Below are 72,089 nucleotides of genomic sequence, written 5' to 3'. Positions count from 1 at the left end.
ACTTTTTCCAATGGTGTTTTATTGACACATGACGCGTGACTACTGTCAAACTAAATACATCAATTTTCGTATAATTCATTGACATTTCATCATGGAAAGACTTGCGCCTCAACAACGTTTACAAATCATAAAATTATATTACGAAAATTTACGCGGGCTAAGGCCAACTTATGGTGTACAGCGATGAGGGCCATTTTTGGCTTAATGCCTACGTTAATAGACAAATTTTTCATATTTGGTCTGCAGATCAACCCAAAGTCATTCAAAAACAGCCATTGCATTCATTAAAACAACAATTTGTTGCGGCCTATGGGCTGGAGAAATCATCGACCCATATTTCTTCAAAGACGAGGCTGGTGCCAATAAAACAATAAATGGTGAATGCTTTTGCGCTATGATAGACGACTTTTTGATGCCGAACCAAGAAATTCAAGCTTGCGATCTTTACAAGATTTGGGTGGAACATACATACAGCTCGTGAAACAATGGGTTTACTGTGACATGGTTTCGGTGAGCAACTTGCCCCTCGTTTCGGACCAGTGGAGTGGCCACCAATATCGTGTGGTATCACACCTTGGGACTTTTATTTCTGAGAGTATTTAAAGTTTAAATACTTTATGGATAAACCAGCTTCAATTGAGGCATTGCAAGCCAACATTGCTAAAGTTATTCACGAGATACCGACGAGTGAAATCCTGCAGTGAGTCATTCAAAATAGGTGTTTGCGGATGACCGAATTACGGTGATGATTGATAGAATTTGAATTTTAAAACGCAACCGGAGTATGCTGTAAAGCAGACATCGAGTGTGCAGTCCTGTCGGTCGCGAATAATGTCAAAGAATGTCGGCCCTCGCCATAGCAAAAGAATCCTATTTAGTAGAAATATATGCTCGGCCCTTTTATATGTGACACCGATCTGGGTTAATATAAATTGCTTTGCAAGGAAACTCATAACTCATCTATCCAATAAGCGCCTTATGGACTGTCTGTAATTTCCATACAATTTTACGATGACGCTTGCTTCGTCAGAGCAGGGCTAATCTCTGTAGACATTTTGGCAATTAGCTATCCAATTTTGATGGTAGAGTAAGGCGTATAGATATTGCAGCAGAAGAAAACCGTCGTTCGATCGCCCATTAGCAAGACTAATGGAACAGATCACCGAAAGGTAGATAGACGCAAGAGTTAATACCCATCCTTACGATGTGGTCAGAAACGAGTCATGGGGGAAACATGGCTTAGGTACCCAATTCCTTTCACGAGGTATTTCAAAAATAGCTCCATAGGTTTAACCATGACAGTTTCCCAAACTGCGCAATCTGCACGGAGAGGTAAGAATGCGTTAGTCACGTCTTGCTCCAATGGCCACGCTAAGCCAGCCTTATTAAACTTGTTTATCATGATTTAAGGCGCGAGGAGCTTCGTAGACAGTAACTAGCAGCCAATGAGCCAACCAGCCATGTGAGGTACTAGCTTTTTGCCAGTTCCGCGCAGAGAGTGGTAGATAGTGGAGTGGTGTTCAGTACGTAGGTGTAGCTGTAAGGAAACAAGTTGTGTATACTGCTCTGTGAATAGAGTTTCTTCTTCACAGGCGTCATGCCGAAAAAACCCCATTGCTGCTTTTCAGTTTTCGGATTTTACCTTCCAAAAGACGGTTATGTCAGCTGGGTATTTCAATTCTAGACTCAACTAAAATTGAAAAAAAATGTCCCACTAGTTTTCTATCCATTTTACAGTTTTCATAAATAAAGGGTGGTTAAATTTTAAGGGCCGATATTGAATGTAAATCACACCTAAACGTCAAGCTTTCTTCTGCATTTCATTTGACATTTTTTAATTCCAGACTAATTCAATTTGAACCATGTAAAGATATACAATTGAGCAATGCGTTAAAGTTATTCAGGCTTATTATGAAAACGGGCGTTCAAATCAAAATGCATATCGCGCACTTCGTGATTTTTTCGGTCAATTTAATCGTCCAAATGTGCATACAATCGGAAAGATTGTTCAAAAGTTTGAGCAAACCGCGTCTGTAGGAAATGTGAAAACACCAGTGCATGCTCGTACAGCTCGTACTGCAGAAAACATTGCTGCTGTTCGCGATAGTGTGGTTGAAGAGCCGTCCGCCTCAACTCGTCGTCGTGCCCAACAATTGCACCTCTCACGCTCGTCGTTGGTGAACATTATGCATAAAGACGTACACGCTTACAAGGTGCAATTGAATCAAGAACTAAAGCCTCTTGACCATTTCAAGCGTCGTCAATGGTCAGAATGGTGGCAGGAAATGGCAGCAGTGAATGACCAATTTTCGTAGAAAATCATCTTCAGTGATGGCACATTTTCACCTCAGTGGATTCGTCATTAAGCAGAATTGCCGCATTTGGGCGAATGATAATCAAAGAGTGATTGCCGAAAAACCAATGCATCCACAAAGAGTGACTGTTTGGTGCGGTTTATGGGCCGGCGGCATCATTGGACCGTATTTTTTCCAAAATGAGGCCGGTCAGGCAGTTACTGTGAACAGTGTTCCCTATCGTGAGATGATAACGAACTTTTTATGGCCCGAATTGGAAGATATGGATATAGATGATATGTGGTTTCAACAGGACGGTGCACTTGTCACACAGCTAACGAAACAATGGCTCTTTTGGGCGAAAAATTTGATGGTCGAATAATCTCACGTCGCGACGATGTCAATTGGCCGCCAAGATCATGTGATTTTACCCCGTTGGACTTCTTTCTTTGGGGTTTTTTGAAAAAAAAGGTGTACGTCGATAAGCCAGCAATAATTCAAGAGCTAAAGGATGAGATAATTCGATACATTAACGGCATAGAACCTCAATTATGCCTCAGCGTCATCGTTGTAATCCACAAAAACCAAGCGCATCGCTTACTTTCTTGAAAATGCAGCGGTTTTTTGGCTTTGGTTCAGTCGAAGCTCTTATTCTCATTCGCCTGTTGCTTGGACTGCGTCTTGTGCTCATAAACCCATGTCTCGTCTGCAGTTATGATAAGTTTTGTTGAAGGTTGGATCGGATTTAGCTTTGGAAATCATGTCTATGGCGACATCAATGCGATTATTTTTTGCATAAAGCCAGACCCTTTGGAACCAGCTTTGCAGCAATAGCATCTGCCAGCTCTCAGATGGTTAATTTGCGGTTGTTGATCAACGTTTCTTTCACATTATTTATGTTTTCATCAGTGTAAGTAAGAAACCGACGAACGAAACTTACACTCTAGAAGGCTTTCATCATACCCATCCTAACGTATGGCGCAAAGATCCAGCGGCTTAGTTGGCTGGGTCATGTCTTCCGAATGGATACAAACGCTCCAGTTCTAGGAGTGTTCGATGTGGTACCAGCTGGTGGTGGAGAAAGAAAGGACTGGCGCGTTTTATTAAACTCGGCCAAAATCGCTTAAGCAGTTATCGCTACAATCAAGAAGAAGAAGATAAGCTCGTCTAGCTCGTCCTTTCACCTTATTTTTTTGGTTGAAAGTTTGAAGTTTTTCATTGTCTGCTTCAATTAGCTTCCACGTTTCAGCTCCATAGCATACGACTGGTCTAATGATTGGTTTGTACAGCTTAAATTTGCATTGTTAGTTTTGTAGTTTTGTTTCGATTTGAAGAGCTCCGTTAGAAACGCTTAAAATGTGTTAGCTGCTTGGATTCTCTCATTCACGGTGAGGCTTGTTGAATTTTCTCCTCAGAGGTCCATACATTTGCCCAAATGTGCTTTTTGTTCCTATACCTAGATGCAGTATTTACAAGCCTCCTTTAATCAAATTCTCTTTACGCTTTTTAATATCTCTCACTTCCTCGTTGCAAAAGTCAATAAAAATAATTACATACGCTTTGCAACTAAGTATAACTCAATTACTTTAAAAAGCCTTTTTTAGTGCAATACTAAACGAATTTCCGCATTTTTCCTGAACTTTTATATGACGGGAAACTTTTGCGTTTCATGCCTGTAAAACGTTGAATTTAAGCTCGGCCAATGACCGCACAAAGCTGTGCGAAAGACGTATAAATGGCATGGAGCATTTCAGTGCAAATACACGAACACTTATACACTTGCGAACAGGGCTTTTATGTTCGTGTGTGCATACAAAATTGTTTTAAAAAAGTGCAAATTAAATGAGTTAATGACTTTCCTTTTGCTTTATACTTAACTAATTGTTGTTTTTTTTTTTCATTTCGCTTTTGACTTTGACTAAAATTTTATGCTATCACTTTTCCCTCTTTTGATTTTTAGTCTTCTGTGCACACAACAAAAAAAGGTGGTACTTAAATTTGAAGTAGGCTTTTATGTGAAAGCACTTTCTCGTTTTTGTTCTTTTTGTTTGATGTGAATATTTTTATTACGCGGCTAATAATTTTCTAATGAAGTGTAGGCGGTAAAAAGTCGGATAAACTGAAAAAAGTTTGAGATATTCTTAATAATGAAAAATGTGTGGCTTAGGGGTGAGAACTAGACCTTTTGTATTTTACTTTCTTACGTATTTTCAACTTGTTTGCTTTGTTGAGAAAAGATAATGAAATGAAAAATGCTAAAGTGAAAGTAAGGGATATGTATGGAAAAAATAAAGATTACATTTGATGCTGAAAGTTAAATTATCACTTTATAACTAACAAGGTCAAAAGCAGCAAGGGATATATCGTCGGTGAAATTATGGAAAATTCGTCTTATAAAGGGTGGTTAAGTTTCAAGGGTCAGTGTCGATTTTGAACAAAATACAATCTTTGCAAAAATTATTATCATTTCTCTTTATTATGAAAACATTGGTATAGCTCAATTACGCATGGAAACTATAGGCCAAATGGCCGTCGCGGCCTCTGCGGCACACCTCCACCCGATGGTACAAATTTTCGATGACGCTGAGGCAAAATTGAGGTTCTATGCCGTTAATGTGCCGAATTATCTCATCCTTTAGTTCTTGAATTGTTGCTGGCTTATCGACGTACACCTTTTTTTTCAAAAAACCCCAAAGAAAGAAGTCCAACGGGGTAAAATTACATGATCTTGGCGGCCAATTGACATCGTCGCGACGTGAGATTATTCGACCATCAAATTTTTCGCCCAAAAGAGCCATTGTTTCGTTAGCTGTGTGACAAGTGGCACCGTCCTGTTGAAACCGCAAATCATCTATATCCATATCTTCCAATTCGGGCCATAAAAAGTTCGTTATCATCTCACAATAGCGAACAATATTCACAGGCCTGACCGGCTTCATTTTGGACTAATAGCTGAAAGTCTCATTTCATAGGTATCTACTTTATACCTGCCCTTTGGAGTTCATACAGTCATCATCATTCATAGCATCACAGCTCGTTGTGAGCCTTAGCTTTCTCCACAATTCTTCTCCATGCTTCTGAGGTCGTCCTCAACGTCCTGAAAGTTAATAGAGTACTGCGTTCGAAAATAAAAAATGATCAGCGAATTAAGTGTTCCAACAAAATTTTTTTAAATTTCTTCAACTGTTTTTTTTTTGTGTTTTGCTTGATCGTTAGGCGTAAATATTTACTTAGTTAAAGCAAAATTTAAAAATTACCTGCATAAAACTTTTTCCCCAATCGTTTGTCACTATTATGATTTCACCTTTGCTAAAATTATTTATTTTCTCCATCTTCTGGCGTTTATGCGCTGTTTAAACAGAAAATTGCAGTTGCATATTTTAAGCACAGACAATTCATTCGAAGCAGCACGGGAATGTTTTTTTTCTCTTATTTTACAACCCATGTGATTTACTTTGCTGCTTCCTGCCTGACTAACGCACACTTTTCACGCACACCACTGCAGTCGTGCTTTCGCAGTAGTCAAGCGCATAAATATGCTTTTGTGCATTTCCTCTACACCCAGCAAGATGCCAGAGAGACAGAGTGCGGGAGAGAGCGCGAGAGAGGGGAAGGTAGAGAGCGAATTGCAGGCGGTAGTTGTGCAGCAGCGTTAACTACTCACTGTCTGTTTGCGCGCATTTCAGCAGCTTCCTGCTTGGCGCTCTATGCTCCCGCAAAGGTATGCGACTTATCAAGCTTATTTTTGCATTTTCCAGCACTTTGATGTTTTTCAGCTGACAACTTTTATAATTTCTTATAGTGCATTTGTTTTTTTCTTTTACTTTTGCTATGTTAATTTAGCTTTTATTTTATCAATACTTTACTTGTTTTCTTATCGTATCTTATTTTAATTTGAATTTCTTTATCTTATGATTTCTTTGCTCCGTCTAGTTGCAGATGCACCTTCTTTATCACTTTTCCACTTCAACTAGTTTGTTATAGTAATATGTCTTTTTATGTCTCGCCACCTCTGCTCGACGAGCATTTGACTTCTCCAGCACACTTTTTCTACTAACACCTCGTTTGACTAGTTGTCAGTCGCGCATATCCTTAGTTTGACATTCAAATATTGCATGCCATTCATCTCGTCAACATGCTAATTTATTTTTCACCATTATGGTGAGACGAAGCGTGAAGAAGTTAGCAGCAAGTGCTGGCAATATTTTTTCGCGCTTCCCTCCTACTCACGCTCAGCCTCATCTCCAAGCAGACTCCCCAGCCATACACTTACAGCCATCCATACCGCACGCGCTCACAGTTTGTATGCTTCCTGCACTTTGCTCAGTTTTATTGCATACATTGTTGTTGTGCATCCGGTATTCTTTATCCTGTTTACCGCTTAGTCCTGTACTCCTCGCAGCTCGTGTGCTGATTTTGTTCGTATCCAACGCCATGGCTCATATACAGCTGTGAACATGAAAATAGCAGTAACCTTTAAGAATTATTTTGAAGCCATTTATTTTTTTTTTGCTCTAAATCATAGATATGAAAATTTCAATACCAGATATCTATGAAAGGTTAAGGAGCTTGAGGTGTATGGGGTTTAGCTCAATAAATCTGGCAACTACGTAAATAATGATTACTTACTGGTGTCTTCAAGAGCATCATTGAAATAGTAGCGCGTTCAGTTTTTTAATGTGGAACATTTAATGGAATATTAACAAAACTTTGCACCGATTTAGACAAAATTCGTTTTTTTATTATTCATTCATGTTTTTGTTCTTTATAATTTGATGAGTGTTATGCATTTATGTTATTTCTTATGTTTTGACTATTGCGGATCGAGCGAAACACTGCACCATTCACTGCACTGATCAACGAATGCAGATTCTGAAATTGAGAGCAGATGGAAGATCTTATACAGAAGTACAAAATGTTCTTACATATTCAGCAGAAATGATTTCAAATACAATCAAATTTTGTAGAAAAACCCAAAAAAGAGGAGGAAAATGCAAAACTACCCTGCGACACGATCACAGAATTATAAAGTCCTCCAAAGAGCATCCCATGAAGTCAGCCATACAAAACCAAAAAGAGGTGAACTTTAATGATTCTGATATGACCATACTTAGAAAACTATGTGAAGCTGGATAAGCAGCCCGCAGCCCACGAAAAAAGCCACTCCGGATGCCAAAACATAAAACATAAAGCGTTTGGAATTCGTAAGGAAGCAGCGGACATGTGACGTAATATTTTATGGACTGACGAGTCTAAAATAGATTTTTATGGCAGCACGAGTTCATGCCAATATATTAGACGTCCACTTGACACCGAAAATCAGCTACAATACACTCTAAAAACCATTCAACATGGGGACCCAAAAATAATGTTATGGTAATATTTATCATGTTGTGGCGCAGGCCCCATACACAAAATGGCATAATGGACACCAATATCTATGTGGAAATAATGCAGAATATTATGTTGCCATATTACAGAGAAGAAATGCCAATAAAAAGGGTCAACCAGCAAGATAATGATCCTGAGCACAGGAGTCCGTAGGCTAAGAATTAATTTCGCGCAAATAAAAATGGGATTATGGAAGAACACCTCAGTTTCACAACCTCAATCCTATGGAAAATCAGACTTAAAAAGAGCTGTAAACTATGACAAACCGAGTAACAGTCAACTACTTTAAAGATGCGTGGCTGAAGATTCCGCAGCAGCGATATGATAATTTGGTGGTCTCAATGTCATGCCGTTTTGCTGACGTAATAAAAGCTTTGGAAAAGTCAACTAAATATCAATTACGACTGCGTATCTGCAAACTTTGTCAATGCAGTTTCTCCTTAATTTTTTTCTTTAAACCTGGTCAGAATGTGTTCCTTTTATGACCACTGCTATTTCACACAGTCATCGCTGAATTTCTATTTTTTGTTACACAAATTTTGATTTTTCGTTAAAGAATTGATTAAAAAATCTACTCAGTTAAAGATTAGAGTAATATTTCGAAAAAATAATTAATAAAAACTTTCTAATCACACCATAAATTAAATTTTATTTGAAAACTTCCCATATCTTGTTGCTACTGCTATTTTCGTGTTCGCAACTGTAGATACATCCGCACACGCCAACAGTACTACGGAGAGCCAGAGGAGCTGTTTGTTATGCTTTTATTTCACATTTTAGCTCTTGATTGTCACGGTTGTATGACATATTTTTGTTGTTGTTCTTTGTTACTGCTATTATTATTGTTGTTGTTGTCATCTCAGCAGTCAGTGGCATTGTTTAATGCGATGTTACCACCTATTGTGCTATTATTTATTTCACTTTTATCTTGAATGCATTCTCACTCTTATAAGGTATTCCTACATTAGGGTGCCTCACCGTATCATGAAATTTGGTAATATTTTCTGATATCCAATAAGAAAAATGTTTACTCGATAAAGAGATATTCGGGAGCAGGCACTTGTTGAAAATAATATTAAAAATCTCGTTACTTTGAAAATGTACATTACATGTTTGGATGCAGGTCTTCTAACTATTCAGCCATTGAGGGGTACCTAGTGTCAAAGTTACTTAGATGTTAGTCTTGAAACGCTGGTTGAATATTGTGAAATATTCACCTAATACCTGGGAAATGTTGCCTAATGGTCATTTTTTTTTTTTTAATTTTTTTAATTTATTTATTTATCTTAGTAGCTGGTTACCACAGCTTTGCTTGCAAGTAAAGTTAAATACCTTTAATAAAAGATTTAGAAACATTAAATTTTGGAAATTTAAAGAGACATAATTTCAGCTTTTACTTGAAATTTTTATTTTTTTCTTTGTAATTTTAAAATGGGTACATTTATTTATTATTTATTATTTATTATTAGATTTTATTTATTGTTATAAGAATTTCTCTGCACAGAATATTTCAATTTTTATTGTAAAGGGCAGCGGGAATGTTTAGATCATTTGAGCTACTTACTTGGGAGCAACCAACGTTAGATTGGTCGAGGAAGAAGAACACAGTATGCAGATGAATACCTGTTTTCTTTCTCAAGTTTACCCTTATGGTTTATTAATTATCATTAACAAGCACAAACCAATCAGAAATTGAAGTCGCTAAAATTTGAATGCCTAATTTGTCCCGTCAATTGAAGTTCAAGGTATTAAAACAGATGCTCCTTTGCAACAACCAACCATAATAAGTGCTTCAATAACATTATTACATACATAGTTTCTTGACACTCAAGACTAGCAGGTTTGAGATTTCCTTTTCTTCTTGATTTCCAAAACCGTGGTTCAGGCGAAAAACATGCGTCAAAGACTCAAAATTGTGCAGATGACGTGATGAGGCTTTCGCTGATGTAGATTGAAAAAAATAGTACCTATAAAAAAGGGTGCTTAAGTTTTAAAGGTCGGTGCTGGTTTTGAATAAAATACAATTTTTTAGGAAAGTATTATCGCTTCTCTTTATTATGATAATATTGGTATGGCTCAATTATGTATAGAAAAAAATACTGGCCAAACAGCCGCCGTGGTCTCGGTGGCACACCTCCATCCGATGGTCCAAACTTTCGATGACGCAGAGGCATAATTGAGGTTCTATGCCGTTAATGTGCCGAATTATCTCATCCTTTAGCTCTTGAACTGTTGCTGGCTTATCGACGTACACCTTTTCATTTTCAAATAACCCCAAAGAAAGAAGTCCAACGGTTTCAAATCACATGATATTGGCGGCCAATTGACATCGCCATGGCGTGAGATTACTCGGCCATCAAATTTTTCGCGCAAAAGAGCCATTGTTTCGTTAGATGTGTGACAAGTGGCACCGTCCTGTTGAAACCACATATCGTCCACATCCAGAAGAAACTTGGAGCTTAGGTTTGGTTCACATTAAACATCGGCCCCTGAAATTTAACCACACTTTATTATAAGGTAGTTTGAATAATTTTTGTAATAAAAAATATATGGCAACGCCTATTAAAAAATATTTTTCAATTACAACGTTCTCAATCAAAATTTGTATGATACCTTAAGTCTAAAATTTCTTTTATCTTACCTGTTTTTTGCCATTCCCCTCTTATGAGTTAGGTGGCAACGCCATACAAAAATGATTTTATTTAAAGCTTTATTCATTCTTTTGAACATATATTTTGAAATAAAAAATGTTTGACAATGCCATTCAAAAAATATTTTTCAATTAAAACATTCTCAATCAAGTGGTAACGCCATTCAAAAAATATTTTTCAATTAAAACGTTCTCAATCAAAACTTGTGGAAACCCCGCATTCTAAGACTTATTTCATCTAAACTGTTTTTGCCATTTCCCAGTTAGGTGGCAACGCTACACATTTATTTAAAGCTTCGTTTATTCTTTTGAATAAATATTGTTTGACACCCGTATCCTAACCTCTTACTAGATTTTATTAATAATTTACCATTTTATTCAAAACTAGACGGCAACGCCGTTTAAACATATGATTGATGTATTTTACAAAGCTATACGTTTATCTTTTACACAGGTATATATTTCTTCCAATTCATATATTTCCGCAATAAATTAATTAATTTCCATAAAAATAGGTGGCAACGCCAGATAAAGATTTTTTTTTTGTATTAAAAGTTGTTTAAATAATTTTAACCCGATATCCCTTTATTTATTAATCAAACGAAAAGTGCCACTGTTTGATACCGTGTAACGACAATCAGGTGGCAACACCAAATGCAAATATTTTTTAAAAAAGCTTTTTAAACAGCTTTAAATTGATGTCATTATCTTCCTATTCAAGTTAAATTTGTGATAAGTAGATACTTTTGCAATAAAATTCAGGTGGCAACACCAAAAAATTAGGCTTTAGGTTCAAAATTGTAGCTAAATAAAAATTTCAAATCACCAGTTACTTCTACGTATATAATCTCGCCAGTACTCTACCACAAATACTGCCAGAGATATGTAGTAGTAAAATTCCACGTGTACGAGAGATCTCACGGCCCCTTCTTCAACAACACTTACTTTTATCCTATAGTAAAGATTTTATATATCTTTATACTACCTGTAAGTGCCTTTGCTCCAGCACAAACACTTCCAGAGGAATGCAGAGTGAAAAATACAGTTTGCAATAGAAACGCCATGCCTCCTTCTCTAATCGAAATAAAGGCTATCCTATCTTTCAACCTGAGCTAATGAAATGATACCAGCGTGCAAGATTTTATCACGATCGGTTGAGTAGTTACAGCGTGAATGCGCATCGAGCAAACCAACTCACTTTACAATATTAGTGCTCGTAAGGATATATTTTCTCGGTGCAGTAAGCCACGAAAGTCTTTCCATTTTAGCTACGACATATTAAAATACAACATTTTTAAACTTTTCTTAACTACAAACTATAAAAACCAAAGTAAATAAAATTGGAGAATAACTAATTGAAAAATGGCAATGGAAAACACAGCAAAAGAAATAAAAAGGTTCAACTATTTTTAGTTGTTTTAAAACAAATACATTTTAGGATAATTTACTACTTACCGAAATTACCGAACTACATCAAAATTCCACAGGCCGAAATTTATGGGCTTACCCACATAACAGAAGTCATCGACGAATGTAAGACATGGAAATCATACGAAAGATTCCAGAACAGAAGCAGGCAAAACAGTTTATCTTTCCACCTACAAGAGAGTTATGTAGTGCTCTTAGAACCCAGATAGGAAGAGCTTACGTACTCTCACTGGGGTACAATGAGGGGCATTTTACTTTTATCTATCATTCCATTCGATAAGTGGAAACAAGGGTCTGTCGGTTTTGTGAGCTGGACGATAAAAAGCCAGAAAACATCCTTTGCGAATGTGCAGCTTTAGTAAAATTAGGACTTTAAAAAACTTTAGGAAACTTTGGACTCGTTAAACTAGGTTGTGCGACTCTACTTATAAGTTCATTTGTAAGGAAATTATCGAAGTACTAGACTGACGCTCCGCAAATAGCACTAATCCGCCGTTTTGATACCATTATAAGATCTTCGACGGGCAGTTATCTTTTGCCAACCAGAGCTGTTGATGCAACGGAAAAGGTTGATGAGATTTAGGTTGGAGCACTGCCCCAGGCAGTCGAAGAAAGAAGCAGCCAGTGAGCTTAATCGTCTGGCTGCCAATCCCGGACATTTACAGAGTGCATTCGTAATATGGAACAAACAACCAAGAGCAGGTGCTCCAATCATTCAAGCCACAATTATAAGCTCATAAGCAAACACGAAAGACCAGAAGTGGCATTTCACTGTGGCCCGAATATAATACTAATATTATTGATTTTAATTCATTTCTAATTTAAAAATTTAAGACTGAAAGTGTGTGTTTTTTTTTTTTTTGGTGTTTAAAAATCTCATAATCCCTATCTGCGTATCACTTTTTCACAGTTCAGTTTCGTCACGTATTACAACGATTTTGAGCAGCATGCAATCGATAACCAGATACGCATATTGCATTATATTTTACAAACACAATGCAATTATAATGGAAAATATACCTTAATGAAAAAACTAATCATAACAGCACTTCTAAACATATTTTTGCAATGTTGTCTTTGGGCGAAATCGGACACTAAAGGGATTAGTTCAATTTTTTCTAGCAAATGAAGTCATTTACTGCAAAAAAATGTGTGAATTATAAATTTTTTATAAACGATTCAATTTATACAGATATTTGCAGCGTAATGTATCTTGCAAGCAACACTGTATAACGAAAATATTTTAGTGCATGTTGCAGTAATACCGCGAAAGAGCATTTTTCTGTTTTGTGCGCTGTGTGAGGCACCCTAACGTGACGTACCTATGTTTTTGCAAATACGTGTGTGTGCATACTTGTGTGTATGTGTGTTGCACAGCGTGGGAAGTAGTTGTACTCAAATGCACAGGTAGTGATAGCACAGATTTTTATGATGTACCTGCATATACGTACATATTTATTGGGCGGCAAGTAATAAATGCAGAACACTCATACGCTCAGGTGTACCATTCACTCACACGTTGCATAAAGTGAAATTACACTTTAATGCGCTTGAGTTCAACATGAATGTGTAATCAAACGAATTTTATTTGAACAAAGTAGTGAATGAAATAAAGTAAATTTTAATATGCAATTTGATGGAATTTACAATATCGCGTGTATGCTTATTCTGCATGGCTATCAAATTTTCAATAACAGAGCACAGATAAAAATGAAAAGAAAAATACAAGTTGGCTTTTATGTGATAATAGAAATGGAAGTAAGAAAAATGGGCATAATCTACGAAAATAAGGTATAAAAAGTCTGGGCTAATTTAACGCAGAGGTGCGAGCGTGTTGCTCAATGGCGTGCGAGATGCTGAGAAGCTAGCGCCCAGTTAAGTACAAAAGTTAAAGCTACCATTATTAGACCATTATTTTCGCTTGGATCTTGAATACTGACGCGAATAAAATATTTTTTTATTTTTTGAAGTCGCTACAATTAAAGCCATGAGAAGTTTTAGTCAACATGAATATAATGTGACCGGATATGCTATCGAACCGACAAAATGGTATTATTAGAGGATGCTTTCCATTTCAATTCAACAATTGGACACATAAATGTTAAATTTGAGATTCAAAAATCCTAAAGAAGTTTTGAAGGCTATGAGAATTTAGCAAGCCTCTTTTACAACCTCAGCGTAAGATTAGGCCCAGACTTTTCAGATATTTTAATTTTTTTTTTTTTTAATTTTACAAAACTTCACAAATTTTTCTTTTTTTAACAACTAAAATTCGTAGCGCTATTTTTTAAATTAAAAAGTTTTTCTTGAGGCTATAAAATTAAAAATTAAAAACACCAGAACTTAAAAAATTTGTTTTGTGCTTATAAACTTTTTACAATAAATTTTTCTCGGAAGTATAAGGATTTAAAATTATTTTTTTTTTCTTTTAGTTTTAATTTTATAGCCACATAAAAATTGTTAAAGTTTTCTAATAACTAAAATTCTTAGCATAATTTTTAAAATTTTATTTCTTTTTTTCAGGTTATCAAATTAGTAATTATAAAAAAATTAAGAATTGATTTTTTTTGTTTTTTTTTAATTATTAGCCTTTTAAACTTTTCTCGAAAGTTTAAGTGCTTACAATTAATTTATTTTTATTTTTAGTTTCATAAACGCAAAAAATATTGAATTTTTGTAGTTTTTTTTAAGCAACGAAAGTTCTAATTTTAAAATTAAATTTTTTTTTTAATTTTAATTTATATTTTATTTTATAACCGCAAATGAATTGTTAATTTCTTTTCAGCAACTTAAATTATTAGAACACTTTCTAAAATATAATTATTTTTTTTATTTTTAAATTAAATTGGCTTTTTAAATTTTTTTCGAAAGCAAAAGTATTTCAAATTTAGTTTTTTTTAAATAGCATCTAAAACTCTTAAAACAAATTATAAAATTTAAATATATTTTTTATTATTATTTTAAATTAAAAATTAAAAATTTATAGCCTTTTCAAACTTTTTTTAGTTTTTTATTTATTTTTAAATTGTAATATTTATAATAATAATATAATTTAATATTCAAGAATCTAACTTTTTTAAAGTTTTTTTCAAATTTCAAAATTTTAAAATAAAATTTTTTCTTATCTTCAAATTTGTAACCGCAAAAATATGTTAAATTTTTTTTAATTCTTTTTTTTATTATTTTTCTTTTACTTTTTACTTTTACAATATTTATAACAATAGTTTTATAATTTTTTATTATTGAAAAATTCAACTTTTTTATAATTTTTTTTTTCAAATTTTACAATTAAAATTTTGTTGATCTTTAAATTTATAATCGCAAAAATATGTTTAATTTTCTTTTAGCGCCTAAAATTCTGAGCACAATTTATATATTTTAAAATTTTACTTTTTTGAGGTTATAACATTACAAAATTTAAAATTTAAATGAAGAAATAATGCGAAGAACATGTTTAATTTTGTTTTCAATTTTTTTAGCAACTAAAGTTCTTAAAACAATTAAAAATTTTGTTTTAGGTCATAAAGTTAAAAATTAGAAAAAAAATGTTAACTTTACTTTTAATTTTTTATTTCAAAATTTTAATATTCAATTTTAAACTAAACTACGACTAAACTTCTCAGCACAATTTTCGCAGATTTTTCTGTTTTTTTTTTTTTTTTGAGGTTATGAAAAATTTTAAATTTAAATTAAGAAAAAAAGCTAAAAAAAATCGATATTTTTTACTTTGTTTGTTTTGCAAGAATTAGCACATTTATCACAAAAATTTAATTTATTTTTCCAACAATTTTTCATATTGTAACATTTTATTAAAAATATAAAAATTTTCAAACATGAACTTAATTTTTACTAACTATTACGTTCCTAAAAAAATTTATATTTTTCAACTTATAGCCTTTTGGAGTTGTTGAAATTGAAGCTAAACATTACTCATTTTCTCCGATTTCATTATTTATAAAAAAGTTATTCACGAGTACTATAACAGCGCAAAAGGCAATCATCAGCATAAAAAAGAAATCCTACATTGCGACCAAACAAAAAGATCCAGCCATTCGAATACTGTTCGCGAAAATATATAAGTAAACAGGAATCCTTCATAAATAGTTCAATTTCGCTTTTTTTGTATCTATTTACATTTTTCATCCTGTATATACTCAACTCTAACTTAATTGGCACATCTTTCGACACTTCACGCGAACTTTCATCAAAACTCTGACACGACGAACAATTTTTGAAGCCGAATTCAAGCTATCAAACGTGTCCCATCACTCCCGGTTGATATCACACAAATTAAATTTTGCATAGTGTAATTAATTTCCAACAATTTTTTATGCATTTTTAGTACTTAATTTCTTTTTTTTTTACAAAACGCTTTCTCAGACAGGTTCTTGTACACCTGTCCACCAGATCAAATTCAATGCACAGTAAGCGAGCTGCTTTAACTCTCAATTCACTCAGACAGCAATTAAAATGAACTTACCCGCCGCCCTTACTGCTCCTCATCAAAGAAGCTACACTTCAAGTTGTGGTTTGTCCGCAGGCATCTTTCATCATTTTTTGTCGCTGTGGAAATTTATTTTCCATTTATATTCCGTTCTTCATAATTTGCATTTTTTCTCTGCCTTTCAACACTTAATTCGGGGCGTCTGAGTGTTGGGCGATACTCGTTGAATTTTGTTAGAATTTTTTACTCTTGTCATATTATTTGTGGAGTTTCTCTCTTCGTTTTGACTTCTTGGCGTCTAAAGGAGTTTGATATTCGTCTAATTGCAACGAGCTAATTTTCGCGGAAAAATAATTGAGAAATCATTATTAATACAAACTTAATTTTTTATGTGGTTTACAATGTTCAATTCAGAAAAATCAGTTTGGACAGTTAAACGTCTGAATTTAAGTAAAAACAAAAATATTTTTTCAAGAATACATCTGGTAAATCATTTATTTGCTACTTCGAATCTAATGCATGCGAATGGCGTCTGTCAAGCAGCGTCGTATGGATGCTCATGCAATCAGAGTGCTTGGCTGTTTTTCTATGTGCTTCACTAGTTTCGAAAGTTTATGCATTTTTGATTTCTTCCCTTTCCTGTTTTATTTTTTCTTTTCTTTTTTTTTCTTTCTTTCTTTCTTTTCTTATTTTGCATTTTTGTGTTTTAAAGTCAGCAATAAACGACTTTACTCACAGAAAATTCCTGTGATTTATTTGGCCGTTTTACATTTAACATCGCCATTTTTCATGTCAATTTTTCGAACTCAATCTCTCATTTAAAGCTGCTGTCAAAGAATTCCAATTATTTAGTGTCATGAGTATAGTTTAAACACTTTTCTATAATTAAAGTTTTATTGTTTCCAATGCGAAGAGTGACTTGTTCTAGAAGTCAGGAATTTAAAGTGTTTGTGTAAAAATATAGGGCGACCTTGGTAAATCTAACCAGCTCGGCTCTCGACTGCTCGCTTCGGCCCGCTATTAAGGTTAAACAGAGAGCTATTAAGGCTCTAACTGAGAGTTAACTATATACGAAACTTAAAGCAACCAACATTAGTATGGAGTGCGATTTGAATTTTTTCTAACATTCTGAGTATTTCTTGTTGTTTTTTTGTTTGTTTTTGTATTCCTGAAATTATTTGAAATGTCGCTTAAAAATTTCTGGCAGCGCAAAATTGATGAAGGTATGAGTATTGTGAGTCTCTGGCGCAGAAGTTTGGACGATAACAACATCCGTTGAGATGTCCCTTGAAATGTTTGAGAGAAAGATTATACAAAAAATGTTTGAACCTTTGAACGTTGACGACGTTCAACATCGCAGGCGATAATGAACAATGAGCTGCATGGACTTTACGACGACACATAATTAGTGCAGCGAATAAAAATCTAGCGGTTCCGATTCTGGTGTAGCAGAGGAAGATGAAGACCTCCTCTGACTTGGAAAGGTTAAATGGAGAAGAATTTGGCTTTACTTGGTGTATCGAAGCAACGCCGGTTAGTACGAGCAAGAAACGACTGAACGGAGGAGTTTTAATAATTTTTTTTTTTTTTTTTTTTTTTTTGAAAATTTCAGAAATTATTCTTTAAATATGTATCTACATATAAGACAGAAAAAAACTTGAATTAAATAAATAATTTTTTACATAGACAAAAAATATTGAAAATAGGCCTTTTTTTACCCGACGAAACCCCTTAAGCTTGTTAACCTCGGCCACTTAAGCGTAGTTGTCGCGGCAATCAAGGGGATATGAGTATTTGAGTGTCCGTTGCTACTGACCGGCTTTCTCGACTGCATAGAGTTTGTATGAAACTTCTTGCTTTGGAAGTCCGAGTACGCTATAACTACAAATCTAGAGGGCCAATCGAAATTTTGTACAATACTTTTCCACAAAATTCTCCAGGTATTACTGAAGATTTTGTATTCTCTTTTAATACCTTCGTCCTTCGGCTTCCGACACTCAGTGGAGATTTTTTGCGGGTCTGTGACAAGGTAAGTTACCTTGGTTTAACCCTTGATAAAAAACTTTCGTTGACAACTAGCCGCCAAAGAGGCGCTAAGATTTAGAGAATCATTGATGCTCAAGACAAAGAACCATGGACACTCGAGCATACTTGGAATGTTTGCTGTTATTCCTAACACCACTGACCTTTGTGAATCGGCGAATAGATACTTAGGCAGGCCTTATACAATTCATTTTCCAACGAGACAGGACCGGGAAAATGGTTTAATAAACAATGCAAACAGGCCAATAAATATCTAAACTCAAAACTCAATGATCAAGTGGGAGGTGGTGTATGCTCCGAAACTATTGACACCAACATATCCTTTCGCTTGTCTGATCATTGCTGCGTATTCCAAACCGAAATTTCGACAATCTCAAAACGCTTTTTAGTGCTAAATAAAAGCATAGTCAGAACTAAAGAAGTCTTTATTTACTCCAATATTCAAGCTCGCTTTAAATCGCTGCTATCATGTAAACACTGGCCTGAGACAGTTAAAGGGTGCTTAGAATTTCTTAAAAATACTTCCATAGTATTTTTCCATTAATCTACTCTGAGTGCCAGGACATAGTACAAGGTGAAGTCCAAAATAAGCTTGACTGAGCTAATATAGAAACGACAGGAACTTTGTTCCGATAACTTCGAGTTTATTTATTCAAATAGTCCCCTCTGGCCTATATACATTATTTTCTATGATCTAAAAGCTTTTCGAAAGAGTATTTCAAGTCATTGACCGGAATGCCCTCCAGGATGTCGGTACAAGCCTTTTGGATAGCCTCTACGGACGCAAGACATTTTCCTTTCATGGCCAAATGCAATTTTCCGAATAGATAGAAGTCACAGGGAGCCATATCAGATGAATACGATGAGTGATTGATGATTAAAATGCGATTTCTAGTCAAAAAATCAGTCACAATAGTGGATCGAAGAGATGGTGCATTATCATGCAATAAGCGCCAGATTCCGTCTTCGCGGTATTCAGGGCGAATTCGACGAATGCGTTGCAACAAACGCTTCAAAACGCCAAGATAGAAAATTGCATAGACAGTTTGGCCCGTTGCCTTGAACTACTTGTGTTCAATTTTCTTGTCATCGTAAAAACAAATGAGCAACGACTTGATTTTTGATTCCTCCAAACGCGAGTTTTTGGGTGGTGGCTCGTCTGGGGCCTCCCATTCGGCACTTTGACACTTAGTTTCAGCTTCATGTTGGAAACACCACGTTTCATCACCAGTTACAATGTTGTAAAGGAATTTGTCGTCTCGCCTCTTTAATAATATCTCTCGACTGTTGAATTCTGAGTGATTTTGGGACCTCAGTTAACTTATACGGAATGAAACGTGCACAGACCTTTCGTAAGCCCAAATGATCAGTTCAAATGCGATAAATCGATGTTTTGGAAATATGCAACTCCGATTCTATGAATTTCAACGATGATTTCGGTTAATTTTTGATAAATTTACGAACAATTTCGATGGAGTTTTCAGTGATTTCTGATTTTGTTCATTGTCACTTATGCCCTCACAGTCATCTCTGAAACGTGTAAATCACTCATGAACTCTGGCACGCGATAAACTTTTTTCATCAATTCAAATGTTTCGGTAAACGTTTTACCGATTTTAAAACAAAATTTGATATTAGCTCTTTGTGACTATTGTAATCGAACACCTTCTATGCGGGTGCATGGCCCTGCGTAGAAGATTGTTGAGATTGCTCAGTTTCGTTTTTCTGGACAATAATGCGGATGTTGCGAAGCTCAAACTAGCTGGTATAGCCAGCTTTTTAAAAGTCACACAATGGTTTAGAGAGGACCAAGTAGAGTAAGGATGAGATATTTTCGGTGGTATCACAAGGTGCCTCTGACTGGTGTGGGTGCATCGAAAGACAACTACTTCCCCTAACCTAACCTTATTATTCTATTAATCTAATCTAATACAAAAAATTGAAAAATATACAAAAAAATTATGAAAGTGATGCCTCGAGAAGCATCTTCTTCAACAATTGCATTTTGATTATCTTATTTCAGTTGTGATGTACAACGGAAAATAATTATTTTTTGAGGATCCTGCCTCCCGAGGCTTCGGAAGTTTCACTGTCATTGCAGAATTTTTAATATTTTTTTCTTTAATATTTAAAAAATTATTACTCAAATATTGAAGCATTATGAGTTATAAGTGATACCAAAAAAACATCATTAAGAAATTCGTTTTTTCAACGAATTTACGTTGGCCTCTTAATTACTCTGGAATATAAACCTAGGCTTGAAGACGGATAGCTCTATACTTTTTCAGCTATATAGACGGCAACATGAAAAATTAATACAAATTTCAATCATCAGTTCTTTCATTACTTTTCCTGCTCAAAAGTTGCCTGCCTGTCTTTATCATAGTGCTAAGTTGCCTCAACCGCCAAAGTGTGGGCAGAAATGCAGCTTCCAACGCGTGCGCTACAGAAATGAACGCACGGAGAACTAAAAATCGGTTAATTGTAAAAAGAAAATAGGAAAGACAGTAAAGTAGTGGCTTAGTACCGGTGGCAGAAATAAATTGTCATCAAAGAGTTTTTTTGTACTTTGATTGATCTAACGCCACTGAATTATTTAAATTAATTAAATGCTTGAATGATAAATTTACTCGTGATTGGCATGCACTTTCTGTTATAAAAACACCCTCTCACACTGCAATACCTTTTCAAGAGATTTATTTCTAATTTTCCATCATTTTGAATGCGATTTCCCTCTCTCAGGCTAAAATTAAACAAAACTCTCTCTTTGCTCTAATGAATTCTTAGAAATCTTATAAATAATTAATTTCAATTAATTCATAGCAATTCACGTATAAAAAGAGAAAACCAATGGAAATGAGAAATTCAATTTGCAGTGCAATTTGTGTATGTATTTATTGGGTGCAAAAATATTCGAAAGTTCCGAACAAACGAAAGCGTTTGTGTATTTAAAATTCAATTAAGAGAAATGTAAACAGCAGAGCTTCGAAAGGGGGTAAATAGGAGCTGAGTGTATCGGTAGATTAATTTCAAGCAATTTTAAAATTCCCAAGTGAGACGAGTAAAAGTGCAAATTGTATTTATTTCCAATATCCACATTTTCTGCCAAGTCAAACAAAGATGAGAGAAAATTAACTAAGAGAAGGTTAAAAAAAAACTGCTCTCCTTTGTAGAGTTAAAAAAAGAATTAGAATTTAAAATTGTATAGCAAAACATTAAGTCGCTACTATGCTTTAATCCCTCCTTAATACTTTTTAAATCACCAAGCACATGTCTTCCCAACCTCACAACTCTTTCTGTAGGAAGGCTTTCAAATTTTTGGAATATATCAACAAACAACTGATTCGTATAAGTGTGTTATTTTCATTTGGTTTGGTTATTTACAATTTATTAACACTATTTTTTTGAATACAACACCAATCAAGCGGCCACCTTTATTAGCAATCACAAACTGCGATCTTTTTTCTGCGTTTTTCATCACCTTCTCAGGCATTTCGGGTTTTATAGCATCGATTTCGGCACGAATGTTTGCCTTAAGCTGGTCAATAGTCTGCGGCTTGTTGGCGATAACCTTAATTTTCAGATAACCCCACAAAAGGAAGTCTGAGGTGATTAAGTCAGGTGATCTGGAGGGCCAGTCAATGTCGCCTCTTTTTGACACTAGACGTTCCGGGAATTTTCGTTGCAGAAATTCAATTGTTGCATTCGCAGTGTGGCATGGCGCACCGTCTTGTTGAAACGAGTAACAGTCTAAACCTTTTTCATGTATTTGCGGGCAGACATAATGAGCCAACATCCATCGATATCGGTTTCCATCGACCGTTTCGTTTTCTCGGTAAAAGTATGGTCCAAGGATGGTTTTTGCGCAAATGCCGGTCCAAACATTTACTTTCCGATCATGCAAAGGTGTTTTATAGATCTCGTGTGGATTCTCAATTCCCCGAATGCTGCTGCCAGAGAGGTTCAAATGTACCTTGTCAGTCATTAAAATTTGCTTCCAAAAATTGGGTTCAGTGTCAACCATTCGAGCGACTGTTTGGCCGTATTCCAAGCGACGTGAACGGTCTGTCGGCAATATTCTTGGTCTCAATTGCACTTTATACGGAAACAAATTTAAATCATCATTTAAAATGCGCCGCATTGTGATTTCACTGGCGCCATAATGCTGAGCGCGACGACGATATGACACTGTTGGCTCCTGGGCAACGCTCTCCCTCACTGCTTCAACAAGTTCATTGGAACGTCTTGGTCGTTGATGAACGGCATGTTGACGATCTCCTACTGTCCCGTGTTCAAAAAACTTCGAGACGAAACGACGAATAGTATAATTACACGGTACCTGTTTGCCGCGATACTTTTTGCGATATGCGCGTTGAGTTGAGCAATAGAACGACTATTTTCGATGTATAGCGTCACTATTTCAGCGCATTGTTTCGGTGTAAAGCGATCCATGATTGAAAGTGTACTGAATTGACGTATCGAAAACATGTATGTTAAAGTCGATCGGTTGGTAAATGACAAAGTTCTTCAGCGTTTACATACTGACATAAAAGATACCGCATCCTGTACTTTTCCGTATATTAAAAAGTGAAGTAAAAAAGATTTAAAAAAAATTCCATAATTGTGAGATTTTTTCAGAGAGAGGTGAGAAAATGCGAAATGGGTTGCCAAAGTAACCTTTCGCAACACCTTCTTTTCCTTTAAAATTTGTATAAATATTTTCTTGATTTCCTTTTTAAGATATAATGAACTTCAAAGAGAAAAAAATTTAGAAACAAATTTTTGAATATGTTTTTTTTAGGTTAGGTTAGGTTAGCCTGGTTGGCAAAAAGCCACGCATAGACCTTTTAGTCCTTTTGGACCTTTCGCGAGAGCGTAAGTACGAGTGGAGTCAGTTTTTTGTCGTTGGTTCTACACATAACTTTTGTTGCTTTGTATGTGGTCGGATGAGTCAACCGAGCTTCCACTCGCCTTTTCATGTAGTTGACCATTTCATTGTACATTGTATTTAACGGTTTTGGTATGTTGTTCTCTTGCACAAATGGTAGTCTAACAGCACTTTTTGCTATCCCATCTACTATTTCGTTCCCCATAATGTCTTTGTGACCAGGTACCCAATAGATATGCAGCCTACTGTTTGCGGCTAGCCTTTCTATGGCCTCCCTGCTCCGTTGAACAGTTTTGGACTTAATACAATATGAGCTTATTGCTTTTATTGCTGCTTGACTATCCACGTATATATTAATTGTTGAGTTCTTTCTTGTTCTAGAGTAGGCTAGCTCCGCGGCTTTCCCCACAGCAAAAATTTCCGCTTGGAAAATACTGCTGTGGTCTGACAGCTTGATATTCTGCATAATCCCTAGTTTTGAGCAGTAAATTCCCGCTCCCACTCCGTTTAAATCTTTAGAGCCGACTGTATAGATGTGAAAAGTTGTATGGCCAAGCTTCATGCCTTTGTGCCATCCCTCCTATTCAATTGTAGTGCGAAACCTTCTCTCCCAATTAAAGTACGGAGTCATGTAGTCTGTGCAACCTGATCTCCACTTTCCTATCGAGCTGTGTCCGAAGGTTCTACAGGTGAATACTCCAGCAGCTACTAACCTCCCCGCAGATTTCGCTGCCAGATTTTCCGCCATAGGGTCAATAGGTGGCATGCTAAGTATCATTTCCAGCGCCGCCGTTGGAATGGTTTTCATCGCTCCTGTTAAGCACAGAGCAGCGAGTCGTTGAATCCTTTCTAGTTGATTTAAGTATGTCAGTTTTCTCGTCGCAGTCCACCATACTAAGGCCCCAAACAGCAATATTGGTCTAACTACTAACTACTGCCGTTTAGCACCAACGGATCAGAGAGGGTGATAGACCCCAAGTAACGCCCAGCATTATGTTACATGCGTACAACGCATTACTGCCCTTTTTCACTCTTTCGTCAACATTGTGCTTCCACAGCAATTTACTGTCCGTTATTACTCCGAGGTACCTCGCATGATCTTTGAGAAGTAGTTCGTTGTTGCTTAGCTTCGGGAGGTTTCACGGCGGTACCTTATACTTCCTGGTAAAAAGTAGCAAAATAACGCTTAAAAATTATCGATACTTATTAAGAAAATGGTCGATCTTTAAGAACAAAATATGGCAAAATTCGTGAGTTTTTTGGTCGAAATAATAGTCCAACTCAAAGGTTGGTGATTAAATTTTAAGATACTGGTTCGGTCGAGCATAGAAAAAGGTCTGGCAGACCAAAAGCTGTAAGTTCTATTAAGAATTTTGCTGCTGTAGCGGAAAGTGCGGCTCAACAAACTTGAACATCGATACCTCTGCGTTCTCAGAAATTAGGCATTCATGCATCGACTGTTTGGCGGATCTTAACTGTAGTCGTGCGCTTGGTGGACATTTAAATGATGCCATTTTTCACATATATTTGTCAAGAGTCGTAATTTAAATAAAAACAGTGAGACCGGAACGAGTCAAAATTTTTATATTTTTTTATTTTAAAACAACAGTGCGTCCTTTAAGAAGCCCTTTAAACACATTTTTTGTTTACTAATTAAATTTATTTAAATTTATCGATGCGAACATTAATTTGCGCAAGAAACAAGTTACACAATACGAGCGAGGCTTAATGAACTCATGAATGTTACTTCACCCTGGAACTCATTGAAACATTTGCCTTTCATTATTTTCTGTATCCTTTGTTAGTAATTTTTTTCTTCATTATCCTTAATTCTATGCAGCCGCAATATTTACCTTCATTCTGCTGCAAACGCTTCTTTATATGTGTATGTGTATAGCTTATATTTTATAATCTTTCCTTTTTTGCGACTTTTTCAATTTCCAGCGCAACTTTGTCAAAAGTTTGAATAATTTGAGAACAAATGAAAAGAAAATAAAAAAAACATGGGCGTAAAAAATAAATTAAAATAACAAAGGGTAAACCAGGAAGGAAATGAGAAACAAAGGAAAATAAAGTGCTAAACAAATAAATTAAAGACGAACAACAAACGAACACTTCTTTCTGCTGCAACAGAAAGAAAAAATGTCCCTTTAATAGAGTAGTTGTTTTTGTATTTGTAGCAATTGTTACAATAGCTCTGTGCTACTGCCAGAGAGGCAGAGGAAAACGGGGCATGAAAATAATGAAAGGCAAAAGAAAGAAAAAACAAAAAATAATAGCAATTAAGTAAGGATAAATACGACGTAATGGGAGAATTTCAATGCTATCAGAAGTGTAAAAAATCTTTGCTTCTCAAGCTGTTCGCGGCGCTAAGCAGAATAGGTGGCAACGCGCATAATTTGCCTTAAAATGAAAACTTTATTGAAGTAAGCTGATTTCGTATTTGATTGGCGGTCAATCTGTTCATCTGTTTGCCTGATTTTCACGTCGGCCGCGCTTTATTCTTCCGCAGCTCATTACGACTTACAAGTGGCTTTAGTTATTAGATTTGAATCGAGGTTTGCAGAGCGCACACACCGCTTTGTCTGTAAGTTTTTTAACTATTTTTTTTTCATTTATTTTTTCTTGATAATTAGGCAAATGCAAATCCCTTAACGCAATGCAATGCGGTCACTGCTTCTATGGACTACGAGCATCTTATGATTTTTTGTTCTTTTTATTCTGCCAATCGTTTTGTTTGTTTTCTTTTCGTCTTAATTAGAGTTATCAAAAGACTTGATTAACGGGAAATGTGTGCAATGTTAGTAAGGAAAATAGCTAGTGAAAGGGATAAGAAGAAGTGTAAAACATTGCTTAGTGACAGTGCGAAAGTAGGCGAGCTAGCAAGGCGTCAGGGGTAACAGAGAACTTTCGTCTGAGAAAATTCGCGAACAATTACATTAGCAACTGAGCCTCTTTTAGTTCTAAGTTATGAGGTAAGCTATATTAGTTAAAAATTGTTATTTTTGTTATATAGAAGTAAATGTTTTTTAATTTTTTGATATCTAAAATATACTTAAAGGAACACCATGTATTTCCATTTTGTACTTATTTTTCAGTAGTCTGCAGTGCGTATTTGAATATACTTCGGAAGCTTAAGAGAATCCCACTATGAAAGTTGCAGGTTTTATTCAGCAAAGTCTCAGCTTTTAAGGAACAAAATATGAAAATTATATAATTTGGGTTGGTTTTCAAAAGCGAGAAGCTTAATTTTAATTAAGGAAATAAAATTTAATAATATACAATATATAAAAACAATATTTATATAAAATTTATTTTAGTTTAAATAATGTAAAACAAACATTTTCTAAAACTTTTTTTCTAAAATTAAAAAAAAAAAATAGAAAAAAAAAATTAAAAAAACATACTATCGCCGCTATCATGGTTACTTGTAGCAAATGAACTGCTCAAGAAATTTGACGGATGGGCACCAAAACTAGTGGCATATGCAGATGACATAGATAGCTATAGTAGTTACGGGAAAGTACCTGGACACCATCAGTAATGTGATGAATAACACACTTAAAACGATACACCAATGGGCAGGGCCAGGGATAAACGAGGGAAAAACGGAAATGGCGTGGAACCTCTCGAAGCTAAGCAACAACGAACTACTTCTCAAAGATGATGCGAGGTACCTCGGAGTAACACTGAACAGTAAATTGCTGTGGAAGCACAATGTTGGGGAAAGAGTAAAAACGGCCAGTAATGCGTTGTACGCATGTAAAAGAATGCTGGGCGTTACTTGGGGTATAACATCCTCTCTGATGCATTGGTGCTACACGGCAGTATTTGGACCGATATTACTGTTTGGGGCCTTAGTATAGTGGACTGCGACCAGGAAACTGGCATACTTAATGCCACTGGAAAGATTCAACGACTCACTGCTCTGCGCCTAACAGCAGCGATGAAAACCAATCCAACGGAGACGCTGGAAATGATTCTCAGCATGCCACCTATTGACCCTATGGCGGAAAATCTGGCAGCGAAATCTGCGGGGAGGTTAGTAGCTGCTGGAGTATTCACCTGTAGAACCTTCGGACACAGCTCAATAGAAAAGAGGATTTCAGGTTGCACAGACTACATAACGCCGTACTTTAATTGGGAGGGAAGGTTTCATACTACAATTGAATAGCAGGGGTGGAAAAAAAGTCATGAAGCCTGGCCATAGGACTTTTCACATTTATATACACAGACGGATCTAAAACTTTAGACGGAGTGGGAGCGGGCATTTACTGCTGAAACCCAGGGATAAGGAAGCCTATCAAGCTGCCAGACCACAGCAGTATTTTTCAAGCGGAAAGCCGCGGAGCTAGCCTACACAAGAACAAGAAAGAACTCAACAATAAATATATACGTGGACAGTGAAGCAGCAATAAAAGCAATAAGCTCATATTGTATTAAGTCCAAAAATGTTCAACAGAGCAGCACAAAATTAAGATTAAATAAGATCAAATTAGTTAAAATAAGTTAAGATAAAATAAGGTAATATGAGACAAGATAAGATAATGTAAAATGAAGTAACAAAATATAAAATAAAATAGGAAAATCTCGCGTAAAATATCTTGAAGTAAAATGCGGTTCAGTGAGACAAGGTAATATGACTTAACACAGGAAAGGATACGAGGAAATGTGGCAATATTGATATAAAATAAGGTAGAATAAGATCGTGAAAATAAGAATGTGAAATAAGATAAGATTTGAAAATATAAGATAAATAAGATCAGATAAAATAAATTAAGATGAAATAAATTAAGGCAATTGTTTAGAGTTTTCAGTGGCCATTACACAGAATAGTGGCCTGTAAAGTAACCAGTTAATAGTCTTACGACTACTCTGTCCAGCGTTATGAATTGTTTCACCTTCGCTGACCGATAGAATTTCACCAGTGGTCAACGAGTTGCTTCTCGTTGCTTCTCCTTCCATCTCCCTAGAAATTCGCTAATGGGGCTATTCGTATGTCCACAGAAAGGTTGCGGACCAATTAGAGGCATATTTGCCCCTTTTTACCTACTAGATGATCCCCTCTTTCATTTCCCTCATGTTCTTCGCGTCCAGGAAGCCACCCTAATAATAATGTGTTGAAGTTCCCTAACATGATGAGAAGGTTCAGGCAGTCATATACCATTTCTGGCCTGATTATAGCTGATAAAAGGGCTTTGAAAGCCGCCTGACTATCTGAAAGTTTCTAATTGTGAGTTCCTCTCATTTTTCTTCGAAGACATACTCTTACACATATCTCAATGGCATGCATTTCTGCGTGCAAGATTATTGGGTGAAGCCCCCTTCGAATCTATTTTGCGAATTTAGGCTCATTAATACCCGCTCATGTTCTAACATCCCCTAATTTGATTCATTAGTGTGCCATACCTGGGATTCAGGTGTGAAGTTGATGGAATTACTTTTCCAGGTCGTACGTTCATTAATAAGAACTTGAAAAATCCTGAAGACAATGGGCTTGGGAGACAATGTATCGACCCTATAAATAATAGGAGTTGGTCGGAATTCTTCTAAGATCTTTAAATGCTCTTTCATATCTCCACCTTTTAGACCAGAGATGCCATTTATTCTTAAAGCGCTCAAACGAACTTCTTTTTCAATTAAAATCGGAAGCCGTGGTAGGCATATCCTAATGTGTCAGCTGGGCATGTTTTCATTGCTCCTATTATAGCGAGCCAGGCGAGTATTTTTTGAGTTCATTTGACGCCTTTCTTTGACATAACTTTAGGCCAGCATGCCGGGGGAGCGTAAATGACAACTGTAACGAACGTCCAGTAAGTCATTCTGGGGCTCAGTCCTCATGTTTTTCCGAAAAGCCTTGTGCCGGCAAAGAACACTCTTGGGCTGTTGCGGTCACTTCCTCGAGATGAGAGTTCGAAGAGAGTTCGAAGAGAGCATTCTATCAAGATTGATCTCAAAATAGCTCACTTCTGTCTAGAGTTGAAGAGTTGATTTATTTATGGCAGGAAATTTAATGTTGATTTTCCTTTTCCTAATGAATGGCACTAGCCTAGTTCTCGATGAGTTAAAGGGAACCCTTTGTCGGTGCACTATTTGTTTGTTATGCTAAGGGCTTGTGGCATGCGACTATAAATGGTCTCCTCAGGCCAGCCTATGTACTGAATACTACCAAGTCGTCAGCATAAGTTTGAATGTGGAAGCATAGATTGTTCAGTTTGTGGAGAAGGTAATCTATTGCTAGCATCCACAGAACGAAGAGAGTACTCCGCCTGCGAGCAATGTCTTCAGTTCTTGATAGAGTTTATTCTCCCTTTTAATTGTGAGCTAATTTTTTTAGATTCCAGTATTGATACAATCAATTTTATGATGAGATAAGGTGCGTTCTTTTGATATTAAATAATGTAAAATAAAGTTAATATAAAATGAAAAAAAGATAAGACTAGGTGAGATAAGATAAAATCAGTTCAAATAAATTCAGATAGGGCAAGATAAGATTAGATAAAGGTACCAAATCTGCACAAACTGCCAAACACCACTGATTCCACTGACAAAGTGCAGGTGGTCATCGGGACTGCAAAAGCCGACAACACCAATAAACACGAATTCAGGCTGATGTTAAAAGATCCTGGCGCGGTGGGAACAAATTTCAGCACTGAGGTCATCAATTTGTTGCTCATAACTCTAGTTGTAGCAGAATTATAGAATGCCGGCACAGTTCTTGCACTACTGATGCCACTTGATTAACTTCTACATTGCGAAGCTTATAAAGGGTGGTTAAGTTTCAAGGGCCGGTATTGATTTTGAATAAAATACAACCTTTTTAGCAAATTATTGTCATTTCTCTTTGTTATGATAATATTGGTATGACTCAATTACGTATGGAATAAAATATTGGCCAAATTAACGCCACGGCCTCGACGTCACACCTCCATCCGATGGTCCAAATTTTCGATGACGCCGAGGCATAATTGAGGTTCTATGCCGTTAATGTGCCGAATAATCTCATCCTTTAGCTCTTAAATTGTTGCTGGCCTATCAACGTACACCTTTTCTTTCAAATAACCCCAAAGAAAGAAGTCCAACGGTGTCAAATCACATGACCTTGGCAGCCAATTGACATCGCCGCGACGTGAGATTATTCGCCCATCAAATTTTTCGCTCAAAAGAGCCATTGTTTCGTTAGCTGTGTGACAAGTGGCACTGTCCTGTTGAAACCACATATCGTCCACATCCATATCTTCCAATTCGGGCCATAAAAAGTTCGTTATCATCTCACGATAGCGAACACTATTCACAGTAACTGCCTGACCGGCCTCATTTTGGAAAAAATACGGTCCAATGATGCCGCCGGCCCATAAACCGCACCAAACAGTCACTCTTTGTGGATGCATTCGGTTTTCGGCAATCACTCTTGGATTATCATTCGCCCAAATGCGGCAAGCGGCAATTCTGCTTATTGACGAACCCACTGAGGTGAAAATGTGCCTCATCACTGAAGATGATTTTCTGCACGAAGTGCGCGATATGCATTTTGATTTGAACGCCCGTTTTCATAATAAGCCTGAATAACTTTAACGCATTGTTCGATTGTATATCTTTCAACGGTTCAAATTGAGTTAGTCTGGAATTGAAAAATGTTAATTAAATGCCGATTTGAGCTTGACGTTTAGGTGTGGTTTACATTCAACATCAGCCCTTAAATTTTAACCACCATTTACTACAGCCTGCGGTAGTTTCCTCGGTTTCATATGAATGAAAGAATAATTTAATGAAAGGATAAGCAAAGGAGGAATCTAAGAAAGATCTACTCGTCATAATACATTTTCCCGACCCAGTTTCACCAATAAGCCAGATTAGAGCTGTGTTGCGTTGAGCGATTGACCCTTTCTTCTGACTGTAGCTGAGCGAGATATCTACCCTCTTTGTTCGCGCTGATCCCTTATACTTATGACTGTACGGTGTTAGCATTCATGTCTTGCATTCGAATGAAAACATTTATCTGTCTGAGCTTTCTAGCTTCCTAACTAAGAAATAGAAGTATCAAACTCTCCCCCACAGGAACCACGAAAGAGTTGAAGTTACGCATGCATGCATGGCTACGATACAGGAATATCGATTGAAATTCGAAAATCTTAAGGTTATCTTCGACAACTTGCTCTCTTTCTCATCACATAAACTCTCAGCCCATGATGGAAAGAATAATGAGATGGCGCCTATCGTGGTCCCGTTACTTTGCTCTTAGCGAATTTGACAACTAGTTACGTGATTTTAGCTCCAGTATGGCCAGATTACCATTTTCGTAACTTGATTTTGCATTTTTTTTTGTTATTTAGTCTCAGAGTTTTAGTTGTTTCTTCATGACATTTTTCTAGCCTGTTCTAATTAAAATGTAATATTTATAATTTTGTAAAATATACATTTTTTAATAATTAGTTAAATAATTCACTCAGTTTTATTTAGCTTTATTTTTTTTAACATCTGGTGGCATTGCCCGCGATTGCAGGTGTTGTTGGTGTTCTTCTGCTTTCGGCAGTCAAATCTCTCTCTCGCTACTGCAGTGCTGCCTAGCTTTGGATATAAAAACGCACTAAATGCCCATTTAAAGAAAATAAAACACCAAATTTTTATTGAATCACTTAAAGAACTTTGTATGCGTGACAAATTATCTTTAGAATGTGCGTTTTTTTTTAATAAATGTGTTATGGTTATGTACAATTTAATTTATGATTTTTTTTGTTAAGCGAGACTATTTTGTTAAGAGAACGACTTATTTGCTAAATTTGAGGCTATGTAACTAGATAAGGTACTCTTTTTGTAAAAATGTCAGTATGGTTTCTTTAGTATTTTCTGGTATTTTGTGGCTTATTTTTACAATGAATACATCTCTCGATGCCCTATATCCCACTAAGGATTGACGGCCGGAAGAAACGATTACACCTCTGTGGTTTTAATCCGCATTCAGTAAATTCATACGCCTTTTCAAATTTGCAAAAAGGTGTTCAATCTTAAGAAGAGTTGAGAGAGGGACATTTAATATTCTTGTATAACCTTAAAAGGAGCAAAAAATTAAATTCACACTTTCAAAATATCAAATTTTATAAGAACCCACTAATTTTCATTAGCACTAAAATCTTCTCAGAGTGACCTTTTTTAACCTTCTTTTGTATAATAATACATTTTTTTTTAACTTAATGTTTCGGTAGCTTTAAATTAAAAAAAAAAAGAAACAAACACGAAACTTCAAAACTTTCGCATCTTCGGTATAAAAAAGCACTAGATTTATTGCGAAGAGCAAATGGTTGGCAATACTGCACAACTTGGAAAAACGTGACGTCACGTACTCTATGATGGGCGCAATCTTCTTTCTATCATTCTTGCTCTCAGCCGACATATGCCATTATCGAAATGAACAACAACCCGCAGCAGGCAAAGAGGTCCACTAACTTCTCTGTAGCCAATCAAAATTGAGTACCCTGATTCTTAATTTAGTTTGTAGACGAAAATGTCAACTATGAAATTAAAAAATAAAAATATGTTACATATACATATGTATATACATATGTATGTACCTACACAAACTAAGTTTTGCTTTTTACTGATTTGCAAATTTTCTTCTACTTCTCTCTTCAGGTCAATGTCAGCAATACTTGGACAATGCCGCAAGAAGGACTCAATGTTTTCTATCGCTTCTTCCGTGATCGAATATCCTGGTTCGAAGCAGATGCCGTTTGCCAATTCCATCATGCCAATCTGGTGACAGGTAAATAGCCGAATATGTAAAGGAGCGAGATTAAACGATTTCAATTTATATAGTATAAAAAGCCAAGAAAAAAACTCTCTCCTAAACAAAAGTCCAAGAAAAATGTAAAGTTATTGCCAAAGCACTTAAAATCAACTTGACCCTACTCAATATGGCAAACGACGTGTAATGGCGAAACTTAACTGGGCAGAGAAGCCCAACTGCTCAGCAGGCAACTGAGAAGAAAATCACTTTCAGACATTCTAAACTATGAACTGCAAATAAGAAATCGAAAGAATAGAGACAAAAAAATGTTCACGAAAAATTTGTGAAAAATAAAATTGTCAAATGCAAAACATTGGCGACGGCGGTGGCGACGCTGACATAAAAATGAAAAATGCAAATATGCAGGCAAGGAATGAAGAATATGAGAAAAAGTATAAAAACAAAATTTTATGACAAAACGACCAGCACAAATGCGAGGGACAGAAAATGTGCTGTAGAAATGCCCAGCCGCTGTTGGTTGTGTGTTTTGGAAAAATAAATAAACAAGAAATGCAAATGCTCCACAAAATGCGCAAACAGACAAGCACTCTGGGCGCATACAAATGCAAATTTCCACATAAACATATGTATATATATATATATATACATATATATATTAACAGCGCGCGAAAGAACTGTAGTACCACGACTGCTTGACCAGGAAATAAATTATCAAAAATCATCGAAAATTTTGAGTCATTTCATACTTCGACTTTATTGTATATTACTAAAATTTAAGGGGACAGCTACCTACCTATAAACGGCCATATTTTCCCTGATTTTCATTGAAATTATTTAAAATGAAGAAGTCAATGTATTTTTTCAAAATTGGCATACGGATTGCTTATTCATTAAAATAATACAAATTTTTTTCTTTTTTGAATCATTTAAAGTGGCGAATGTAGAGGTCTGATTGAAAAGTAATGAGCCTTATTTGTTTTAAGCAGTTTTATTAAACCGTTTGGCTTATACAACTAATATTCTTCAAAATAGGACCCTTGAGCGACAATACACCTCTGGTAGCGGTCCTTCCACTGCAGGAAACATTTTTTAAACTCATCAGCCGGAATCGCGTTCAATTCGGCTGACGCAGTTTTCTCGATCGCCTCGATGGAGTCGAAACGCCTCCCCTTCAGCTTTCTTTTCAGGCGCGGGAACAAGAAGAAGTTCGGCGGGGACAGGCCTGGGCTGTAGGGAAGGTGGGGAAGCACCGGAAACCCCATCTTGGCCAATGCAGAGGTGCAGAGGAAGGCGGTGTGCGCCGGCGCATTGTCGTGATGAGGGGTCCAATTGTTGACGAGGTCGGGCCAAACCCGGGCGACGCGGTTGTTCAGCCAAAGGAGCACTTCTTTGTAAAATGCCGCGTTTACAGTGCTTCCTGGAGGTACAAACTCCTTGTGAACTGTTTGCGTCGTCGAAGGCCTTCCAGATCGCTGTTCGTCTTTGATGTCCTCTCGGCCTTCCTTAAACGACTTGTGCCACCGTTTTACCTGGGCACTAGACAGAGATTAGTCCCCGTAAGCCTCCTTGAGTAGCCCAATGGTTTCGGTACTCGTTTTGTTTAGCTTTACGCAAAATTTGATCGAGTAACGTTGCTCCAACGATCACTGCATTTTCGCTACTGCAAAATCCTAACACACCAGGACCGGGGAAGGTTCAACGACCCTTTTCCCCCACCTGCCGATTCGGTTGATCACTTGGCAGACGCTCCGCCCGTGAAGGCTCATTATTTTCCAATCAAACCCTGTAAGGTCGATCGGTCGTTTGCGTTGGAGTCGGCCGGCTCGCATGACTTCTTGTGTAGGAAGTACATTTATTCCGTTGTTGCAGTGTGTTTCTATCGTTGCCTGATACTCTCTGCTGACCTTTGTTATTTCTTCTGGGATTGTCGTAATGTCCAGTTCTCTGTTTTTGAGATACATCGAGGTGCACCAGTTATTATTCTTAAAATTTTGGACTGCTGTCTTTGTATAATATTAGTGCTCGATTTTTTGGCTGTTCCCCATAGTTGTATTCCGTAAGTCCAGGTAGGTTTTATAATTGTTTTATAGATTAAAACTTTATTGTACAAGGACAAAGTTGAGTTTTTGTTTAGCAACCAGTAGAGTTATTTGAAACTATTTTTGATTTGGTCCTTCTTATTTTTAATGTTATGCTTCCAAAGTAGTTTGTTGTCCAGATGAATACGTAGGTATTTTGAAGCTAAGGCTGTAGGAATAGGAGTTCCATTTATGGTGACGTTTCTTGGTATGAAATTCCTTTTTGTTGTGTATATAACCTGCTGCGTTTTCAGAGCATTTATTTTAATATTACACGAGTCGAACCATTCTTTGGTTTTGTTAAATATTTGTTGCATCTTCTTTGTAGCTTTCTATGTCCATAGAGTAAAACTCTGTTTTCTGCGAATGTAGCCAACATTGCATTTACATCAGTGGGCACTGGTATGTCAGCAGTGGTCCGATAACGCTACCCTGTGGAATTCCTGCTGTAATTTTTCGGAGTGATGAGGTATTGTCGTTAAACTTAACGTATAAATGTCGATCCGTTATGTAACTTTCCAGTAGTTTGCATATATTGTTAGGAAGCACTAGTTTTAACTTAGTGATCAGTCATTTGCGCCAAATCTTGTCAAATGCTTTTTCTATGTCCAAATAAATGCGAACACAGAATTTCTTTGCGTCTAGCTGACTTAATATTTTATGTGATACTCAGTGTATTTGTTGTATTGTCGAGTGTTTTTGTCTGATACCAAATTGATGGTCAGGGATCACTTTGCGTTGATCAATAATTGGTCTTATTTTTACAATGAGCAGCTTTTCGAATATTTTACTCATAATAGGAAGTAGGCGAATTGGTCTATGTGATGATGATATTGCTGGATCCTTGCCAGGTTTGGGAATAGCAATTATTTCCGCTATTTTCCAAACCTTCGGAAAATATTTAAGCCTAACATAGCGTTAAACATGTTGCGTATGTAGATTATTGCGCGAGATGGTAATTGTTTTAATATTAGTCCTGTGATTTGGTCAAATCCAGGGGATTTTTTTGGTTTTATATCAGTTTTTATTATTTTTTGGATTTCTCTTGTAGTCACCGGTCTTAATATATAATTTTGAGTATGAGTTCGCTCTGATGCAAACGGGAAAGTATTGGGAGTTGTAGAGCTTGAAGATATTTCTGCGTTATTGTCTGCTAGTGTTGCTGCCTTTTCTGTATTCGTTCTTGCCCAGTTTCCGTTTTCCTTCCTTATAGGCGGTTGGTGAATTGTTTTGTGATAAGATGGAACGACAAGCTAGATCAACTGATAAAGGGGGAAAATGTTTTACGTTTCATCAAAGTGCAGCGGTTAAGATAGCTGGTCACATTACAAGAATGGACGGTACGAGGGCACAGAAGAAAATCGTAGAAGCCAGAGCGTTCAACACTAGAGCAAGAGGAAGGCCGAGAACAAGATGGACCGACGAACTAGAGGACGACATCAAGAAACTTAGAATAACGAACTGGCAAAAAGTCGCAAGCGTTCGAGACGTATGGAGGTCCCACGTGCAGCAGACCAAAGCTCACAAAGAGCTGTAGAGCCAAAAGGTGATGAAAAAAAAAATTTTTTTTTTCGAAATTTTACAGGTATCTGTCCCCTTAAAGGCATAAAAAACTGGGTATGCATTTTTTTAATTCTGATTAAAAAACGTTTAATGTTCATAAAAATTGGTCAAATTTTTATAAATTTTGTAAAAAGTTTGAAATTTATTTTTTATCAAAAAAATATGAAAATAAAAATTTAAAGAAGTATTCAGAACTGGTCAAAATGTGGTGCTATAGTTTCTTCACGCGCTGTATACAAGTGAATATTTGCCTGCTTACACACTCGTATGCTCGTAGCTATGCTTGCGTACATATGTACCTGTAGACATCTACACCAACACAAGTAGCTTGACTCAAATGCGGGGACAAAAATGTGCGAAAATATAAAATTCATGCGCCCTGTTGGCTACTGAGAGTACGCGTCAGTTGGCTGCAGGCAATCGTTATTTCCAGCTGGACGAGCGCAACAGTAGCACAGCGACAACACTAACAATGCTTTGAACAAGCGTTTGTCAAGCTGCGCCGTTTGCCACCAAAATCAAATAACAACAACAAAGTACGTGCATAGAGAATTTCGGTGAAAAATTGAAAAAGGCACAATAGTGGCTGATATCCGCCGCATCAATTCCTTTTGCTATTTTGGTGTGTATTTTTTCACCTTTTTTTATTTTTTTTTTTTTGTTTATTTTTTCGTGGGACATTTTATCAGTTATAATGTCAGCAAGCGCCGACAAAGTTCGACCTATCAGTAGTACAAATTCGCAGTTTGCCCTAAAGGCAATAATGCTTCCTGACAGCTTCCTTGTGCCGGCAGCGACATTTTTTGTCAGCGGCGATAAAGGACGCATACGTAAAAGGCAGGCAAATACATTGAAAAATTTAAAAATTCCGCCGGCAGCTTTCGATAATTTGAATATTTAGCAATGGGCGAACACAAAGTGATAGTGGGAAAGTGATTTTTTTTCAGCTTTATCTTCGCTATTCGTCTCCTCCAGCTAGTGTTCTCAGCGAGTTATCGCCACGTCTATCCCTTTTCTGCTTTTTTGTTTGGTTTTCTGCCATATACTCGTATGTACTATGGGAAGTTGGCATGTAGGCGATGAGATAGAAATGAAAACTTTATGACACAGCAATAAGCTGTGCGTGACAAGAGGAAGTCCTCGCAAAATGGGAAAGTGCCTTTGTAAAGTGACGGAGTGGCAGCACAAAAGAAGTAGTGCGTGAATAGGGAAGCTAAAACGGGGGTGATTTAGAGTGAATGCCAGTAAAAATGAACTGATAGCGATTTTAGTGTTTGCATTTCAGCGCTCCAAGTAGGCATCAAACAAACTTCCTTAATTATCACAGTACTCAAATTGGCAAAATGTACGAGTATACAGATTAACTCATATTTAGCCATCATTTGAGAAATTTCAATTCACCTGCCTTGCAGAATATCAATCCACCAGCTTAGCAGTAAATGTCGAAATGAACGAATTATACTTAACTGCAGTACATAGTCCTTCACATGGTGAAAAGTTTTTAGAGGTGTACTACCTAAACGACCGTTATTCGCCTCTGAGCGCATTTGATAGAGATACCGACGTGATTCGTTCTGTATTTCACTAAGCCAAAGCCAAATTTTGTGAAACTCTAAACGAATGACGTAAAATCCCCTCAAAAACTTTTTTTTATCAGTCCTAACAAGCAAACCCGGTATCTTTCATCCTTGAGTCCTCCACGACATAACATCAAGCAAGGGCAGTATAAACAACTACTTCAAACACATATGGGGAGACTCATAAAAGAAGGAGACTTCAATGTAAAACACGTTCATTGGGGCTCAAGACTCACAGCAACGAAAGTACGTGAACTCTACAAAGCTGCAAGAGAAGCAGGCTGTGAATTTATCTCCACCGGCAAGCCTCCTCATTGGTCAGCAGGTCAAAATAAAACTCCAGATTTGATTTCAGAATTGATTTTTTCATTCTCCAAAAAACTTTAAAAAAGAAGTTTCAAGTATATAAAGGGGCATACCTAAATTCAAACCATTCACCCTCAAACTAAGGGAAGGCATAGAAATTAAACAACAAGCTCCTACTCTGACCAAAAAATTTACTGATTGGGAGTTATTCAATAATTGGGTATGGAAATAAGTTTCCGTCCTCATAAAAGAGATGTCGGTGCTGATACTATTTTTTTATTCGCTCTAGTAATATACTGGTGATTTGAAGGTGTCCCTATGATCAGAAAGTACCGGGAATGTTTAAATAAAACAAAATAGAGTTAAATTTCAGCCAATTTATTTGATCTGCTTCAAAATATGACCCGTCTGAAGCACCACACACGTTCCAACGTTTAACCCAGTTATCCATGCACCGACGGAGGGATGGGCTTCAGCTCCTTCGTCGCATTCTCTTTGATCTTCTGTATCGACTGAAATCTCCTTCCACGAAGTGGTAACTTCAACTTGGGAAACAAAAAGAAATCACATGGAGCCATATCAGGTGAGTCCGGTGCTTGCACGATGGTATTTACTTGGGGTTTGGCCATATAATCCAGCACAATTTGGGCTCGGTGCGATTGTGCGTTATCATCATGCAAAATCCTAGAATTATTTGCCCACATTTCCGGCCGTTCGCGACGTACAGCATCTCTCAAACGATTCAAAATGGATAAATAATGTTCCTTATTGACTGTCTGGCCCGATGGAAGGTACTCATGGTGCACTACGTCTTGGCAATCGAAGAAAACAGTTAACATCACCTTTCCGCTACTTAAGAATATATGTCTAAATAAATTCACAACATTTGCAGAGAATACAAATAGACAAAATTTACGCAAACGGAGAAGGGTCGACCGGTGTAGGTAAACGCCGGACACAAACCGTGGCAACAACGCGCACTACTCCGAGCGTTTATCACCCGCACAAACGCGGCGATTCCAAGACCGCAGCAACGGCACAAACTACTGCAACGCAATACCAATAAATCCGACGCCGGAATGGAGAGCACTTTAGAGTACGCACAAGCACTAGCCAGAAATCGGAAATAAACGCCAAAAAGTAGGCAGTCTTGTTTCTGACGAGAAATTAGCAACCACAAGGAAAAACTCAGAAAAAATAGCCTAAAGAGAATCTAAGATATACGTAAGGTATAGCTCTCTCTCTCTCCTTTTCCTCTACGTTATATCTGCTTTCTCTCTCGCAGAACGAAAATGTCCAAAACGTTGCATGGCCTTAAAATTGTATTCTCCATTCTCGCTCGTCCTTGGACGCCTAAGAAGTTTCACTTCAAAAATTTCAAAAGTTATAAATTTTGACAAAATAAGAAATCACAACGCATAATTTCAGTAATTTTTCAACTAAATCCTTCCAACAAACCAAAATATAAGAATATTTAAAATATTTAAATCTCTTTTCACAATCAAATATGATTGAACTCTAGGCCGGGTCGATTTGTGGGAGGCAAAAAAATCGCCCCTTGCTCTATGAAAATCATATTCTAGGGATCAAAATAAGAAACTTTGCCGACGGAACCATATCTCTAAAACGAATTCTGATGTCCCCCAATTTGGGTCGAACTTTTTAGTTTCTTTTCTCATGTAAAGGCCAAAAATGGTGATATTTTGAAATGATTGTATGGGGAACCCCCCAGGAGAGTTCCAGGGGGTGTGCCATGGGTGAATCGGCCGACCAAAGTTAGTGGGGGTCGGTCATACACTTGGACTCGATTGGAGCACTCTAAATGGGTCAAAGTGGGATTTTTCGCTCGAGTCAAATTGGGGCACATCAGAATTCGTTTTAGAGATATGGTTTCTTCGGCAAAGTTTCTTATTTTGATCCCTAGAATACGATTTTCACAGAGCAATGAGCGATTTTTAAATCGACCCGCCCTAATGAACTCACTTTTATTTTCAAGTATTTCTATGAATCTACTTAAAAATTATATTTCTTTCCAGTTGATAATAGCTTCCAATTTGATGCAACAAGGGACCTTTTGCGCGAGCTGGATGTGAATGATATTGTTTGGATCGGTTTGATGAGGCCGCAGAGCTCAGAACGTTTTATGTGGTCGTAAGTATTCAAATTTCAATTAAAGTAAATCATTTCTTATTTGCTATTTCAATGCATATAATAAGTTGAAAATATAGAATATAGATAGCAGGATATTATTGCAAATATGTTCACCAGAAACTTCTTTTACATACAAAAATGAAATATTTTTCTTTTTTAATTTAAAAAATGGCGCTAAAGTTGACCCTCCCGAAAAATTGGACCTGGACGTGTTGTCCATTTTGGCTCTTCTATTTATCTGAAACACAAACACCAAAACCATTATTAATCAGCATAGGTGGGCACACTGCATTATAAATTTACTTCATTACAAATAGCAGTAAGCAGTAAAATTTTACTGATTACTGAAAAAAATTTGCATTACCAGTACACTTTTACTGATTACTGAAAAAAATTGCAGTAAAAATATTTTTTGACTGATTATTGAAAAAAAATTGCAGTAAAAATATTTTTTTACTGATTACTGAAAAAAATTACAGTAAAAATATTTTTTTACTGATTACTGAAAAAAATTTGCAGTAAAAATATTTTTTTACTGATTACTGAAAAAATTGCAGTAAAAATATTTTTTTACTGATTACTGAAAAAAATTTGCAGTAAAAATATTTTTTTACTGATTACTGAAAAAAATTTGCAGTAAAAATATTTTTTTACTGATTACTGAAAAAAATTGCAGTAAAAATACTAATAATATAATTTGATTTGCATTATCAGTATAATATTTACTGTTTATGGGAAGTCAAAATGTAATACACTCTCATCACGAGATTCAATCATTTATGTACTCAATAATTCTTTCTTTTTTTTTGTTTCTCTTATTTTCCTAAATAACAAAATAATAACCCCATAACTGTAACTGTCGTACAATCCAAACAAAAGAATTGGATGAAGATGCACTGAAAAAAATAGGCCAATAAATATTTATTGCACCCTACACATATCTATACAACATAGAAAGAGTAGAGGTTAAAGATATATTATTTTTACATAAATTATCAGCTTCTTTGTCAGAATCGATTAACCTACGTTCTTTCGTTTGTCAAATCAAGTTTACTTCAATATAATAATAAGTACTCTTTAAATTAAGAAGAATGAATAATTTGCAAATATTTTGCAGGGTATCAACAAGTCAGGTTCGCTAGACTATAAAGTCTTTTGTAATATTTTCCATGTGCGCAATCAATGAATAAAACAGGTGATTATTCTATTCGGTCATAAGTTTGCGAGCGTAATCGTAATAATTATTTTAAACGTTTAAAGTGCTATATTGGAAAAATTATTAAGTGAAATACTATAATATACATTAAAATGAATGCATTACAGTCCGATAGTGATAATGATTCAGATTTTGTTTGCGCACAAAATATTCCAAGTGGTTCAAACGGTCGGAGCATAGAAACAAGTCACGATATTGGATGTTAAAATTTAAGTGAAACCTCAAGTACACCAGATTCGATGACAAACAAAGAATTGGTTGGTGTCAGTAAAATTCTCTTTAGTGAAAAATTTTTCAAAATTGTGGAGACGGTAAGATTAAAAAGATACAAAAGAACAACACTGTATATGTTATACTCTTACTAAGGCTCAATTAATTTTGGAATAAAGTTTACAACAAAAAATAATGATAAAGACGAATTTTTGTTTTATAAAAGTTATAACTGTTGCAGTCCCATCTTAGATAATAAGATACTATTAGGGCTTAGCAAGAGTATATTATCTTCGGTGCGTCGGAGATCTTTTTTCTTGTTTTTTATTTAAAGCTTCACAATTTCATTAAAATGCAGATGAACAAAACTCCTCATCAAAGAAGAATGTGTGAATTGATTGGTGCTTGTCAAGTGTGTTGAAAAAAAGTAAAAGGTTCGCTTCGTATTAGCTCCAATTTTATCAAGCATTTGAAAAAAGAACATCCACAAAAATTTTGCGACTTCAAATCAATAAAAGAAGAAAGAAGGCAGAGCGTAGGCCGGAAATCTTCTTTTAACCGTGACATTTTGGACTTTCTTTGCAACACAACGTCTCCCTTGTCCATAGTCAGTGAACAAAGTTTCAAAAAATTATTTCCTGGTAAAAGTATTCCGAGCCGTCGCTCAATTACCAGGTTACTTTTGGAGAGCCACACTAAATATATTCAAAATATTGTTATTGAGCTGGATAAAATTGAATACGTGTGTGTAACTGCTGATGTGTGGTCAGGTGGAAAAAAATCATTTTTTGGTTACACTTGCCACTGGCTAGATTGTAACAATTTTGAGCGGATGTCTGTAGCACTGGCTTGTCGGAGGTTTAAGGGAACTCATTCCTTTGATCGTGTGACGAAGATGATATGCGACATAAATAAGCAATATAAACTGCCAGTTGAAAAAATAGTTTATACGATCACTGACAATGGATCCAACTTCGTTAAAGCATTTAAAGAATTTGGAGTTGAATTAAGTAAGTGATAAAGTATAGTATATCAGATACACGTATTTATTCCCAATCAATATATTCAATTAATGATTTACAATGATTTAGGATCTATAAATGAACATGACAGTGATGAGGAAACTTCCACTGACTCCGATTCAGATGACTCGACAATTGTTTCAGGTCCTCAATTTCGATCTGTAACTCCACGTCTGTCGAAACATTTTCCTTGTGCGAGCCACACTCTAAATCTTTTGGCTTCAACCGATTTCAACAAAATTATGAATTCTTCAAGTCAGGATATAAAAGATATTCACAAAAGATCTTTCCAAAGGCAAAAAATCCTTCAATTTAATTGAAATTTTTTATATTTACATATTTTCTTACTGCACAGATGCACACAACTTTGGAATAAATGCAATAGACCGAAATCTGCAGAAGTAGTTAATGGAGTGATAAATGCGAATTTAATAACTCCATGCATAACAAGGTGGAACTCGCTTTATGATTCCGTAAATAAGTTACTGGAGCACAAAACCAATTTAGCAGAATTGTGTTTCCGTTTAAAAATTCCTACCATTCTCAGTGGTGAGCTTGAGTACTTAGAGGAATACGTAAAGCTTATGAGACCTATTGCAGAAGCAATCGATTTCCTTCAGGGTGAAAAGACCATGTATTTTGGTTATTTCATACCCACTATAGTGTCCTTAAGTATAAAAATGCGTCGTTTGGAGCCTAAAAGTTTGAAGTATTTAACCGAAAGTAGCAAAAAAATGCATGAAGCTTTGCTTAAAAGATTTGAAAAGTACTTCCTGATTCAGCCTGACGCTTGGGATGCTGTTATTGCCGCTATTTCTGTCCCTGACATTAAGTTGCGATTTGTGAAAGCTCTTTTAGAAACAGCTAAAACGCAAACAGAAGAGGAAGTTAAAAAAATGTTCAACACTTATGTGGTCAAGTATGGAAAAGTAGCCTGTGCCAAAACTCGTATTCTACCTCAACCACCTCAAAAAACATTTTTTGACTTCGGGGATGAAAGTAATGGTAAACTGTTTACACTTGGTTTTCAATTAAATATTTGTTTTATGCATATATTTACTTAAATAGATATTAGCATACAATGTGGTTCCACTGACTCGGAAAATTATCTGCAAGAAACGCTATTATACCTGGCCGAACGAGAAGAAACAACAAGTTGCCTAAATAAATATCAGGCTATTAAAAACGTATTTTTAAAATATAATACCCCATTACCGTCATCTGCACCTGTAGAACGGTTGTTTTCATTCGCTGGAATTGTAAATCAGTCTAGAAGGCAAAAACTCAGCGATGCAAATTTTGAAATGCTTGTGTTAAGAAAGGCTAATAGCTAATAGCAAATAAAATTATATTAACAGTAATTTTACTGCAATTTTTTCAGTAATCAGTAAAAAAATATTTTTACTGCAATTTTTTTCAGTAATCAGTAAAAAAATATTTTTACTGCAAATTTTTTTCAGTAATCAGTAAAAAAATATTTTTACTGCAAATTTTTTTCAGTAATCAGTAAAAAAATATTTTTACTGCAATTTTTTCAGTAATCAGTAAAAAAATATTTTTACTGCAAATTTTTTTCAGTAATCAGTAAAAAAATATTTTTACTGCAATTTTTTTCAGTAATCAGTAAAAAAATATTTTTACTGCAAATTTTTTTCAGTAATCAGTAAAAGTGTACTGGTAATGCAAATTTTTTTCAGTAATCAGTAAAAGTGTACTGGTAATGCAAATTTTTTTCAGTAATCAGTAAAAGTTTACTGGTAATGAAAATTAAATTGCAATATCAGTAAAATATTATATTTACTGCATTCTTACTGTTACTGCAAAGTGCCCACCTATGTTAATCAGTATGACTGTGCTATGTCCCGTACTAGAATACAAAAAAATTGACAAAATGGCGCGGTTTGAATTTGACACTCAAAACATCGGGTTTTTTCAGTTTCTTAATAAAAAAAACGAATTTATTGAAATGATAATATGATTCTAGTACGGGCGATAGCCATTAATGTTGTGAACAACATATAACAATTTCAGACGATTTGGTTGAAATTTTTTTATGTTTTTGACAACACCAGGCCAAAAAACGAAGTTTTGAGATAATTTAGTTTAAAGTTTTGAGAGTGACCGCGTTACGAATCTCTCTCTACCTGCTAAAACGGCTGTAGGATCGAAAACACAGGAAATATCCTTCCAAAACTTTGGCAATTTATTCTTAAAAGCCAATACTTTCGAAAATCGATTTTTTTTTTAATCTAGACCATCAATTCCAATCGTTTTCTCAGTAATTTAAAAACGTGATATTTATGACATCGTCCCATTCTTCTTCACCTACTTAATATAATAGATTTTAAAAAATCCTTTTATAATTTTCAAGATATGAAGAGAAAAAGTTTCGAAGGCATATTTGTAAACCATATTTCGTTTTTAACTGCCGTAATATTCGATGCTGGAGGCTTTCATTCGCTTATTGCTGCAATTTGCTTTATGTTAACTACGCTTCTCAACTTTACTACCTCGCCTTGTGTTTACACACAAACAAAAACATTCCCATGCACGGAGAACACATAAGTGAGCTGTTTTAATCTTCTAAACTCAGTGCCAAACTGCATGACTTCGCGATTTTGCTTTGTTAGGCTTTCATGTACATAAATTTTGTTATCTGCACTGTGATCAACGTCCCGAAGTGTAAGCGGTCGTTTTTTGATTTTGCGAAACTATATAGTAGGTACAGAGCGATCACTCTCAGACACATAGCCGAGCAAAACAATCAGTCAATCTCTCATTTTTGGCGAGCGAAATTTCCCTGATCTGAATGAGATCTGATGGCACTGAAGCGTTTTCACATTCGTCAACTTTTATACTGAGTACTGCGACATCATTGCGTAGTTGTTGTACAAACGCGCGCATTCTTTCTCCACTCCTTCAAGTCGAACTTCAACGATTTTTACCAAGGCGAATTTATTACAGATGACAGCAAACACATATAAGTAAAACCCTACATGTATTTGTTGTTGCGTTTGGTCCTAGCATCACGTCAAAATCAGTAATCAAATGTAAAAATACGAATGTAAACATACCAATACATACAAACAAAGCATATCATTTTGACGTAAGCCATACCTACGGCGAAAAATTCAGCTGGGTGAATGCTGTCACCTTAATAAATCCACCTTGATTTTTACATACTTATTTAAGTTTGCTCACCCCGCCGTCAACTCACCAATCGTCTGCATAACGCAATATTCAGATTGAAACAAACGAGCTGTTTGCTCAGAGATGATGCTCTCCTTTTGCGCTTCAATCTTCGTTTCTAGCCGTGAGAGCCAGCTCAGTGTTGGTGGACTGTCACACTTTACGGATCTTATTCTGCTTGTTGAGATGAAACTGATTGGCGCAATGATTTAGTTTTGTAATCACGCAATAACTGTTCATTTTACGAAAACTTTTGTTAGATATTTAACATCTTCCTTTTATTTATGATTGTGGAGAATTATAAAAATTTTGGTAGAAAAAAAACTACAGAGAATTTTAAAAATACTGCAGCAATTAATCACACGTCAGCTTGCGAACACGAACTTTGAGTTATGATATTGTAGCTGAGTAAATTTGCGAAAAATTGTTGAGCTATCCATACGAATTCCTTTTTCTTTCTTTTTTTCTCTTTTCCTTTTTTTTTTTTTATTTTCATTAAGATTGAAATCGAACATTGCGTACTATGCACGTCAAACTTCTTAGTTCTTAGTAAGAACCAAATTTTACTCTGCAGCCAAATATGTCAGTTGTGTCTGGGTTCGAAACACCGGCCATCAAACACTAAGCTTCAAAAGTTAGAAAAAGGTTTTTTCGTTTAGTGTTCGCCCCTTGGCAGGCAATGGCAAACCTCCGAAAGTATGTATTTCTCCAATGAAAAAGTTTGTCATGGAAAACCATCCAACGATCGGGGGTGGCATAAAATTGTACGTTTTTGCCTTTTTGGAAAAATATTGAGATGCACAAAACAAATCGGAGAAGGAGCTCGCCAAGCGCAAAAAAGGGTGAAAGCGCTAATTATGTAATATATATAAAAAATTATTTTTAAAGCTTTTCATTCAAAGAATTTGAAAAGTTTTCAGTCATTCGCTTTAAGTGGGCAGCCTGGTTTATGAGGTCTAAAAATTGCATCTCTTTGCGATTTTTTGTTTTTAAGGAAAAAATTAATTTAGCACTGCAAAGTTTTTTCTATCTTTTAATGAACATTTAAAAAGTATAAAAAATTTGTGTACTGATTAAAATAAGTTGAAAAAAATGTTTAACATAGAAATTAGTAGAGCGCTGCAATGCAAGAGTTTCCAACTGGCGTACTAGATACAGCTCGTAATTATTATCTAAAGCAAAAAGTTCTAATGGATTTCTAATTATCATGATTTTTTATTCTAGATGAACTAAGAAAACTGAGAAAAAATTCCAAAATTTCAACTTTTTGGAGGTTTTAAAGAAAAAAAAAGTGTGTGCATCAGTTCTGACACGCGACTGGAGTTTACTCCTTAAGAACGATTACCGTGATATTTAAAAATATATTTAATATGCAAAAGGAGTAAATGAAGACCTTTTCTATATTACTGGAAAAATTTAAATTTATTTATTCTATTCGCTATAGTAAGCCACCTGGAATGAACAATTTTTTTGGGGTTTTTCTTTTTTAAGCTGTAGTTGCAATGTCCACTTATAATAGCACTACAAATATCAAATAGGTATTTTTGATCCGTACTTAAATCTTTTTCACTGGATATATCTGGTAGTGTGAATATAATTGGCTTATAATTGACGAAAGAAAGCTTCTCATAATCCTTCAATTTTTTCTCTATTTCACCGTTAAAGCTTTCAGACGTAGAGCCATCAATGTATTCAAACAAATGTCTAAGCGGTAGTTCATTGGCGTGTAATTGGCAGATGAACCATTGTAAGGGTTTTTGAAGACAATCTCCTCCAAAGGTTCAGACGATATCACTGGTATATGTATAGGGTTGTTCAATAGGTGCGCTTCAACTTTTTTCCGATAGGGAGGGCGAACGACACAATATTTTTTGTTTTTCGCTTGTCATTTGTAAACTTCATTAGTATACATTTCATCATGGAACGCTACACACTTGAGAAACGATTGCAAATCGTGCAAATTTTTTATGAAAATAATCGTTCTGTTGCTGCTACTTTAAGAGCATTACGGCCATTTTACGGTCCATTTAACAAGCCGTCCCATTTTGGGGTTATGTGAAGTCATTGGTCTACAGTAACAAGCCGGCGACGATTTGTGAGCTCAGAGCCAATATTGAACGCGAAATTGCTGGAATTTCGGCCGATTTATGCAAAAGAGTGGTCGAAAACTGGGTTCAACGATTGGACTTCGTAAAACGTGCACGCGGTGGTCATGCAAAAGAAATCGAATTTCATACTTAAATGTATATGTTCAAACTCGATAATAAAAAAAAAATTAGTTAAAAAAGTCAAACCGTTAGTGTTTTATTCAAAAAAGTTCAAAATTTGAAGCGCTCTTACTGAAAAACCCTATAGGTTCTCAACGAACGCACAAGCACTAGATAGGAAACGGAAATAAGCACCAAAATGTGGGCAGTGTTATTTCTCACTGGAAATTAGGAACCACAAGGAAATATATATTTCCTACAAGTTTGCACCAACAAACCAGCGCCACAAGGTAGGCAGTGCTTTTTCTCACTAGAATATAGAAAAAGGGCAACGCGTCAGTTCCGTCAGCGTACACTTCCGGTGATTCACACGATTTTACTACCCATATTTTTCATACCATGGGTCTTATATATCGTTTCTTAGGGAGTAAACTCCACAAATGCCTTTCTATAAAGAAAAAATTCACTTCAACTTGGTATAAAAATCTTGAAAAATTTTTTTTTATCTATTTTGTTAGTTCAAATAGAAGAGAATTTAATACTGAAGGGAACAAGCTATGATTCATTTCAAAAGGTTCATTAGTTTTTTTTCATTCATGTACGCCAATTCAAAGAAATCATAAAAATGAAAAGTCGAGAAAAGAAGATAAAGTTTGTACTATAGCTGTCTGGTCACAGCGTAACTACCTAACGCTCGCCTACCTTTGGCTTTGTATCTACGGAAATATTGAGAATTAGGCTCTGTAACTTTGTGTGAATATTCTGAAATATATTAGGAATCGCTTAAAACGAGAAAAAAAAATTGATTTTTTTGACCTTATAAACCAGGCTCCCCCCTTAATTTAAGTACTATTTGACATAACCCCACATATTATACTTTTCAGTCCGCATTAAACGATATTTCAAATTCACTTATCGACATACGAGTACACTGGGCACCTCATTTTCATGTTCCATTTGCTGCTCTGAAGAGTGAAAAACACAAAAACAAAAATTATTCCAAACACTCCTCGCATTGTACTCGTAGAATCAGCGCCATTCATTCATCTTCTAATAGACCAACTTGCACATCCACCTACACAGACGCCTCCAAGCTTAGGTGCATAAGTGCATCTCTTTGTGTGTGTGTGTGTGTGTGTGTGTATGAATTTATGTGTTTACCAGGTCATGTGCCCTCCATTAAAGCTTACGAATGAAATGCGCTGAATACGTCTAAAAGCATTGCATTTTCTAATCGCTGTTGCTGCAAAGAGATTTCAATGGGATGTCCGCCTAAAACTAGACCTCAATTTATGTGTTTTCTAATAGCAAGCAAGCACAAACACATACACCTCAACTTTTCCCTACACTTAATTGTTCAATATTTCTTGCTCCACCTTTACCCTTCTCTAGCAATTCTCGCCCACTGGTCACCGACACTGGCTACTGGGCCGAATCGTTGCCACTAATGGATGCACCACTCTGCGCCGTCATCGACCCCATACGCGATTATCGTTGGCATGCGCTGCGCTGCGGCGGCCCCGAGACTGCATCGTTCCTCTGCGAAATGCCGGGTAAGTGTTCGCATTTGCTGATGCACCAGGGAGTGACACACTTAGAAATACGCCTATGTATATGTTTTCTCATTTTACTTGTCTTGTTCATTTTGCTTTTCATTTATTGCCACTTTAGTGCCTTCCTGGGCTGACGCTTGCATACTCAAGGATATGCCCAATCTGACTATGCAATATATGGCTGATACGGCAAGCATTGAATTGATACGGAATTGTGCAGAGGAGGGCCTGTTAAAGCAGTCGTGCAAAGGAAAGCAGGTGAGTGGGGTGTAAATGTTTTTTGAACCTGTAAATTCAAGGATTTTGCATTTTAAAGACTATTTAGAAATAGTTTCCCTAAATACAGGAAGGGTCACAAAAATTGTAGGTTGATTAAGGCCATGTGGCTCTCTTGTCAGACTTATGCGAGGCGAATGTAGGGAATATTAGATCAGTTGCAAGTACTTAAGGAATAACAGTATTCTAGGGCATGAAAAAAGGCCTAGAATTAGTTTTTACGTGATTTATATAAAAAAAATTCTTACCATTCGGATGGCAAATGCAGGCGGCAGATGCAATCTTCGAAATAGCTTTTCAGCTTTATTTTCCTTCAAAAGTGGATAAATTTGTCGTAAATTGTAAGACTTATTTTTGTATTATACGCCCTATTTCTTGTGATAATAACAATTCAGTTTTTATTTGTAAGTATAAACGCAAATAGATTTGCAGTGCCTGCTTACAAGTAGAAGCTTGAAAAAAGACTGTAGAAGTGCATTTTGACTGAAGATCTAAATAAACAAAATAAAGTTGCCAAGTAACTAAAGCATAAAAATTAATTCAACACTTACAAAAGTAAACCAAAAATTGCATAACGAATTGTACTCATTGTACTTTATTTCATCGAAAATAAATGGCATATTTTTAACTCACTTTTCTTCTTCTTCGTTTCCTTCCGTCTACACAGGATCGCGATCGAGCTTTGCGTGACCTGATCTGTCCTCGCGAACGTCTCGAAGCTCAACGCATCAACGACATAACCAATTCTCACTTCAAATCACTCCAAATCATCAATAGTATTCGCACGGACAACAACGAAAACAACGATATCGAACTTCTACCGCTAGGGGAAACCTCTTATGGCTCGGCCAGCAGCAGTGACCTCTCTGAGCAGGTACAGACTGAAAAGAATACTGTACAACGACTCATCGAGCAATTCAATGTGGACGAACTGATGCAGGCTGATGAGGCGCCAATTCCCATGAGCAATTACCATATACCAGGCGAGATACCGAAACCGGTGAAGAAGGCAGCCAAGAAGGTGATTGTGACTAGCGACGGTGATTACCAGAAAAAGAATCGAGCACAGAAATATGATGAAACCATTCAATTACCACCACCAACGCCAAAACCAAAGAAGCAACAACAGTTATTGGCTTTGGAAGATATGATGCTAGGCGATCAACCACAACAAAGCGGTGAACCGGAAATGATGGAGCCCGTTGGCCCCGAAGATGATGAGGTGTCTAATGAAATAACAGAACCATTGCCGCACAAGAAAAAAGTGCTCCCGCAAGATCTAAAGACAATGGCGCCCTTAACCGAGAAGTCGTCGGAGGAGACAGTGAGCGAAGAAAAGCAAGCGCAGAGAATGAAAGAGGAGATGCAGAAAAGAGTACTTTTTGATGCCACTTTGGCAACCACTAGCACAACAAGCAGCAATACAGTAGTACCCATAGCTAGAACAACAACAACTACTACCACCACTACTACCACAACCGCAGCACCGACAACAGTCGCGCCCAGCAGCACTGGAATACCAACATTGGCCCCGTCTTCAAGCATCACCCAAAGTGCAAATGTAAATCAAGCTAAAATAACAACTCAGAAGGATGGAGTCAGTTCAAGCACTGAAACAGCGTCCACTATTACGCCTCCAGTTCATCCAGCACCTGTTACAACTACAAGCGCGCACTCTTCAACCGAGTCGGAATCGCACGTATATTCCTCTTCAATGCCCAGCAGCTCATCAGCTCCTCACACGTCTCCTAAATCAATTGATTTCGATGAATTTGCTACTGAGTTACCCGCAACCATAGGCCATCCAATGCATCCACAACAACAGCAACAGCGAGGCAATATTATGAGCGAGGAGTCGCAGCATCCACATGTAAAGGAATCTGCGGACAATTCGCATTTCATACCACCCATGTTGTTGGTGAAGTCGCATTATGTGCCACCGCTGAAGCATAATGAGCATTCGGGTGCTGAGCACCATGGCAATGGGATGCATGAGGGAGCGGTTATGCATGCTGGGCATGGGGAGCTCACAGTGGGTGCGGGTAAGTCAACAAATTCGTACTAAAATATTTCAGTTCAGAAGCAGAATTCTCTGACTGCTGGATCAAAGCTAATTTTCTTGCCTGTCATGTTGTTCCATTCCCCAAGCGCGTTCCCAGCGCCTGCAATAGCGATAGTGGCTATCAAATTCCTCTCAAATATTATTTTAGCAATAACCAATTTCCGCAAGGCGGGGTTGATGCGTGACTACCATACGGAATTCGGAGAGAACGTAGGTTCGAATCTCGGTGAAACACCAAATTAAGAAAAACATTTTTCTAATAGCGGTCACCTCTCGGCAGGCAATGGCAAACCATGAAAAAGATCCTCATAAAAATATCTGCCTTTCGGAGTCGGCTTAGAACTGTAGGTCCCTGAATTTGTGGAACAACATCAAGACGCACACCACAAATAGGAGGAGGAGCTCGGCTAAATACCCAAAAAAGGGTGTACGCGCCCATTATACATACATACAATTTCCGCAAGGCCCATTAATTGTTGCACCAAAGAGAACCACATCTAATTTAATTAAAAACTTTATCTTTAAGGTAAATCAAGGTGGGTCAGTCTTACCCTTTCAGTTGAAAAAAAAATTGTATGAATATACCGCCAAGAAACGGCCAAACATCCACGAACTCGAAATTTTTAATCGAACCTTTAATTACTCTAAAACTGATGTGAGTATAAGCACATGGCAGTTGCACAAGCTTTCGAAGAAAGGAGCATTCAGTGACCTTAATCGTCTAGCTGCCATTTACGAAGAAAGTGCTCAACAGTTTCCTTCTCTGAAACGTCACCAAAGTTTCTTAATTAAACCTAGCTGTTTTGCGTGTGTGCCGATCATCGACTCAGCAACGAGTTTGGAAATTGAATCGCGAGGAGTGCCCAGGACTTAGTGCGCCAATAAGTCTATACGACAAAACAAACTTGTAGGTTCGGCATTAAGTGAAACCAGTTGCTAGTGATAGTTTTAGGTGTCGGTAATACCAGGGTGATGGCTTTTTTCGAGTGTAGCTCAAATAAGGAAGAAATCCTTAAATGAATCCAGACACATTACTAATTGACACTATTACAGAAAAGGCTCATATGAGGGTTTCTTGGTAGGAGGAATTTAATTCCAAACTAGAGAAGGGATTCTTGTTAGGCGAAATTAATTACCAAGCTCACACTATCACCTACAACTTCCTTCTTTAAATATCGATTTAAGCTGTAGCGCTGTGCAATTTTTTAAAAACTGTGTTTCGACTCCAAAAGAAAAACTACACAAATATGTACTGCTTTTAATGGTATGTACAGGGTGGGCCATATAGCGTTTGCTTTTTGAACCACCTATTTTTTTGAGAAAGGTAACACAAATGACATGTCAAATGTGTGCATAATTTACTTAAAGGTTTGACATTTACGAAATAGGACGCTATACGCTTGAAAAAATTGGGAAATATTGAAAACCTATTTCCAAAGTGGGAGTCTTCTTCTTCTTTTCTGGTTTTCACATCGGTGGCTACGTCAATAAGCAAAATTATCGGATTTGGGGCTCAGAAAATCCACACGCTACTGTAGAGAAGCAAATGCATCCACAAGGAGTCACTGTTTGGTGCGGTTTTTGGTCTGGCGGCATCATCGGGTCATTTTTTTCGAAAATGAGCGAGGAGCCGCGGTTACAGTAAATGGTGAGCGTTACCGTGACATGCTCAACGAGTTGTTTCCGAAAATTGAAGAGGATGACATGGACGACATTTGGTTTCAACAGGACGGTGCAACTTGTCACACTGCCAAAGTTACACTCGAGCTTTTGGCTACCGAACCATCCAGAGACGATTGATGCTTTAAAACACGAAATCGAAGTTGCCATTCATGAAATTGGAGCCCAAACAATCGAAAATGTGCTTAAATATTGGGTTGATCTAATGGCCTACTGTAAAGCCAGTCGTGGCAGTCATTTGAACGATATTATTTTTTATTCATAAATGATAATGTTCAATCTTCAAAATTAAAAAGAATGTTTGAAAAAATTATGATTAGTTTTTTCTTATAGCCGATTCAAGAAGCAAATTTTACATGGCCCAGCCTATAGTTATGTAAAAGAAAAAGTTGTCTGACTATCTTTTGGGTTTTCAGTCGCTAGTCAATGTAATTGTTTTATGAAAATAATATACAATATTTAAACTTCTTAAGAAAAAAACATGTCAACCTCCTCACAACTTCACTCATCCAACACAAATTCTTATAATGAGTTATCTACCTAATCTTCTTATTTGCTTGTCATTCTCAAGGTAAACCCAGTGAAGGTGTATCCCACCACAGCACTCCAACCAACCACACACACCCTGTATCAACGCCAAGTCATGCGACAACTGTGAAAGCTGATAAATCTGATCTTGAAGCGCAGACTACAATAACGCTGACCACCACAATGGCAGCAATAAAACCAGCAGCAGCAGCAGTAGCAACAACAATACCCACAAAAGCTGATGTTGACGTTTTGACAAAGCAGCCGACCGATGAATTGTCAGTAAAAGAACAACAGCAGCCAACTGCGAAGTTAATTGACGGCACGACTGTGACAGCAAAACCACAACAACAGCAACAAAGCGGCGAACAAACTAGTATTAAAGCTCAGCCACAAGCTGAAAGTATTACAGAGAAAATACGAAAAAATAACGAAGAAGTTATTGCAACTACAACAACAACAGCAACACCAACAACAACAACAACGACAGGCTCACATACGCCTACAACGCCATTAGCCACGGTCGCATCCGCTGCTAACAAGCACCATTCAACAACATCGCCGTCAACAATAACAGCAACAACAACAATAAAAACGCAGACGACAGTAAAAACAACAGAATCGGCAACCACAATGAGAACTGCTGACGCCGTCGTGACACATGAAATTGAGAAGTCAGTTAAGCGGAACTCGCAGACAAAGGACTCTGAGGAGCTTACAAAAGAAATGACAGTGAAGACAACTAATATAGCAGCGGAAACCCCGGTCACCACAGCAATAGCAACAGCAGGGGCAGATGAATTGCAAACAATGAAGGGCCCAAGCACAGCACATAAGCTACTACTCGACGAGCAAACAAAAGCAACGACAACAACAACAGCAGCAGCAGCCGCAGCAATACCAGGCGGAAGCGCAGCTATGGTGACCGGAGTGCCATCAACGCCAACCTTGGCTACAGTGACTACAACTACTGCTGCCGCTACCGCTTCGGCAGCAACAGCCACACATACAATAACAACAACTACAGCATGCAACAGTGACACAGATATGGAGTCGACAACTGCCAGCGGCGCTACAGACGAGAGTTCTGCAACCGAAGGCGCCGATGGCAAGAAGCTGACGCGTGTACACCGCACTTGCCAGCCACGCATCGAGAAAAGCAGAGGCAAGCATAAGAATCATCATGCCGCAACTACCGAACAGCCAACGCCGACACGGAACTTCTTAAAAGAAACCACAGAAACGCCACCCTACAAGCCAAATCGTCATCGCGTGCTGACCCAGCCGGAAACTGTCAGCTATTTTAAGAAAATATTAGGTTAAGCGGAAAATGGCGAGCGATAGACGGATAGGCAGGACGGAAGAAAGGAAGGTAAATGGACGAAAGTGAGCAATGTGGTGGAAGGTAGTGATGCAGAGATAAAAGAAGCGAAGGGGCAAGCGAAAAGGCTTAGAAATGATTTACTTGGCATCACATACGAGCAAGGAGAGGTAAAATAAAATTGTACGTAGGTATAAAGCAGCTAAGTTTTTTAGGTATGAATACATATAAGAGGCATAGTAGCAGCCGTAGAAGTAGTCGAGATGACGCGCAGTGAAAAGAGTAGCTGGAAAAGTACAGCTTAAGCTAAAACATACAAGAAAAAGTGCAGCAGTAGCAGATCAAAGTGTTGCGAGCAGCATTTCTTTGTTTTCAAACCGGGAAACCAATGAAAAACAAAAAAAAGAATCTATGGGTTATGAATGAAATATTAAGGTAGCATGTCAATTTTGAGAGCTAAGATAGATATGGATTGGAAAGGGTTTAGAAAATGCATCTAAGCAACATAAATTCATTTCGCAAATTTCGATGGAGTCTTTGAATTGTGCACCGGTTTTATAATATACTAAATAAATACTGCGAAAGAAGAAGCAGACAATTTAAGTGCAAAAATAGCTAAGGCTCAGGATGTAAGAAAAGAGAGAGAGAGAGAAATGGTTAGATAAATACTGGTAGGTTTTTGAAAAACAAAAACAAAAATCAACAAGAAATATAAGGCCAAAGGAAATTTTAGTATCATCGTTTAGATTTACACACACCAACACTTACACAAGTCTACAAGTCTACTTATACTTACAAATAAGCAAACACCAAATATGACTTAACATACAAAATGACGTTATACATTTTTAGTGTATTACAACAAAAACAAAAGAAGAGGAAGTTACCGCGTTTAATGATTCATTCTATCATACAAACAATTTAATCTGTCAATATCACTGTCGAGTTCTCTACTAAGAATGACGCAATAAAAGATTGTATCCATCAGCTAGGAATTATTTGTGAGAGAAATATGACTTATATATGTATATTGTGACGTCACGCTGGTGCAAAAATGTACAAACGCGAACGGAATGCAAGGGAAAAAGAAAATACACAGATAAAATTGCTGTGTGTGGTGGGCGCCACCTCTGTGCTCCGTACCTGAGTGATTGCGTTAGAACCCAATAAGTGGAGATGAAGCTGAAATATTACGGAAAAGCTGCTTCTATGCTCCGCTACAGCGTCTATACATATGACGGGGACCTACACACCCCCAAGAGCTTGAAAAATTATAGCAGATATCACTTCGAATTCAATATATTATTTTCGAGGAATCACATTTTACGACCTACGATTGCAAAGGCATTGCGTCATTATTTTCTATAAAAATTTCACAATCCTAGCAGGAAAAAAAGCGTTCTGGAGAGTTTTCTTAGAATGGAATGGCCTGAAATTTTCCAAGTACTCAAGCAATACTGACCATTGCACATAAGGTCTAGAGGGAGACTTTAACGAGCAGAGAGACTGGTAGGCTGAGGATCCATTAGATTAGGTTAGGCAAGCCAGATTGCTTGTCTAAGACCTAAAGCCCACTGTGATACCTGCATTTAATTTCCATCTGCAAATTGCGTTGCCTAAACCACTTACAGATTTTCATGAAGGTAACTAGTCTCTGCAGTGAGACATTTTTCGAAAATTGTCCAGGTCCTCAAAGAAATAATCGCCAAGATATTTGTCACAACTTCTTTGAAGTGCAGGACATGCACAGAGTAGGTGTTGCACCGGCTCAATTTCTCCTTCATCCCCACAACTCCTGCAGCAGTCATTGTTAGGTCCACCCATTCTGCTCTCTAGGGTGCCAATAGTGCAATGACCCGTTATATCACCTGTGAAGATACTGGTAGTTTATCTGTTGAATCCAAGCAAACATTTCGTCCTTTTACGATTCAGTTTTGGCCAGAGCGCTTTGGAAACCCTGCAGTTAGTATCAGAGACCAACTTCTACTGGTTTCTGCGATTGCGCTCAAATCAGTCGCTGTGTGCAGTTCATTTAGAGGAATGCTTATGTCCTCTACCCCTCGTTAAAGTTTAAGTTCAGAGCCTTTCCTTGCACACTTATCCGCTCTTTCATTTCCCTCTAATCCAGACTTGTCGGTGATCCAACAAAGTGCGGTGTTGTGTTGTTGGATAAGCGAGAGCGACCTCTTGCACTCTTTAACACATCTTGAATTGATATGCGCTGACCGCCTTGATCGATGCTTGACTATCAACAAAAATTGTAAGGTTTGTTGTCCATTGGCCTTATCGTATTTTCTGCTTTGTCTGTAGCACAGATCTCAGCTTAGAAGACGCTACGCCGGTCTGGGGGTCTAAAGGAGCAATTTAAGGATAGTTTTTCCGAGTACACTCCCGATTCAGTGCCATTGTCCATTTTTGAACTGCCAGTATAAATATTACTGATCTGCCAATCCTTTCTATGGGGTATTCGTATTTTATGGCCTTTGTTCAGATCTATCTTGGGAACCAGTTAGTTTTTTTCGATGAGGATCCACTGCGAAGTGTCAAAGGTTATTCGCAATTTGCCGGGGGAAGTATAATATACCTCGTCTATTCTCAATGCATCGGATCTAAAAATGTTTCATCATCAAAGGCTGGCGAATGCCAAAAACCAACAGATATAATACGCTGCACTATCCTCCTCCTCCAAATAATATGTAAACAGTTGATTGCTGATGATGCCTTTGGTGAGCATCAATTTTTGCCATTGGTGGTGCCTCTTAATTCATTTTATCATGACTCGTAGCTCAATCCTCCCCTATCTGAGAAGGAGTTTTGCCACCCTGACCGGACTTTCCAGGAAAACTTTGGTTGTTTTGCAGGTGTAAGTCCTATATCAATGGTTTTTAAATCCGCTCTGCTCAGCTCCAAAATTGGCTATGGTCCGATTATACGCTCCCAAGAACCGCAATTCGCCAATTCAACAGCCAGTTCATTACCTTGAACCACGCAGTGTCCGAGCACAAGTTAAGTGCAAGCTCATTACACCTTTCAATAGAGTTTAGGCTCAACCTACATTCCTAGATTACTTTTGAAGAGGTGCGAACAGTTTCTACGGCGGTTTCTTAGTAACTGTTTTAGCCAATTTAGAAAGTACTACTGTGCTACCACTATTTCGATCATCGAGTAAATTTCAACAAAAAACAGAGTGCAGTCTTCTCCAACCTATAGAGCTGCTCTCAAGGAAACCAGGGATTGGTCGCAGAAACAACAAGAGTCAGTGCTGAGTAATCTGGGAGAATTCCAGCGAGCAGTAGCACAGTCAAACGCTCTGACAACAAGGGAACTGCACAGAGAAAGAGTTGTATCCCCTCTACTGTGGTTATTAGTTGTCAATAATATCCTTTCCAAGTTCGACCGAAAGGGAGTTAAGGCTGTGGCATTTGCGGGTGGCATAGTGATCAGAGTTTCTGACTGAGATGACGGAAGGAGCGCTGGGATTACTCAGAAATTAAACACAAGATAGTGGGTTCAGTGTAGACCCTAGTAAAACTGAACTGATGCTATTCACTAAGAAAGCCAAGATATCAAATTTTAATCTCCCAAAATTAAACGGCGTTAGTCTTCCGCTAGCACAACAAACAAAATATGTAGGTGGTATTCTAGATCCCAAACTCAGCTGGTGGCTCAATGTACAATACAGAGTGACGAAAGCTAATATAGAACTTTACACGTGTAAGGGAATGTTGGATAAAAATGGGGTATTGAACCAAAGCTATCCAATTGGTCCTACACAGCCATTGTAAGATCGTTAATAACATATGCGGCACTAGTCGGGTGGCCCGCTATTGAAAATAAATACATGCAAGCCAACCTGAACAAGGTAATAAGATAAGAATGGATCCTAACCACAGGAGCACTTAGCAACAATCCCACCGAACCGCTTATCGTACTAACGCATCTATTACCATTGGACATTCACATAAAAGCAATCGCTAGATGCAACGCAGTGAGACTCAGAGACATACGAAGCTGGACAACAAGTTCGTACGGTCACAGCAAGAACCTCCTACAGGCACCCGCACTGCTCAAAAACAAATCAGACTACAAAGTCCTCAATGTTACCTTAACTTCAAGAAAGATTTTAGCCGAATATAAGAAAGGGAAGGTGGTTGGCAGATTCGTCATTGAAATCTACATTGACGATTCTAAGTTGATCTATGGTGTGGGAGCTGGCCTCTTTTCGAAGCCGCTCAAATTATCCAAATCCATTTGACTTCCTGACTATGCTTGCGTGTTCCAGACAGTACTATTAGCACTCAGAGCAGCAAGCAAATCACTAAAACACTACAAAGAAATTGGAGCAAGAGTAGCTATCTTTTCAGACAGTCAAACAGCTATCAAGGCCTTAGATTTCCATTCCATTTCATCCAAACTAGTTTTACAGTGTAGAGAGGAACCAAAATTGCTTTGTCAATGGCTTCAAATTACTCTAATATGGGCTCGCAGTCATACGAATATAGAGGATAAGGAGAAAGTGGATGAGCTAGCAAGAAGAGGTTCGATATAAAGCATAAGATAACAGAACGAAAGTGGAAGCTATTAACTATTATTCATGCACAACAACAAAAAAGGCATGGCCGACGCACAACATCCAGAGGTCGAACTTCCTGTTAGGACGCTCTCGTCCAAGCAACTCACGTTTCACTGCAATCTTTGCGGGTCACTGGAAGGCAGGGAATCATGCAGTCATTCTCAACCATTCAAATCTGCAGAAGCTGTCAGGGGGAGGGGTTGAAAGAAAGATCTTTCCACCAGTTATGCCAATATCCAGTTCTAGGTTGAATAAAACTGTGCTCTTTCGGTAAGCCTTTCTCACGGAAAATTAATGAAATCTTAAACGTAGAGATAAAAAGTTTGCTGCTATACTTTGATCCCACAAAATGGATCTGACTCAAATAAAAGAAGAAAAAAAGTGGTAGTAAGCGCTAATCGCTGATTAGGATTATTTTATTCGTAATACTCCACCACTTCAACAAAAACAACAGCAAAATTGGGTAAGGAATTGCAAAACTAGACACAAATTTGTATCCCAAAGTGGAACTGTTCGAAATTAAAGCCACAAAATGTTTCACAAATTTAAAGCATTAGTAGATAACTTTGTCTGATATTGGCAGGCACATGCACACAAGCATACGTACATACGTACATACATACATACATACATACATACACACATACGTTCGAGTTGCATTTCTAACAGCAATTAAATGTTTAACAGATTGAAATATTAAATAGTTTTTAATTTCTAAGCTTAATATGAATTTATGTAATGAATGGTGAAAAACTTAAAAACAAATAATGAAACAACAAAAAAACAACAAAGAAAAAACCCAAAAAAACATAATAAGCAAATGCAGAAGTTAGCAAACAATTTTGTGCAATACCAAAAGCGCACAACCGAAAAGTGAATACAAACAAGCAAACATACACACTGACACACATGAATGTGAACAAAAACAACACATTTTATTACTCATTATGTACAATGCAAAACAAAAATTACCGTAAAATCGTTTTTAAATTGAACAACCAGAGAACTGCGTTCATGTGCGCATTTATGTGCTTATGTGCTTACATGCAACAACAACAACAAGCAGGCACAAAAAATTTAAAACAATTTAAAGTATTGTAATAATTAAAACAAACTAAATAACTATTAATAAAGAGATTAATTAATAAATAATAAATGATTATGAAAATTTATTGAGTCAACTTTGTAATGTGCGCAAGTGTGTGTGCGTGTGGTATGTGAGTGTATGGCTGTGTGTGCCCATAACTGCGTATTATGCATTAATTCAATAATTATTGAAAGCATATTGTAGACACAGGGCATGAACAAACACACACACACATACAAAAAAAGGCACACACACAAACATCCAAACAAACAGTCATGCACACACAACAACCGCCAAGTTCAATAAACAGTATTTTTTTTTTGGATTTTCATCAAACGAATTAAATTATTTGTTTGCGCATGTATTGGTGAGGTGAATTGCGAACAATGCTGTCGCAAAACAAACCGAAAACAAAATAATTAAAATTTTCACTAATGAATATTTGTTGTGCGATTGTGAAAAGGCAACAACAACAACAAGCCCCTTATAAAAACCCATACATTTTGTGAAACGGTATTGCAAACAATGAGTAAAAGGAAATATACAACACAATTAAACGGAATTTAATAAAATTAAAATAAATAAAAATCACTGAAAATTCGTTTTTATTGTCACCACTCACACTTGGTGCACTCGGTTTGCCTGGTAAGTAAGCTGTTGGAAATAGGTCAGTTGGAAATCAAATCAACCGATGGCGAGTTTTGGAAGAGGACTCACTTTCTGATCATCGTCTTATCGAATTCCGACTAGGAATTGACACAATATCAATACCTTCCGGTAGGAATCCTCGAAATGTGGACTGGGGCAGGTATGGTGAGCGATTACCAAACCTAAAAAAACTCAAATCCATAGAAATGACTGAAGATGCTACTGAGAAATTAGAAAGTACTTTAATTTCAGCTGCTTTGAGGAACTGTCGAAGCTTCGTGTACGGTCCAGAGAACTTCTTAGTAAGACCTTAAAGAGCCAAACAGAGGAGGACTGGGCTAATCATCAACTTGCACAGAGAGAATATTAGAAAAAAGTACGGAAAGCCAAACTTGAATGCTATACAAATTTCTGCAGTAAGATCGAAGAAATGAGGAAACCGGGAGACTTTGTAAGGTCCTTCATCTACACAGAGAGCTCAGTATGGCTGGATTCCATTCGTAAACCTAATGGTTCATACACCATTTCCAAATCGCTCTACTCTAAACCTATTTTCCGAGTAGGACAGGGTTGTTAATATTCGACGGACGCATCTGGCAACCCTGTATCTTTTGACAGAGATGTCAGATCGCTTAATGGCATACCGCGTTGGAACCATCAGTCTAAGCAGATTTTTATCATGGAACAGTACACGCCACGCGAGCGCTCCCAAATTGTTGAAATTTACATTCAACAAAGGAAGTAAATTGTGAAAACTCAACGTGCCTATAAAAAATTAAATAATGTGAAAAATACGCCTTCTAAGAACACCATTAATCGTTTGTACGAAAAGTTTTCGACTGCTGATGCTCTTTCTAATCCAATTGCTCTTGTACGGGCCAGTGTTGAGACGTCGCCAAGGACATCCCAAAATCGCCGTTCTTAGCAGTTGAGCATTGCTCGGACCACTTTACAACGAATTATCCGCATTGATTTGCATTTCTTCGCGTATAAGATTCAATTGAAGCAAAGATTGTTGCCTGCGGACAAGCCTCGACGATTAGAATGGGCCCAAAAAACACATGGGTCCGTCGAATATGGGCAACCCTGTACTTAGAACTCTCTCTGAGCAATAACGGTAGCCACGGTGGAACCTCTAGTTACAGCTGATATTTTGCTAGTCGGATAGTGACAAAAGAATCGATAAGGTTTTTCTTGTCTTCCCTTGAGAACTTTAAGTCCCCTGGATCTGACAGAATATATCCAGCAATGCTTAAAAAAGGAGGAGACAGGCTGATTAAGGCCCTAAAAAGGATCTTCACAGCCTGTCTTGCATTTGGTTATATATCATCCCAATGGCGACGCGTAAGGGTATTTTTTATTCTGAAACCAGGAAAATACGACAATTTCCCTAACAAAAAGTTTTAGACCAATCAGTTTGGCATCGTTCGTATTGAAAAGTCTAGAACGAGTGGTGGAGAAACATATTCGAGTGAGAGTATTGCCGAGAAGTCCACTTAGTAGAAATCAACACGCTTACCAGAGTGGCAAATCATGTCAATCAGCCTTACACGATCTTGTTAGCAAGATTGGATCCGGGCTGGAAGCTGATGAATACACAATGGGCGTGTTCGTGGACCTTGAGGGGGCTTTTGATAATGCCACTTTCGGCTCGATATGTTCTTCTGCCGAACGACACGGAGTTAATCAAACCATTGTAAAGTAGATATATTCCATGCTCTCTGAGAGGCTGTTAACCGCTAGTGAGAACACTGAGGAACTAATCACCGTCAGGGCCAAGCAAGGATGTCCCCAAGGGGGTGTTCTTTCTCCGCTACTGTGGTGCTTAGTCGTAGACTCTCTACTAGCGGAGATGCGGACGATGTCAGTGCGCTAACATTGGATAAATCCCTAAAGAGGCTTTGCATAAAAGTGCAGAGAATTCTGGACAAAATCGATGACTGGTGCATGAGGCAAGGTCTTTCCGTTAATCCGAACAAAACAACCAAGTCTTGTTTACGAGAAAACGGAAATTGGATGGACTTAGTCTTCCAACACTGAAAGGTGTGACACTTGGTCAGAGAGTATGGTGGATGCGGCACTGGCTCCCATCCGAGCTCGTGAACAAAAGTGAAATTATGGGTAAAATAGGCACGAACTTATGAACTGACCTGATAGTAGGATCCTTGTCTCTTTTGGATATTACGATGGCTTTCGCCTTTTTATATTATATATACATTTTTAGAACAATTTTAGTTACGAGGCGTGTTTTTGACATAAAAAACAAAAAGTAAAATTTTTCCAAAAATAATTTATCGTATCCTGGGACCAGCTTTTATATACCATCGTCAAAGGAGATTGCCGCCTAATTAGACAACCACGGCTTCACAGTCGTTTTCACATTGTCATCATCGAAATGGCGCTGCCACGTCAGATGCTTCTTCAAGTGCATAAACAAATGGTAATCGCTCGGCGCTAGATCGGGACTGCATGGAGACATCCAGCGTGAAGACAATTTCCGACAATTAAAACTTTTCGACGCAATTTCGTAAAGAAAACACTTCTTGAGACAGCAGTAAACTTTTCAGCTAAGGACGAAATGGTGAATCGTCTGTTCGCTTTCACTTTAAGTCCACTTTTGAATCAGTTCATCGGTAATGACTGAAGGACTCCCACTTCGTTCCTCATCATGAATGTTTGTGCGGTCATCTTCAAAGACCTTACCCCATTTCCACCCCACTCCATCACTCATTATGTTTTCACCATACATTTCACTGATTTGGTGATGAATGTCAAATGATTTGAAGCCGTGAGTACACTCAGCGGGATTCTCAATAGGTGGAAGCATTTTAAAGTCACGCAAACAGATGTAGACTCGATTGGATGGTTCCGTAATAGCGTCTGCGGCTTCCCAACAGATGTAGCTACATGTAGCTAAACGGCGTCCGCAGCGCTGCGGCGGAGTAATTTAAAAACGGTACTTACTTTAAAAACACACCTCGTATATTAACCATACCATACCACGTTCAATTTTTTCAGTTCGATATTTCGCAGTGACTCATCGATAGAATCTCTAAGAGCAATAATGTGACTTAAGTGGTAGTTTTTGGAAGTTCAATTTAGTAAGCCTTATAACGTTTGGATTCAGGGGATGTATTAGAGCCGCAGAGTTTAGATGAAACCACATTACCGAAATTTGGCAGGCGTAGCTCTTTAACTTCAAACTGTTTCATACCAAACGGGCTGATTTTCTGTCGTGTGACTTCAGAATTGTGTGAGCCGCAGAACTTAATCGCTCAGAAACTATTTTCTATTAGAGAGTAATATTAATGCCGTATTCCGAGCTGTTCCGCCTTTTTCAAACTGGATAAAGAGGTAAAGCGAAAGGGTCTGGTGGTGAGCGAGGACAAAACGAAGTACCTCCTGTCATCAAACAAACAGTGGGCGCACTCGCGTATCGGCACCCACGTCACTGTTGACAGTTATGATTTAGAGGTTATACGAGACTTCGTATATCTAGGAACCAGCATTAACACCAATAACAATGTCAGCCTTGAAATCCAACAAAGAATCTTTCTTGCCAACAAGTGCTACTTTGGACAAAGTGATCTCTCGACGAACAAAACTAACACTCTACAAGGCTCTCATCATACCCGTCCTAACGTATGGCGCAGAAACGTGGACGATGACAACATCCGATAAAGCGACGCTTGGAGTGTGTAAGGAAAAGATTATGCGCAACGTTTTTGGACCTTTGCACGTTGGCGAGGGCGAGTATCGTAGGTGATGGAGCAATGAGCTGTATGAGCTTTACGACGAGATAGACATAACGCAGCGAATAAAGTTCCAGCGGCTTCGTTGCTTGCGTCATGTCGCTTGAATGGATACAAGCGCATTGGATCCAAAAGTATTCCGTGCGGTACGAGTACCAGCTGGTGGTAACAGAGGAAGATGAATACCTCCTGTGTATTGGAAACATTAACTGGAGAAGAACCTGGCTTCACTTAATGTGCCCGACTGGCGTCGTTTAGCACGTTTATAGAGAAACGACTGGTTCTACTCGGCCAAAAGTGCTTCAGCGCTTATCGCGCCAATCCCTGTAAAGAACTTAGAAAGGCACATTTATTAAAGGTGGTGGCACTAGATCAACAACAATGTTTTGTACGTTTGATTGTCACGGCAAAGTATTGGAAAAGTAAGAAAGAAAAAAATACTATTTCGCCTTGCTTTATTCTGTGCTGAGAGCTCAATGGACACAGCGAAAGAAAAAAAAAACAAATCAACTGATTTACTCACACCACCTTTAATAGATTCGTCTTGGAACCGAGCAAACAGCATTTGGTATGCCGGCCGCCGTAGCCGAATGGGTTAGTGGGTGATTACCATTCGCAATTCACAGAGAGAACGTTGGTTCGAATCTCGGTGAAACACCAAAATTAAGAAAAACATTTTTCTAATATCGGTCGTCCCTCGGCAGGCAAACCTCCGAGTGTATTTCTGCCATGAAAAAGCTCTTCATAAAAATATCTTTCGTTCGGAGTCGGCTTGAAGCTGTAGGTCCCTCCATTTGTGGAACAACATCAAGACGCACACCACAAATACGAGGAGGAGCTCGGCCAAACACCCAAAAAGAGTGTACGCGTCAATTATATATGTATATATGTATATATGCGGCCGCCGTAGCCGAATGGGTTGGTGCGTGATTACCATTCGGAATTCACAGAGAGGTCGTTGGTTCGAATCTCGGTGAAAGCAAAATTTATAAAAACATTTTTCTAATAGCGGTCGCCCCTCGGCAGGCAATGGCAAACCTCCGAGTGTATTCCTGCCATGAAAAAGCTCCTCATAAAAATATTTGCCGTTCGGAATCGGCTTGAAACTGTAGGTCCCTCCATTTGTGGAACAACATCAAAACGCACACCACAAATAGGAGGAGGAGCTCGGCCAAACACCTAACAGAAGTGTACGCGCCAATTATTTATTTTTTATTTTTTTTATATGTATATGTGTCCATCCAAAAAAATATGTTTAACTTCATTTTTCAATATCAACAATAATATTTTGATTTTGACAGCACCTTTAATAAGTATAAGAAAATGTTATTTAGCTTTACTTAGCTTTTGAAGTTTTATTAAAAAAAAACACAATTGGATTTGCGTCCTACTGCGCCTCTCTGAATGCTCCCGGCATTTTGGATTTTATAACTGACTTACCGCATACAATGTTGTTGTAATTATGTGCGACAATAATAACAGTAAAACACAATTATAGAAAAACGAGTCAACCTCGTAATTAGCTTAGTTTCGGATGGGCACTTCAGAGGACACGCCTAAGGCAAACACCCCCTAACTGCCCACCAAAGCCAGCACTAACTTTCAAACACCTTCCAGATATGCTTCGTTTACCCAGACATACATACATACATACATACCTCATCATTGAGCCCCTACACTCGTTCGCTCGCTCGCTCGTTCGACATCCGCTTTAAAATTCAATTATTTCAATATTTCGATGCTTCTGCCCCCCTCCATCTCGCTGCCGTTGCTTTCGTTTGTGATCACTGGCGCTTGGTCAATAAATGAAATTGAATTGAAATTGGTTTTGAAATTGCATTAAATATGCGAACAAAGGGTCATTGATGACCGTCCGAAAAAGAATGAATAAGGAAAGGCAGGCGAAACAACAGAAAGCTACAAGATAAACAAAGGGTAATTGTCATTTGCTACAATCATAAATAAACAAACGAATTCAAAAGGTGACATCTATGTTGAGTTGATTATTTCGTAAACAACAAAAATAAGAACAAAACAAGTTAAATAAAAAGTAATCCGCATACTAATGAGCAAAACCAGACAATGCAGCAATTGTTTACGGCTTCAGCACAAATAGCAAGCAAATAACAAGCAACGAAGTGTATGAAATTAAATATTAAAAAAAGCTCTATTTTAATTATTATCATTTTTTAAAGCATAGAAAGTTTTGTGGTAGAGCAAACCACTTGGCATCCTCAAATAAATAGTCACGGCTTACTTGAAATAAAAGTTAATCTGTCCTTGACGTCGCACCTGACATTCGCTCGAATTTAGAGTTAATAAATTGTATGGCAGTAAAGGAAGTGTATCATAAAATATGTCGTCGTTACATAGCATTTGCAGTGTCCCTGAGTCCAGAGTGCGGTGTGGGAAAAATCGGTAAAAAGTAGATGACGACGTTGTAAGAAAAGGAAGGTGTACATGCAAAATAGACTCAACAATACGAATCTTGTGAAGATTACATTTTTAAACATTTTTTAAATTAAGTCAATGTATGGACCATTACAGCCAATTCAAACTGAATGAGAGACAATTTCTTGTTGGTTTTCTTACAAATCAATATATGGAAAAAGAAAACATTCGAGCATATAATTTGCGTGGAGGCAAAGGCATGATATGTTACCTTTGTAAAAATTCAATAGTATTTTATAGGCTTTTGAAGCGTGGACTTTCTAATACAAAAATTAAAAAAAAATTGCATATGCAATAAACCACTGAAAATCCTGTTATAAAAAAAGGATTTTTTATTTTTTTTTTAATTATACGATTTTTCTTGTAGTATGACCTAAATTTTTATAAAAAAAATTGTGGTGTGCTTGCAATGGGGTATACAGGGTGAGCCATATGAAGTGTTACCTATTCAAAACACCATAACTTTTTTGTGTGAAAATAGTTTTTATTAATTTCAAAGACAGAATTGTTCAAAAATGATTACAATTTTAACATATATTCACTTTAGCTCGATATGACCACCTTTTGACTTGACTATAGCCTTCAAACCGTCAAAAAATGAGTTGCACGAATGTGATCTTGAGGTATTTTGTCCCATTCTCGCATAATAGCTTTTTTCAGCGCATCCATACTGGCATATTTTTCCTCTCCTTACTCTCCAAAAAGGACCAGATGGAATAGTCCATCGGATTTGCGTCTGGCGAATTGGAAAGCCATTGTGTGGACGAAATGAAGTGTGGAACATGATTTTTTAACCATTCTTGGTTCACATGAGCTTTATGAGACGGTGCCGAGTCCTGTTGGAACGTCCATGGTCTACGACCGAAATGTTTGCGTGTCCACGGCTCTAAAGCAGCTTCTAAAACATTTTCCTGATAATAAGTCGCATTCACTTTGACACCAGGCTCGATAAATACGATTGGAGAGCGTCCATCAGCGGTCACTGCGGCCTAAACCATTACTTGCGATGGGAAATTGCTTCGAGTGGCCAAACGTAGGCTCAAACGGGCAAGTAAACACGATCATTTTGAGTGTTTATGAACTGCTCAATTGGGAAATCTTTTTCATCAGAAAACACAATGTTAGGAAATTGCCCACGTTCGTGCAAGCGCACGAGTGTCCTTTGCTCTTTCGCACCGAACTTTTTTTTGCTGGGGTGAAAGATCGTGTGATTTTTGGAACTTGTAAGCGTTGACCTTGAGCTCATTTTTTAATATGCGTCGAATGCTGTATTGCGATATTTTCAGTTCTTTGGCCATTTTTTTTCACTTCGTTCAAGTCGAGCCTTCACTTTCCGAACTATTGTATTTCTGGCGTTGTTGCGGTTTTTTTTTTTTGGTCCACCTCCAGAGCGTTTTGCAATGCTACCAGTATCATTGTAACTTTTTATAGTGCGATTCACAAACATTTTATTCACTTTGAGGTGACTGAGCTCACGAACAATGGTTGGTTGTGATTTTCCAGTCAAATATAACGCAATCACACTATTACGTTTGAATTCCATCACAGGAAAAAAAATTCAACAAAACTGAGACGCAAATGCTTTTGATGGCTTATAAACAATATATTGAACTGTTATTAGAACAATTTTGACGTTGATGTCATGAGCTGTTTTACAAATACAAGCAGTGTGAAGTTGGTAACACTTCATATCGTTCACCCTGTATATGAGAGAAAATCATTGGGGTACGAATTAGTAGTGGTTAGAGCAAATATTGGGTTGGGGAATAGGTTAGGTTAGGTTGACCTGGCTGACTGAAAGCCATCACATAGACCAATTAATCCTTAGTGTTACCAGATGGAGCTAGACCCTTACGTTTCTTTGTAGTAGACATCTTGTAACACGTCTGCGCCTTTTGCGAATCTAAGTAAACTTTGGAGCTCTATCCCTGAGAGGTTTTCTAACTTCTCATATCGTAAAGCTCCTAAGCATTTTAATCTGGTTCTAGCTAATGCAGGACAGGAACATGGAAGGTATTCTAGCGTTTCCCTCTCTGCTAGTTCATTGCAAAATCTGCAGCTATCGTTGTTTGTGATTCCCATCTTGTATGCGTGCGCCGCTAGCAAATTGTGGCCTGTCAGCATACCTACGATAGATCTGCTCTCTTTTCTAGACAGAGCTAGTACGAATCGGACGTATTTATCTGCACTCTGTGTAGTCATGATTTTCATGGTTTTGCAAGTGGCTAGATTATTCTACCTCCTATCTGTCCGTATTTTCATGTCCGAAGCGATGTATTTGTATACCGTATTTAAAGATTTCAGTAATCCGTTTTCTTGTACGAATTGTCTGTAAACAGCGCTTTTGGCAATCTCATCTGTAATTTCGTTTCCTTCAATGTCCTTATGTCCGGGTACCCAATAGATATGCAACTGTCTGTCTGCGGCTAATCTCTCTATGGCTTCCCTGCTTTTTAGAACATTTTCAGATGAAAATTCATATGAGTTTATTGCCTTTATCGCAGCTGTTAACGTATATATTTACTTTGGAGTTGCTTGATGTCTTGGCGATTGCTATTTCTACAGCCTTTCCTACCGCAAAGACTTCTGCTTGAAAGATAGAAGCTTAAATGGCTGCCTGATGTCTAGCTCTGGGCAATAGATCCCTGCCCCTACTCCGTCTACCATTTTGGGGGATAAGTCCGTAGCCTTTTTCTTTTTTTTTAACTTTTATATTTATTTTAACAAAAAAAAAGCAATTATGAAAGTTAATCAATTAAATATTCGCCATTGCCGTTTATAACCTCTGGACAATTTGTTGATGCCGTTCCGCCGAAATTCGCCTCGTGAGGTGTCAAAAAAGTTCCTGAGCCAGTTTTTAAGGGCCTCCTTGTTATTGACATGGAACGGAAAAGATGGTAATCGGTCGGTGCAACTACCGCAGAATACGACGGATGATGAAGGACCACCCATTCAAACGCTTAGAGTGTGGCTTTCACGACTTGTGCAACATGGGGCTTGGCGTTTTCGTGAAGGAGTATGATTTGACCATGTCGATCAGGTCTTTTCAGTCGAACAGCCTCATTCACCATGCGCTACCAGTCCCATCACAATCACGATCTCCTTTAGGTGAAGATCCGGCTTGACTCTCAGCTTTGGCGTATGTCCTGGTCACCCACTCCTTTCTTTGCTTCATATTGATGTACGAGTACAGGCACCATTTCTTATCTCCCGTGATGATTCGGTACGAAAGGCACTGTTTATGTCCGCGTATTGCTCGATGGCAGATGAGCTGCTGAGAAACAATCCGAACGCGATTTTGTTTTCGTCGTTGAGCTCGTGAGGCATTCTCAATTTTTCGGTAAATCCCGTTGAATGAAGGTGATTGAGAATCGTTTGAAGACCGCAGCTCATTTTTTCCGCCAATTCAAGACTGGTTTGACGAACGTGATTTGAGGTATTCTTCATCGAATTCAGTAGGCTTTCCATTACGGGTCGTGCCATAGACGTTAAAATCACCCTTTTCGAATTTTGCAGGCCATTTCCGTGCTGTAGACTCGCCTATGACAACATCTCCATACACGTCGCAAAGGTTCCGGACTGCTTCGGCAGCTTTTTGACCTCGATGAAAAGCAAAGAAGAGCAGGAGTCGAAGGTGTTGATTTTTGCCTCCTGGGTATTACATTTCTAAACCTTAAAACTAATAAAAAATTAAATTAAAACTAACACTCTACAAGGCTCCCATTATGCCCGTTCTAGCGTGTGGCGCAGAAGCTT

General features: G+C 37.3%; 2 protein-coding genes across 2 annotated transcripts; both read left to right on the top strand.

Annotated features, from left to right (window-relative positions):
- The first annotated feature begins 32,772 nt into the window (after positions 1-32,772).
- Positions 32,773-56,385, top strand: LOC128857807 (mucin-2). Its single transcript, XM_054093578.1, has 6 exons — positions 32,773-32,898; positions 40,444-40,558; positions 49,795-49,955; positions 50,074-50,213; positions 50,899-52,273; positions 54,545-56,385. The coding sequence occupies exons 1-6, from the start codon at positions 32,793-32,795 to the stop codon at positions 55,822-55,824; spliced, it is 3,177 nt and encodes a 1,058-aa protein (XP_053949553.1). The 5' UTR covers positions 32,773-32,792; the 3' UTR covers positions 55,825-56,385.
- Positions 43,135-44,361, top strand: LOC128857808 (uncharacterized). The gene is made up of 2 exons (XM_054093579.1): positions 43,135-44,011; positions 44,075-44,361. Exons 1-2 carry the CDS (start codon positions 43,591-43,593, stop codon positions 44,338-44,340), a joined length of 687 nt encoding a protein of 228 aa, XP_053949554.1. The 5' UTR covers positions 43,135-43,590; the 3' UTR covers positions 44,341-44,361.
- Positions 56,386-72,089: the final 15,704 nt, after the last annotated feature.

This window comes from Anastrepha ludens, chromosome 3, assembly GCF_028408465.1.
Source record: "Anastrepha ludens isolate Willacy chromosome 3, idAnaLude1.1, whole genome shotgun sequence".
Lineage (NCBI taxonomy): Eukaryota > Metazoa > Arthropoda > Insecta > Diptera > Tephritidae > Anastrepha > Anastrepha ludens.
The sequence above is the reverse complement of the archived record's forward strand: the minus strand, read 5'-3'. Positions and strand labels throughout refer to the sequence as shown.

Bases quoted from the DNA above. Each gene is read 5' to 3' on its own strand.
- LOC128857807 (XM_054093578.1), top strand. From the start codon at position 32,793: ATGCCGCAAGAAGGACTCAATGTTTTCTATCGCTTCTTCCGTGATCGA. The intron at 50,214-50,898 runs GTGAGTGGGGTG...CCGTCTACACAG, and splicing joins AGTCGTGCAAAGGAAAGCAG to GATCGCGATCGAGCTTTGCG. The intron at 52,274-54,544 runs GTAAGTCAACAA...GTCATTCTCAAG, and splicing joins GGAGCTCACAGTGGGTGCGG to GTAAACCCAGTGAAGGTGTA.
- LOC128857808 (XM_054093579.1), top strand. From the start codon at position 43,591: ATGAGACCTATTGCAGAAGCAATCGATTTCCTTCAGGGTGAAAAGACC. The intron at 44,012-44,074 runs GTAAACTGTTTA...TTACTTAAATAG, and splicing joins CTTCGGGGATGAAAGTAATG to ATATTAGCATACAATGTGGT.